The sequence below is a fragment of the Mustelus asterias genome, chromosome 28 (genome assembly GCF_964213995.1).
Source record: "Mustelus asterias chromosome 28, sMusAst1.hap1.1, whole genome shotgun sequence".
Taxonomy (NCBI): Eukaryota; Metazoa; Chordata; class Chondrichthyes; order Carcharhiniformes; family Triakidae; genus Mustelus; species Mustelus asterias.
Window position 1 is genome coordinate 31,087,892 of NC_135828.1, and position 72,089 is coordinate 31,159,980.

The following is a 72,089-nucleotide window of genomic DNA, read 5'->3' on the forward strand; positions in this document are numbered from 1 at the left end:
AGACAGACAGACAGACATTCCCACAGACAGACAGACAGACATTCCCACAGACAGACAGACAGACATTCCCACAGACAGACAGAAAGACATTCCCACAGACAGACAGACAGACAGACTTTCCCACAGACAGACAGACAGACAGACATTCCCACAGACAGATAGACAGACATTCCCACAGACAGACAGAGAGACATTCCCACAGACAGACAGACAGACATTCCCACAGACAGACAGACAGACATTCCCACAGACAGAAAGACAGACATTCCCACAGACAGACAGACAGACATTCCACAGACAGACAGACAGACAGACAGACATTGCCACAGACAGACAGACATTCCCACAGACAGACAGACAGACAGACATTCCCACAGACAGACAGACAGACAGACATTCCCACAGACAGACAGACATTCCCACAGACAGACAGACAGACATTCCCACAGACAGACAGACAGACAGACATTCCCACAGACAAACAGACATTCCAACAGACGGACAGACAGACATTCCCACAGGCAGACAGACATTCCCACAGACAGACAGACATACAGACATTCCCACTGACAGACAGACAGAGATTCCCACAGACAGACACACAGACAGACATTCCCACAGACAGACAGACAGACAGACATTCCCACAGACAGACAGACAGACAGACATTCCCACAGACGGACAGACAGACATTCCCACAGACAGACAGACAGAAAGACATTCCCACAGACAGACAGACATTCCCACAGACTGACAGACAGACATTCCAACAGACAGACAGACATTCCCACAGACAGACAGACAGACATTCCCACTGACAGACAGACATTCCCACAGACAGACAGACAGACATTCCCACAGACATACAGACATTCCCACAGACAGACAGACAGACATTCTCACAGACAGACAGACATTCCCACAGACAGACAGACATTCCCACAGACAGACAGACATTCCCACAGACAGACAGACAGACATTCCCACAGACAGACATTCCCACAGACAGACAGACAGACATTCCCACAGACAGACAGACATTCCCACAGACAGACAGACAGACATTCCCACAGACAGACAGACATTCCCGCAGATAGACAGAAAGACAGACATTCCCACAGACAGACAGACTGACATTCCCACAGACAGACAGACAGACAGACAGACATTCCCACAGACATTCCCACAGAAGGACATTCCCACAGACAGACAGACATTCCCACAGACAGACAGACAGACATTCCCACAGACAGACAGACAGACAGATATTCCCACAGACATTCCCACAGACAGACATTCCCACAGACGTACAGACAGACATTCCCACAGACGTACAGACAGACATTCCCACAGACAGACATTCCCACAGACAGACAGACATCCCCACAGACAGACAGACAGACAGACATTCCCACAGACAGACAGACATTCTCACAGACAGACAGACATTCCCACAGAGAGACAGACAGACATTCCCACAGACAGACAGACAGACATTCCCACAGATAGACAGACAGACATTCCCACCGACAGACAGACATTCCCACAGACAGACAGACAGACATTCCCACAGACAGGCATTCCCACAGACAGACAGACAGACATTCCCACAGACAAACAGACATTCCCACAGACAGACAGACAGACAGACATTCCCACAGACAGACAGACAGACAGACATTCCCACAGACAGACAGACAGACATTCCCACAGGCAGACAGACATTCCAACAGACAGACAGACAGACAGACATTCCCACAGACAGACAGACAGACAGACAGATATTCCCACAGACAGACGGACAGACAGATATTCCCACAGACAGACAGACAGGCAGACAGAAAGACAGACATTCCCACGGACAGACAGACAGACATTCCCAAAGACAGACAGACAGACATTCCCAAAGACAGACAGAGACAGAAAGACATTCCCACAGACAGACAGACAGACAGACTTTCCCACAGACAGACAGACCGACATTCCCACAGACAGATAGACAGACATTCCCACTGACAGACAGACAGACAGACATTCCCACAGACAGACAGACAGACAGACATTCCCACAGACAGACAGACAGACACTTTCCCACAGACAGACAGACAGACATTCCCACAGACAGACATACAGACAGACATTCCCACAGACAGACAGACAGACATTGCCACAAACAGACAGACAGACAGACAGACAGATATTCCCACAGACCGACAGACAGACAGACATTCCCACAGACAGAGAGATAGACATTCCCACAGACAGACAGACAGACATTCCCACAGACAGACAGACAGACAGACATTCCAACCGACAGACAGACAGACATTCCCACAGACAGACATACATTCCCACAGACAGACAGACAGACAGACATTCCCACAGACAGACAGACAGACAGACATTCCCACAGACAGACAGACAGACAGACATTCACACAGACAGACAGACAGACATTCCCACAGACACACAGAGAGACAGTCATTCCCACAGACAGACAGACAGACAGACATTCCCACAGACAGACAGACAGACATTCCCACAGACAGACAGACAGACAGACATTCCCACAGACAGACAGACAGACAGACATTCCCACAGACAGACAGACAGACATTCCCACAGACAGACGGACAGACAGACATTCCCACAGACAGACAGACATTCCCACAGACAGACTGACATTCCCACAGACAGACAGACATTCCCACAGACAGACAGACAGACATTCCCACAGACAGACAGACAAACATTCCCACAGACAGACAGACAGACAGACATTCCCACAGACAGACAGACATTCCCTCAGACAGACATAGACCATAGAACATAGAACATTACAGCACAGAACAGGCCCTTCGGCCCACGATGTTGTGCCCACCTTCATCTGAAACCAAGATCAAGCTATCCCACTCCCTACCATCCTGGTGTGCTCCATGTGCCTATCCAATAACCGCTTAAATGTTCCTAAAGTGTCTGACTCCACTATCACTGCAGGCAGTCCATTCCACACCCCAACCACTCTCTGCGTGAAGAACCTACCTCTGATATCCTTCCTATATCTCCCACCATGAACCCCATAGTTATGCCCCCTTGTAATAGCTCCATCCACCCGAGGAAATAGTCTTTGAACGTTCACTCGATCTATCCCCTTCATCATTTTATAAACCTCTATTAAGTCTCCCCTCAATCTCCTCCGCTCCAGAGAGAACAGCCCCAGCTCCCTCAACCTTTCCTCATAAGACCGACACTCCAAACCAGGCAGCATCCTGGTAAATCTCCTCTGCACTCTTTCCAGCGCTTCCAAATCCTTCTTATAGTGAGGTGACCAAAACTGCACGCAATGTTCCAAATGCGGTCTCAACAAGGTCCTGTACAGTTGCAGCATAACCCCACGGCTCTTAAACTCCAACACCCTGTTAATAAAAGCTAACACACTATATGCCTTCTTCACAGCTCTATCCACTTGAGTGGCAACCTTTAGAGATCTGTGGATATGGACCCCAAGATCTCTCTGTTCCTCCACAGTCTTCAGAACCCTACCTTTGACCCTGTAATCCACATTTAAATTAGACAGACAGACAGACAGACATTCCCACAGACAGACAGACATTCCCACAGACAGACAGACAGACAGACAGACATTCCCACAGACAGACAGACAATCCCACAGACAGACAGACATTCCCACAGACAGACAGACATTCCCACAGACAGACAGACAGACAGACATTCCCACAGACATACAGACATTCCCGCAGACAGACAGACAGACATTCCCACAGACAGACAGACAGACAGACATCCCCACAGACAGCCAGACAGACAGATATTCCCACAGACAGACAGACAGACATTCCCACAGACAGACAGACAGACATTCCCACAGACAGACAGACAGACATTCCCACAGACAGACAGACAGACACACATTCCCACAGACAGACAGACAGACATTCCCACAGACAGACAGACAGACAGATATTCCCACAGACATTCCCACAGACAGACATTCCCACAGACGTACAGACAGACATTCCCACAGACAGACATTCCCACAGACAGACAGACATCCCCACAGACAGACAGACAGACAGACATTCCCACAGACAGACAGACATTCCCACAGACAGACAGACATTACCACAGACAGACAGACAGACATTCCCACAGACAGACAGACAGACATTCCCACAGATAGACAGACAGACATTCCCACCGACAGACAGACAGACATTCCCACAGACAGACAGACAGACATTCCCACAGACAGGCATTCCCACAGACAGACAGACAGACAGACATTCCCACAGACAAACAGACATTCCCACAGACAGACAGACATTCCCACAGACAGACAGACAGACATTCCCACAGGCAGACAGACATTCCCACAGACAGACAGACAGACAGACATTCCCACAGACAGACAGACAGACAGATATTCCCACAGACAGACGGACAGACAGATATTCCCACAGACAGACAGACAGGCAGACAGAAAGACAGACATTCCCACTGACAGACAGACAGACATTCCCAAAGACAGACAGACAGACATTCCCAAAGACAGACAGAGACAGAAAGACATTCCCACAGACAGACAGACAGACAGACTTTCCCACAGACAGACAGACAGACAGACATTCCCACAGACAGATAGACAGACATTCCCACTGACAGACAGACAGACAGACAGACATTCCCACAGACAGACAGACAGACAGACTTTCCCACAGACAGACAGACAGACATTCCCACAGACAGACATACAGACAGACATTCCCACAGACAGACAGACAGACATTGCCACAGACAGACAGACAGACAGACATTCCCACAGACAGACAGATAGACATTCCCACAGACAGACAGACAGACATTCCCACAGACAGACAGACAGACAGACATTCCAACCGACAGACAGACAGACATTCCCACAGACAGACAGACAGACATTCCCACAGACAGACAGACATTCCCACAGACAGACAGACAGACATTCCCACAGACAGACAGACATTCCCACAGACAGACAGACAGACAGACATTCCCACAGACAGACAGACAGACAGACATTCCCACAGACAGACAGACAGACATTCACACAGACAGACAGACAGACAGACATTCCCACAGACACACAGACAGACAGTCATTCCCACAGACAGACAGACAGACATTCCCACAGGCAGACAGACAGACATTCCCACAGACAGACAGACAGACAGACAGACATTCCCACAGACAGACAGACAGACAGACAGACATTCCAACATACAGACAGACATTCCCACAGACAGAGTGACATTCCCACAGACAGACAGACATTCCCACAGACAGACAGACAGACATTCCCACAGACAGTCAGACAGACATTCCCACAGACAGACAGACAGACATTCCCACAGACAGACAGGCATTCCCACAGACAGACATAGACCATAGAACATAGAACATTACAGCACAGAACAGGCCCTTCGGCCCACGATGTTGTGCCGACCTTCATCTGAAACCAAGATCAAGCTATCCCACTCCCTACCATCCTGGTGTGCTCCATGTGCCTATCCAATAACCGCTTAAATGTTCCTAAAGTGTCTGACTCCACTATCACTGCAGGCAGTCCATTCCACACCCCAACCACTCTCTGCGTGAAGAACCTACCTCTGATATCCTTCCTATATCTCCCACCATGAACCCTATAGTTATGCCCCCTTGTAATAGCTCCATCCACCCGAGGAAATAGTCTTTGAACGTTCACTCGATCTATCCCCTTCATCATTTTATAAACCTCTATTAAGTCTCCCCTCAATCTCCTCCGCTCCAGAGAGAACAGCCCCAGCTCCCTCAACCTTTCCTCATAAGACCGACACTCCAAACCAGGCAGCATCCTGGTAAATCTCCTCTGCACTCTTTCAAGCGCTTCCAAATCCTTCTTATAGTGAGGTGACCAGAACTGCACGCAATATTCCAAATGCGGTCTCACCAAGGTCCTGTACAGTTGCAGCATAACCCCACGGCTCTTAAACTCCAACACCCTGTTAATAAAAGCTAACACACTATATGGCTTCTTCACAGCTCTATCCACTTGAGTGGCAACCTTTAGAGATCTGTGGATATGGACCCCAAGATCTCTCTGTTCCTCCACAGTCTTCAGAACCCTACCTTTGACCCTGTAATCCACATTTAAATTAGACAGACAGACAGACAGACATTCCCACAGACAGACAGACATTCCCACAGACAGACAGACAGACAGACAGACAGACATTCCCACAGACAGACAGACAATCCCACAGACAGACAGACAGACATTCCCACAGACAGACAGACAGACATTCCCACAGACAGACAGACAGACAGACATTCCCACAGACATACAGACATTCCCGCAGACAGACAGACATTCCCAAAGACAGACAGACAGACATTCCCAAAGACAGACAGAGACAGAAAGACATTCCCACAGACAGACAGACAGACAGACTTTCCCACAGACAGACAGACAGACAGACATTCCCACAGACAGATAGACAGACATTCCCACTGACAGACAGACAGACAGACAGACATTCCCACAGACAGACAGACAGACAGACTTTCCCACAGACAGACAGACAGACATTCCCACAGACAGACATACAGACAGACATTCCCACAGACAGACAGACAGACATTGCCACAGACAGACAGACAGACAGACATTCCCACAGACAGACAGATAGACATTCCCACAGACAGACAGACAGACATTCCCACAGACAGACAGACAGACAGACATTCCAACCGACAGACAGACAGACATTCCCACAGACAGACAGACAGACATTCCCACAGACAGACAGACATTCCCACAGACAGACAGACAGACATTCCCACAGACAGACAGACATTCCCACAGACAGACAGACAGACAGACATTCCCACAGACAGACAGACAGACAGACATTCCCACAGATAGACAGACAGACATTCACACAGACAGACAGACAGACAGACATTCCCACAGACACACAGACAGACAGTCATTCCCACAGACAGACAGACAGACATTCCCACAGGCAGACAGACAGACATTCCCACAGACAGACAGACAGACAGACAGACATTCCCACAGACAGACAGACAGACAGACAGACATTCCAACATACAGACAGACATTCCCACAGACAGAGTGACATTCCCACAGACAGACAGACATTCCCACAGACAGACAGACAGACATTCCCACAGACAGTCAGACAGACATTCCCACAGACAGACAGACAGACATTCCCACAGACAGACAGGCATTCCCACAGACAGACATAGACCATAGAACATAGAACATTACAGCACAGAACAGGCCCTTCGGCCCACGATGTTGTGCCGACCTTCATCTGAAACCAAGATCAAGCTATCCCACTCCCTACCATCCTGGTGTGCTCCATGTGCCTATCCAATAACCGCTTAAATGTTCCTAAAGTGTCTGACTCCACTATCACTGCAGGCAGTCCATTCCACACCCCAACCACTCTCTGCGTGAAGAACCTACCTCTGATATCCTTCCTATATCTCCCACCATGAACCCTATAGTTATGCCCCCTTGTAATAGCTCCATCCACCCGAGGAAATAGTCTTTGAACGTTCACTCGATCTATCCCCTTCATCATTTTATAAACCTCTATTAAGTCTCCCCTCAATCTCCTCCGCTCCAGAGAGAACAGCCCCAGCTCCCTCAACCTTTCCTCATAAGACCGACACTCCAAACCAGGCAGCATCCTGGTAAATCTCCTCTGCACTCTTTCAAGCGCTTCCAAATCCTTCTTATAGTGAGGTGACCAGAACTGCACGCAATATTCCAAATGCGGTCTCACCAAGGTCCTGTACAGTTGCAGCATAACCCCACGGCTCTTAAACTCCAACACCCTGTTAATAAAAGCTAACACACTATATGGCTTCTTCACAGCTCTATCCACTTGAGTGGCAACCTTTAGAGATCTGTGGATATGGACCCCAAGATCTCTCTGTTCCTCCACAGTCTTCAGAACCCTACCTTTGACCCTGTAATCCACATTTAAATTAGACAGACAGACAGACAGACATTCCCACAGACAGACAGACATTCCCACAGACAGACAGACAGACAGACAGACAGACATTCCCACAGACAGACAGACAATCCCACAGACAGACAGACAGACATTCCCACAGACAGACAGACAGACATTCCCACAGACAGACAGACAGACAGACATTCCCACAGACATACAGACATTCCCGCAGACAGACAGACATTCCCACAGACAGACAGACAGACATTCCCACAGACAGCCAGACAGACAGATATTCCCACAGACAGACAGACAGACAGACATTCCCACAGACAGACAGACAGACATTCCCACAGACAGACAGACAGACATTCCCACAGACAGACAGACAGACAGACATTCCCACAGACAGACAGACAGACATTCCCACAGACAGACAGACAGACATTCCCACAGACAGACAGACAGACAGACATTCCCACAGACAGACAGACATTCCCACCGACAGACAGACAGACATTCCCACAGACAGGCAGACAGACATTCCCACAGACAGACAGACAGACAGACAGAGAGACAGACATTCCCACAGACAGACAGACAGACAGACATTCCCACAGACATACAGACATTCCCGCAGACAGACAGACAGACATTCCCACAGACAGACAGACAGACAGACATCCCCACAGACAGCCAGACAGACAGATATTCCCACAGACAGACAGACAGACATTCCCACAGACAGACAGACAGACATTCCCACAGACAGACAGACAGACATTCCCACAGACAGACAGACAGACACACATTCCCACAGACAGACAGACAGACATTCCCACAGACAGACAGACAGACAGATATTCCCACAGACATTCCCACAGACAGACATTCCCACAGACGTACAGACAGACATTCCCACAGACAGACATTCCCACAGACAGACAGACATCCCCACAGACAGACAGACAGACAGACATTCCCACAGACAGACAGACATTCCCACAGACAGACAGACATTACCACAGACAGACAGACAGACATTCCCACAGACAGGCAGACAGACATTCCCACAGATAGACAGACAGACATTCCCACCGACAGACAGACAGACATTCCCACAGACAGACAGACATACATTCCCACAGACAGGCATTCCCACAGACAGACAGACAGACAGACATTCCCACAGACAAACAGACATTCCCACAGACAGACAGACATTCCCACAGACAGACAGACAGACATTCCCACAGGCAGACAGACATTCCCACAGACAGACAGACAGACAGACATTCCCACAGACAGACAGACAGACAGATATTCCCACAGACAGACGGACAGACAGATATTCCCACAGACAGACAGACAGGCAGACAGAAAGACAGACATTCCCACTGACAGACAGACAGACATTCCCAAAGACAGACAGACAGACATTCCCAAAGACAGACAGAGACAGAAAGACATTCCCACAGACAGACAGACAGACAGACTTTCCCACAGACAGACAGACAGACAGACATTCCCACAGACAGATAGACAGACATTCCCACTGACAGACAGACAGACAGACAGACATTCCCACAGACAGACAGACAGACAGACTTTCCCACAGACAGACAGACAGACATTCCCACAGACAGACATACAGACAGACATTCCCACAGACAGACAGACAGACCTTGCCACAGACAGACAGACAGACAGACATTCCCACAGACAGACAGATAGACATTCCCACAGACAGACAGACAGACATTCCCACAGACAGACAGACAGACAGACATTCCAACCGACAGACAGACAGACATTCCCACAGACAGACAGACAGACATTCCCACAGACAGACAGACATTCCCACAGACAGACAGACAGACATTCCCACAGACAGACAGACATTCCCACAGACAGACAGACAGACAGACATTCCCACAGACAGACAGACAGACAGACATTCCCACAGACAGACAGACAGACATTCACACAGACAGACAGACAGACAGACATTCCCACAGACACACAGACAGACAGTCATTCCCACAGACAGACAGACAGACATTCCCACAGGCAGACAGACAGACATTCCCACAGACAGACAGACAGACAGACAGACATTCCCACAGACAGACAGACAGACAGACAGACATTCCAACATACAGACAGACATTCCCACAGACAGAGTGACATTCCCACAGACAGACAGACATTCCCACAGACAGACAGACAGACATTCCCACAGACAGTCAGACAGACATTCCCACAGACAGACAGACAGACATTCCCACAGACAGACAGGCATTCCCACAGACAGACATAGACCATAGAACATAGAACATTACAGCACAGAACAGGCCCTTCGGCCCACGATGTTGTGCCGACCTTCATCTGAAACCAAGATCAAGCTATCCCACTCCCTACCATCCTGGTGTGCTCCATGTGCCTATCCAATAACCGCTTAAATGTTCCTAAAGTGTCTGACTCCACTATCACTGCAGGCAGTCCATTCCACACCCCAACCACTCTCTGCGTGAAGAACCTACCTCTGATATCCTTCCTATATCTCCCACCATGAACCCCATAGTTATGCCCCCTTGTAATAGCTCCATCCACCCGAGGAAATAGTCTTTGAACGTTCACTCGATCTATCCCCTTCATCATTTTATAAACCTCTATTAAGTCTCCCCTCAATCTCCTCCGCTCCAGAGAGAACAGCCCCAGCTCCCTCAACCTTTCCTCATAAGACCGACACTCCAAACCAGGCAGCATCCTGGTAAATCTCCTCTGCACTCTTTCCAGCGCTTCCAAATCCTTCTTATAGTGAGGTGACCAGAACTGCACGCAATATTCCAAATGCGGTCTCACCAAGGTCCTGTACAGTTGCAGCATAACCCCACGGCTCTTAAACTCCAACACCCTGTTAATAAAAGCTAACACACTATATGGCTTCTTCACAGCTCTATCCACTTGAGTGGCAACCTTTAGAGATCTGTGGATATGGACCCCAAGATCTCTCTGTTCCTCCACAGTCTTCAGAACCCTACCTTTGACCCTGTAATCCACATTTAAATTAGACAGACAGACAGACAGACATTCCCACAGACAGACAGACATTCCCACAGACAGACAGACAGACAGACAGACAGACATTCCCACAGACAGACAGACAATCCCACAGACAGACAGACAGACATTCCCACAGACAGACAGACAGACATTCCCACAGACAGACAGACAGACAGACATTCCCACAGACATACAGACATTCCCGCAGACAGACAGACATTCCCACAGACAGACAGACAGACATTCCCACAGACAGCCAGACAGACAGATATTCCCACAGACTGACAGACAGACAGACATTCCCACAGACAGACAGACAGACATTCCCACAGACAGACAGACAGACATTCCCACAGACAGACAGACAGACAGACATTCCCACAGACAGACAGACAGACATTCCCACAGACAGACAGACAGACATTCCCACAGACAGACAGACAGACATTCCCACAGACAGACAGACATTCCCACCGACAGACAGACAGACATTCCCACAGACAGGCAGACAGACATTCCCAGACAGACAGACAGACAGACAGAGAGACAGACATTCCCACAGACAGACAGACAGACTGACATTCCCACAGACAGACAGACAGACATTCCCACAGACAGACAGACATTCCCACAGACAGACAGACATTGCCACAGACAGACAGACAGACAGACATTCCCACAGACAGACAAACAGACAGACATTCCCACAGACAGACAGATAGACATTCCCACAGACAGACAGACAGACAGACATTCCCACAGACAGACAAACAGACAGACATTCCCACAGACAGACAGACACACATTCCCACAGACAGACAGACAGACATTCCCACCGACAGACAGACATTCCCACAGACAGATAGACAGACAGACAGACATTCCCACAGACAGACAGACAGACAGACATTCCCACAGACAGACAGACAGACATTCCCACAGACATTCCCACAGACAGACATTCCCACAGACAGACAGTCATTCCCACAGACAGATAGACAGACATTCCCAAAGACAGACAGACAGACATTCCCACAGACAGACAGACAGACATTCCCACAGACATTCCCACAGACAGACATTCCCACAGACAGACAGACATTCCCACAGACAGACAGACAGACATTCCCACAGACAGACAGACAGACATTCCCACAGACAGACAGACATTCCCACAGACAGACAGACATTCCCACAGACAGACAGACATTCCGACAGACAGACAGACAGACATTCCCACAGACAGACAGACAGACATTCCCACAGACAGACAGACAGACATTCCCACAGACAGACAGACAGTCATTCCCACAGACAGACAGACATTCCCACAGACAGACAGACAGACATTGCCACAGACAGACAGACAGACAGACATTCCCACAGACAGACAGACAGACAGACATTCCCACAGACAGACAGATAGACATTCCCACAGACAGACAGACAGACATTCCCACAGACAGACAAACAGACAGACATTCCCACAGACAGACAGACAGAAATTCCCACAGACAGACAGACAGACATTCCCACCGACAGACAGACATTCCCACAGACAGATAGACAGACAGACAGACATTCCCACAGACAGACAGACAGACAGACATTCCCACAGACAGACAGACAGACATTCCCACAGACAGACAGACAGACAGACATTCCCACAGACAGACAGTCATTCCCACAGACAGACAGACAGACATTCCCAAAGACAGACAGACAGACATTCCCACAGACAGACAGACAGACATTCCCACAGACATTCCCACAGACAGACGGACAGACAGACATTCCCACAGACAGACAGACATTCCCACAGACAGACTGACATTCCCACAGACAGACAGACATTCCCACAGACAGACAGACAGACATTCCCACAGACAGACAGACAGACATTCCCACAGACAGACAGACATTCCCACAGACAGACAGACATTCCCACAGACAGACATAGACCATAGAATATAGAACATTACAGCACAGAACAGGCCCTTCGGCCCACGATGTTGTGCCGACCTTCATCTGAAACCAAGATCAAGCTATCCCACTCCCTACCATCCTGGTGTGCTCCATGTGCCTATCCAATAACCGCTTAAATGTTCCTAAAGTGTCTGACTCCACTATCACTGCAGGCAGTCCATTCCACACCCCAACCACTCTCTGCGTGAAGAACCTACCTCTGATATCCTTCCTATATCTCCCACCATGCACCCCATAGTTATGCCCCCTTGTAATAGCTCCATCCACCCGAGGAAATAGTCTTTGAACGTTCACTCGATCTATCCCCTTCATCATTTTATAAACCTCTATTAAGTCTCCCCTCAATCTCCTCCGCTCCAGAGAGAACAGCCCCAGCTCCCTCAACCTTTCCTCATAAGACCGACACTCCAAACCAGGCAGCATCCTGGTAAATCTCCTCTGCACTCTTTCCAGCGCTTCCAAATCCTTCTTATAGTGAGGTGACCAGAACTGCACGCAATATTCCAAATGCGGTCTCACCAAGGTCCTGTACAGTTGCAGCATAACCCCACGGCTCTTAAACTCCAACACCCTGTTAATAAAAGCTAACACACTATATGCCTTCTTCACAGCTCTATCCACTTGAGTGGCAACCTTTAGAGATCTGTGGATATGGACCCCAAGATCTCTCTGTTCCTCCACAGTCTTCAGAACCCTACCTTTGACCCTGTAATCCACATTTAAATTAGACAGACAGACAGACAGACATTCCCACAGACAGACAGACATTCCCACAGACAGACAGACAGACAGACAGACATTCCCACAGACAGACAGACAATCCCACAGACAGACAGACATTCCCACAGACAGAGAGACAGACATTCCCACAGACAGACAGACAGACATTCCCACAGACAGACAGACAGACAGACATTCCCACAGACAGACAGACAGACATTCCCACAGACAGACAGACAGACATTCCCACAGACAGACAGACAGACATTCCCACAGACAGACAGACAGACAGACATTCCCACAGACAGACAGACATTCCCACCGACAGACAGACAGACATTCCCACAGACAGGCAGACAGACATTCCCAGACAGACAGACAGACAGACAGAGAGACAGACATTCCCACAGACAGACAGACAGACTGACATTCCCACAGACAGACAGACAGACATTCCCACAGACAGACAGACATTCCCACAGACAGACAGACATTGCCACAGACAGACAGACAGACAGACATTCCCACAGACAGACAAACAGACAGACATTCCCACAGACAGACAGATAGACATTCCCACAGACAGACAGACAGACAGACATTCCCACAGACAGACAAACAGACAGACATTCCCACAGACAGACAGACACACATTCCCACAGACAGACAGACAGACATTCCCACCGACAGACAGACATTCCCACAGACAGATAGACAGACAGACAGACATTCCCACAGACAGACAGACAGACAGACATTCCCACAGACAGACAGACAGACATTCCCACAGACATTCCCACAGACAGACATTCCCACAGACAGACAGTCATTCCCACAGACAGATAGACAGACATTCCCAAAGACAGACAGACAGACATTCCCACAGACAGACAGACAGACATTCCCACAGACATTCCCACAGACAGACATTCCCACAGACAGACAGACATTCCCACAGACAGACAGACAGACATTCCCACAGACAGACAGACAGACATTCCCACAGACAGACAGACATTCCCACAGACAGACAGACATTCCCACAGACAGACAGACATTCCGACAGACAGACAGACAGACATTCCCACAGACAGACAGACAGACATTCCCACAGACAGACAGACAGACATTCCCACAGACAGACAGACAGTCATTCCCACAGACAGACAGACATTCCCACAGACAGACAGACAGACATTGCCACAGACAGACAGACAGACAGACATTCCCACAGACAGACAGACAGACAGACATTCCCACAGACAGACAGATAGACATTCCCACAGACAGACAGACAGACATTCCCACAGACAGACAAACAGACAGACATTCCCACAGACAGACAGACAGAAATTCCCACAGACAGACAGACAGACATTCCCACCGACAGACAGACATTCCCACAGACAGATAGACAGACAGACAGACATTCCCACAGACAGACAGACAGACAGACATTCCCACAGACAGACAGACAGACATTCCCACAGACAGACAGACAGACAGACATTCCCACAGACAGACAGTCATTCCCACAGACAGACAGACAGACATTCCCAAAGACAGACAGACAGACATTCCCACAGACAGACAGACAGACATTCCCACAGACATTCCCACAGACAGACGGACAGACAGACATTCCCACAGACAGACAGACATTCCCACAGACAGACTGACATTCCCACAGACAGACAGACATTCCCACAGACAGACAGACAGACATTCCCACAGACAGACAGACAGACATTCCCACAGACAGACAGACATTCCCACAGACAGACAGACATTCCCACAGACAGACATAGACCATAGAACATAGAACATTACAGCACAGAACAGGCCCTTCGGCCCACGATGTTGTGCCGACCTTCATCTGAAACCAAGATCAAGCTATCCCACTCCCTACCATCCTGGTGTGCTCCATGTGCCTATCCAATAACCGCTTAAATGTTCCTAAAGTGTCTGACTCCACTATCACTGCAGGCAGTCCATTCCACACCCCAACCACTCTCTGCGTGAAGAACCTACCTCTGATATCCTTCCTATATCTCCCACCATGCACCCCATAGTTATGCCCCCTTGTAATAGCTCCATCCACCCGAGGAAATAGTCTTTGAACGTTCACTCGATCTATCCCCTTCATCATTTTATAAACCTCTATTAAGTCTCCCCTCAATCTCCTCCGCTCCAGAGAGAACAGCCCCAGCTCCCTCAACCTTTCCTCATAAGACCGACACTCCAAACCAGGCAGCATCCTGGTAAATCTCCTCTGCACTCTTTCCAGCGCTTCCAAATCCTTCTTATAGTGAGGTGACCAAAACTGCACGCAATGTTCCAAATGCGGTCTCACCAAGGTCCTGTACAGTTGCAGCATAACCCCACGGCTCTTAAACTCCAACACCCTGTTAATAAAAGCTAACACACTATATGCCTTCTTCACAGCTCTATCCACTTGAGTGGCAACCTTTAGAGATCTGTGGATATGGACCCCAAGATCTCTCTGTTCCTCCACAGTCTTCAGAACCCTACCGTTGACCCTGTAATCCACATTTAAATTAGACAGACAGACAGACAGACATTCCCACAGACAGACAGACATTCCCACAGACAGACAGACAGACAGACAGACATTCCCACAGACAGACAGACAATCCCACAGACAGACAGACATTCCCACAGACAGACAGACAGACATTCCCACAGACAGACAGACAGACAGACATTCCCACAGACATACAGACATTCCCGCAGACAGACAGACAGACATTCCCACAGACAGACAGACAGACAGACATCCCCACAGACAGCCAGACAGACAGATATTCCCACCGACAGACAGACAGACATTCCCACAGACAGACAGACAGACATTCCCACAGACAGACAGACAGACATTCCCACAGACAGACAGACAGACACACATTCCCACAGACAGACAGACAGACATTCCCACAGACAGACAGACAGACAGATATTCCCACAGACATTCCCACAGACAGACATTCCTACAGACGTACAGACAGACATTCCCACAGACAGACATTCCCACAGACAGACAGACATCCCCACAGACAGACAGACAGACAGACATTCCCACAGACAGACAGACAGACAGACATTCCCACAGACATACAGACATTCCCGCAGACAGACAGACAGACATTCCCACAGACAGACAGACAGACAGACATCCCCACAGACAGCCAGACAGACGGATATTCCCACAGACAGACAGACAGACATTCCCACAGACAGACAGACAGACAGACATTCCCACAGACAGACAGACAGACATTCCCACAGACAGACAGACAGACAGACATCCCCACAGACAGCCAGACAGACAGATATTCCCACAGACAGACAGACAGACATTCCCACAGACAGACAGACAGACACACATTCCCACAGACAGACAGACATTCCCACAGACAGACAGACAGACAGATATTCCCACAGACATTCCCACAGACAGACATTCCCACAGACGTACAGACAGACATTCCCACAGACAGACATTCCCACAGACAGACAGACATCCCCACAGACAGACAGACAGACACACATTCCCACAGACAGACAGACATTCCCACAGACAGACAGACATTACCACAGACAGACAGACAGACATTCCCACAGACAGACAGACAGACATTCCCACAGATAGACAGACAGACATTCCCACCGACAGACAGACAGACATTCCCACAGACAGACAGACAGACATTCCCACAGACAGGCATTCCCACAGACAGACAGACAGACAGACATTCCCACAGACAAACAGACATTCCCACAGACAGACAGACAGACAGACATTCCCACAGACAGACAGACAGACAGACATTCCCACAGACAGACAGACAGACATTCCCACAGGCAGGCAGACATTCCCACAGACAGACAGACAGACATTCCCACAGACAGACAGACAGACAGATATTCCCACAGACAGACGGACAGACAGATATTCCCACAGACAGACAGACAGGCAGACAGAAAGACAGACATTCCCACGGACAGACAGACAGACATTCCCAAAGACAGACAGACAGACATTCCCAAAGACAGACAGAGACAGAAAGACATTCCCACAGACAGACAGACAGACAGAGTTTCCCACAGACAGACCGACAGACAGACATTCCCACAGACAGATAGACAGACATTCCCACTGACAGACAGACAGACAGACATTCCCACAGACAGACAGACAGACAGACAGACATTCCCACAGACAGACAGACAGACAGACTTTCCCACAGACAGACAGACAGACATTCCCACAGACAGACATACAGACAGACATTCCCACAGGCAGACAGACAGACATTGCCACAGACAGACAGACAGACATTCCCACAGACAGACAGATAGACATTCCCACAGACAGACAGACAGACATTCCCACAGACAGACAGACAGACAGACATTCCAACCGACAGACAGACAGACATTCCCACAGACAGACAGACAGACATTCCCACAGACAGACAGACATTCCCACAGACAGACAGACAGACAGACATTCCCACAGACAGACAGACAGACAGACATTCCCACAGACAGACAGACAGACATTCACACAGACAGACAGACAGACAGACATTCCCACAGACAGACAGACAGACATTCCCACAGACAGACAGACAGACATTCCCACAGACAGACAGACAGACATTCCCACAGACAGACAGACAGACAGACATTCCCACAGACAGACAGACAGACATTCCCACAGACAGACAGACAGACATTCCCACAGACAGACAGACAGACAGACATTCCCACAGACAGACAGACATTCCCACCGACAGACAGACAGACATTCCCACAGACAGGCAGACAGACATTCCCACAGACAGACAGACAGACAGACAGAGAGACAGACATTCCCACAGACAGACAGACAGACTGACATTCCCACAGACAGACAGACATTCCCACTGACAGACAGACAGACATTCCCACAGACAGACAGACATTGCCACAGACAGACAGGCAGACAGACATTCCCACAGACAGACAAACAGACAGACATTCCCACAGACAGACAGATAGACATTCCCACAGACAGACAGACAGACAGACATTCCCACAGACAGACAAACAGACAGACATTCCCACAGACAGACAGACAGACATTCCCACTGACAGACAGACAGACATTCCCACCGACAGACAGACATTCCCACAGACAGATAGACAGACAGACAGACATTCCCACAGACAGACAGACAGACAGACATTCCCACAGACAGACAGACAGACATTCCCACTGACAGACAGACAGACAGACATTCCCACAGACAGACAGTCATTCCCACAGACAGACAGACAGACATTCCCAAAGACAGACAGACAGACATTCCCACAGACAGACAGACAGACATTCCCACAGACATTCCCACAGACAGACATTCCCACAGACAGACAGACATTCCCACAGACAGACAGACAGACATTCCCACAGACAGACAGACAGACAGACATTCCCACAGACAGACAGACATTCCCACAGACAGACAGACATTCCCACAGACAGACAGACATTCCGACAGACAGACAGACATTCCCACAGACAGACAGACAGACATTCCCACAGACAGACAGACAGACATTCCCACAGACAGACAGACAGACTGACATTCCCACAGACAGACAGACAGACATTCCCACAGACAGACAGACAGACATTCCCACAGACAGACAGACAGACATTGCCACAGACAGACAGACAGACAGACATTCCCACAGACAGACAAACAGACAGACATTCCCACAGACAGACAGATAGACATTCCCACAGACAGACAGACATTCCCACAGACAGACAGACAGACAGACAGACATTCCCACAGACAGACAGACAATCCCACAGACAGACAGACATTCCCACAGACAGACAGACAGACATTCCCACAGACAGACAGACAGACAGACATTCCCACAGACATACAGACATTCCCGCAGACAGACAGACAGACATTCCCACAGACAGACAGACAGACAGACATCCCCACAGACAGCCAGACAGACAGATATTCCCACCGACAGACAGACAGACATTCCCACAGACAGACAGACAGACATTCCCACAGACAGACAGACAGACATTCCCACAGACAGACAGACAGACACACATTCCCACAGACAGACAGACAGACATTCCCACAGACAGACAGACAGACAGATATTCCCACAGACATTCCCACAGACAGACATTCCTACAGACGTACAGACAGACATTCCCACAGACAGACATTCCCACAGACAGACAGACATCCCCACAGACAGACAGACAGACAGACATTCCCACAGACAGACAGACAGACAGACATTCCCACAGACATACAGACATTCCCGCAGACAGACAGACAGACATTCCCACAGACAGACAGACAGACAGACATCCCCACAGACAGCCAGACAGACGGATATTCCCACAGACAGACAGACAGACATTCCCACAGACAGACAGACAGACAGACATTCCCACAGACAGACAGACAGACATTCCCACAGACAGACAGACAGACAGACATCCCCACAGACAGCCAGACAGACAGATATTCCCACAGACAGACAGACAGACATTCCCACAGACAGACAGACAGACACACATTCCCACAGACAGACAGACATTCCCACAGACAGACAGACAGACAGATATTCCCACAGACATTCCCACAGACAGACATTCCCACAGACGTACAGACAGACATTCCCACAGACAGACATTCCCACAGACAGACAGACATCCCCACAGACAGACAGACAGACACACATTCCCACAGACAGACAGACATTCCCACAGACAGACAGACATTACCACAGACAGACAGACAGACATTCCCACAGACAGACAGACAGACATTCCCACAGATAGACAGACAGACATTCCCACCGACAGACAGACAGACATTCCCACAGACAGACAGACAGACATTCCCACAGACAGGCATTCCCACAGACAGACAGACAGACAGACATTCCCACAGACAAACAGACATTCCCACAGACAGACAGACAGACAGACATTCCCACAGACAGACAGACAGACAGACATTCCCACAGACAGACAGACAGACATTCCCACAGGCAGGCAGACATTCCCACAGACAGACAGACAGACATTCCCACAGACAGACAGACAGACAGATATTCCCACAGACAGACGGACAGACAGATATTCCCACAGACAGACAGACAGGCAGACAGAAAGACAGACATTCCCACGGACAGACAGACAGACATTCCCAAAGACAGACAGACAGACATTCCCAAAGACAGACAGAGACAGAAAGACATTCCCACAGACAGACAGACAGACAGAGTTTCCCACAGACAGACAGACAGACAGACATTCCCACAGACAGATAGACAGACATTCCCACTGACAGACAGACAGACAGACATTCCCACAGACAGACAGACAGACAGACAGACATTCCCACAGACAGACAGACAGACAGACTTTCCCACAGACAGACAGACAGACATTCCCACAGACAGACATACAGACAGACATTCCCACAGGCAGACAGACAGACATTGCCACAGACAGACAGACAGACATTCCCACAGACAGACAGATAGACATTCCCACAGACAGACAGACAGACATTCCCACAGACAGACAGACAGACAGACATTCCAACCGACAGACAGACAGACATTCCCACAGACAGACAGACAGACATTCCCACAGACAGACAGACATTCCCACAGACAGACAGACAGACAGACATTCCCACAGACAGACAGACAGACAGACATTCCCACAGACAGACAGACAGACATTCACACAGACAGACAGACAGACAGACATTCCCACAGACAGACAGACAGACATTCCCACAGACAGACAGACAGACATTCCCACAGACAGACAGACAGACATTCCCACAGACAGACAGACAGACAGACATTCCCACAGACAGACAGACAGACATTCCCACAGACAGACAGACAGACATTCCCACAGACAGACAGACAGACAGACATTCCCACAGACAGACAGACATTCCCACCGACAGACAGACAGACATTCCCACAGACAGGCAGACAGACATTCCCACAGACAGACAGACAGACAGACAGAGAGACAGACATTCCCACAGACAGACAGACAGACTGACATTCCCACAGACAGACAGACATTCCCACTGACAGACAGACAGACATTCCCACAGACAGACAGACATTGCCACAGACAGACAGGCAGACAGACATTCCCACAGACAGACAAACAGACAGACATTCCCACAGACAGACAGATAGACATTCCCACAGACAGACAGACAGACAGACATTCCCACAGACAGACAAACAGACAGACATTCCCACAGACAGACAGACAGACATTCCCACTGACAGACAGACAGACATTCCCACCGACAGACAGACATTCCCACAGACAGATAGACAGACAGACAGACATTCCCACAGACAGACAGACAGACAGACATTCCCACAGACAGACAGACAGACATTCCCACTGACAGACAGACAGACAGACATTCCCACAGACAGACAGTCATTCCCACAGACAGACAGACAGACATTCCCAAAGACAGACAGACAGACATTCCCACAGACAGACAGACAGACATTCCCACAGACATTCCCACAGACAGACATTCCCACAGACAGACAGACATTCCCACAGACAGACAGACAGACATTCCCACAGACAGACAGACAGACAGACATTCCCACAGACAGACAGACATTCCCACAGACAGACAGACATTCCCACAGACAGACAGACATTCCGACAGACAGACAGACATTCCCACAGACAGACAGACAGACATTCCCACAGACAGACAGACAGACATTCCCACAGACAGACAGACAGACTGACATTCCCACAGACAGACAGACAGACATTCCCACAGACAGACAGACAGACATTCCCACAGACAGACAGACAGACATTGCCACAGACAGACAGACAGACAGACATTCCCACAGACAGACAAACAGACAGACATTCCCACAGACAGACAGATAGACATTCCCACAGACAGACAGACAGACAGACAGACATTCCCACAGACAGACAAACAGACAGACATTCCCACAGACAGACAGACAGACATTCCCACCGACAGACAGACATTCCCACAGACAGATAGACAGACAGACAGACATTCCCACAGACAGACAGACAGACAGACATTCCCACAGACAGACAGACAGACATTCCCACAGACAGACAGACAGACAGACATTCCCACAGACAGACAGTCATTCCCACAGACAGACAGACAGACATTCCCAAAGACAGACAGACAGACATTCCCACAGACAGACAGACAGACATTCCCACAGACATTCCCACAGACAGACGGACAGACAGACATTCCCACAGACAGACAGACATTCCCACAGACAGACTGACATTCCCACAGACAGACAGACATTCCCACAGACAGACAGACAGACATTCCCACAGACAGACAGACAGACATTCCCACAGACAGACAGACAGACATTCCCACAGACAGACAGACATTCCCACAGACAGACATAGACCATAGAACATAGAACATTACAGCACAGAACAGGCCCTTCGGCCCACGATGTTGTGCCGACCTTCATCTGAAACCAAGATCAAGCTATCCCACTCCCTACCATCCTGGTGTGCTCCATGTGCCTATCCAATAACCGCTTAAATGTTCCTAAAGTGTCTGACTCCACTATCACTGCAGGCAGTCCATTCCACACCCCAACCACTCTCTGCGTGAAGAACCTACCTCTGATATCCTTCCTATATCTCCCACCATGCACCCCATAGTTATGCCCCCTTGTAATAGCTCCATCCACCCGAGGAAATAGTCTTTGAACGTTCACTCGATCTATCCCCTTCATCATTTTATAAACCTCTATTAAGTCTCCCCTCAATCTCCTCCGCTCCAGAGAGAACAGCCCCAGCTCCCTCAACCTTTCCTCATAAGACCGACACTCCAAACCAGGCAGCATCCTGGTAAATCTCCTCTGCACTCTTTCCAGCGCTTCCAAATCCTTCTTATAGTGAGGTGACCAGAACTGCACGCAATGTTCCAAATGCGGTCTCACCAAGGTCCTGTACAGTTGCAGCATAACCCCACGGCTCTTAAACTCCAACACCCTGTTAATAAAAGCTAACACACTATATGGCTTCCTCACAGCTCTATCCACTTGAGTGGCAACCTTTAGAGATCTGTGGATATGGACCCCAAGATCTCTCTGTTCCTCCACAGTCTTCAGAACCCTACCTTTGACCCTGTAATCCACATTTAAATTAGACAGACAGACAGACAGACATTCCCACAGACAGACAGACATTCCCACAGACAGACAGACAGACAGACAGACAGACATTCACACAGACAGACAGACAATCCCACAGACAGACAGACAGACATTCCCACAGACAGACAGACAGACATTCCCACAGACAGACAGACAGACAGACATTCCCACAGACATACAGACATTCCCGCAGACAGACAGACAGACATTCCCACAGACAGACAGACAGACAGACATTCCCACAGACAGCCAGACAGACAGATATTCCCACAGACAGACAGACAGACAGACATTCCCACAGACAGACAGACAGACATTCCCACAGACAGACAGACAGACAGACATTCCCACAGACAGACAGACAGACATTCCCACAGATAGACAGACAGACATTCCCACCGACAGACAGACAGACATTCCCACAGACAGACAGACAGACATTCCCACAGACAGGCATTCCCACAGACAGACAGACATTCCCACAGACAAACAGACATTCCCACAGACAGACAGACAGACAGACATTCCCACAGACAGACAGACAGACATTCCCACAGGCAGGCAGACATTCCCAGAGACAGACAGACAGACATTCCCACAGACAGACAGACAGACAGATATTCCCACAGACAGACGGACAGACAGATATTCCCACAGACAGACAGACAGGCAGACAGAAAGACAGACATTCCCACGGACAGACAGACAGACATTCCCAAAGACAGACAGACAGACATTCCCAAAGACAGACAGAGACAGAAAGACATTCCCACAGACAGACAGACAGACAGACTTTCCCACAGACAGACAGACAGACAGACATTCCCACAGACAGATAGACAGACATTCCCACTGACAGACAGACAGACAGACAGACATTCCCACAGACAGACAGACATACAGACATTCCCACAGACAGACAGACAGACAGACAGACTTTCCCACAGACAGACAGACAGACATTCCCACAGACAGACATACAGACAGACATTCCCACAGACAGACAGACAGACATTGCCACAGACAGACAGACAGACAGACATTCCCACAGACAGACAGATAGACATTCCCACAGACAGACAGACAGACATTCCCACAGACAGACAGACAGACAGACATTCCAACCGACAGACAGACAGACATTCCCACAGACAGACAGACAGACATTCCCACAGACAGACAGACATTCCCACAGACAGACAGACAGACAGACATTCCCACAGACAGACAGACAGACAGACATTCCCACAGACAGACAGTCATTCCCACAGACTGACAGACAGACAGACATTCCCAAAGACAGACAGACAGACATTCCCACAGACAGACAGACAGACATTCCCACAGACATTCCCACAGACAGACGGACAATCCCACAGACAGACAGACATTCCCACAGACAGACAGACAGACATTCCCACAGACAGAGACAGACAGACATTCCCACAGACATACAGACATTCCCGCAGACAGACAGACAGACATTCCCACAGACAGACAGACAGACAGACATCCCCACAGACAGCCAGACAGACAGATATTCCCACAGACAGACAGACAGACATTCCCACAGACAGACAGACAGACATTCCCACAGACAGACAGACAGACATTCCCACAGACAGACAGACAGACACACATTCCCACAGACAGACAGACAGACATTCCCACAGACAGACAGACAGACAGATATTCCCACAGACATTCCCACAGACAGACATTCCTACAGACGTACAGACAGACATTCCCACAGACAGACATTCCCACAGACAGACAGACATCCCCACAGACAGACAGACAGACAGACAGACATTCCCACAGACAGACAGACAGACAGACATTCCCACAGACATACAGACATTCCCGCAGACAGACAGACAGACATTCCCACAGACAGACAGACAGACAGACATCCCCACAGACAGCCAGACAGACGGATATTCCCACAGACAGACAGACAGACATTCCCACAGACAGACAGACAGACAGACATTCCCACAGACAGACAGACAGACATTCCCACAGACAGACAGACAGACAGACATCCCCACAGACAGCCAGACAGACAGATATTCCCACAGACAGACAGACAGACATTCCCACAGACAGACAGACAGACACACATTCCCACAGACAGACAGACATTCCCACAGACAGACAGACAGACAGATATTCCCACAGACATTCCCACAGACAGACATTCCCACAGACGTACAGACAGACATTCCCACAGACAGACATTCCCACAGACAGACAGACATCCCCACAGACAGACAGACAGACACACATTCCCACAGACAGACAGACATTCCCACAGACAGACAGACATTACCACAGACAGACAGACAGACATTCCCACAGACAGACAGACAGACATTCCCACAGATAGACAGACAGACATTCCCACCGACAGACAGACAGACATTCCCACAGACAGACAGACAGACATTCCCACAGACAGGCATTCCCACAGACAGACAGACAGACAGACATTCCCACAGACAAACAGACATTCCCACAGACAGACAGACAGACAGACATTCCCACAGACAGACAGACAGACAGACATTCCCACAGACAGACAGACAGACATTCCCACAGGCAGGCAGACATTCCCACAGACAGACAGACAGACATTCCCACAGACAGACAGACAGACAGATATTCCCACAGACAGACGGACAGACAGATATTCCCACAGACAGACAGACAGGCAGACAGAAAGACAGACATTCCCACGGACAGACAGACAGACATTCCCAAAGACAGACAGACAGACATTCCCAAAGACAGACAGAGACAGAAAGACATTCCCACAGACAGACAGACAGAGTTTCCCACAGACAGACAGACAGACAGACATTCCCACAGACAGATAGACAGACATTCCCACTGACAGACAGACAGACAGACATTCCCACAGACAGACAGACAGACAGACAGACATTCCCACAGACAGACAGACAGACAGACTTTCCCACAGACAGACAGACAGACATTCCCACAGACAGACATACAGACAGACATTCCCACAGGCAGACAGACAGACATTGCCACAGACAGACAGACAGACATTCCCACAGACAGACAGATAGACATTCCCACAGACAGACAGACAGACATTCCCACAGACAGACAGACAGACAGACATTCCAACCGACAGACAGACAGACATTCCCACAGACAGACAGACAGACATTCCCACAGACAGACAGACATTCCCACAGACAGACAGACAGACAGACATTCCCACAGACAGACAGACAGACAGACATTCCCACAGACAGACAGACAGACATTCACACAGACAGACAGACAGACAGACATTCCCACAGACAGACAGACAGACATTCCCACAGACAGACAGACAGACATTCCCACAGACAGACAGACAGACATTCCCACAGACAGACAGACAGACAGACATTCCCACAGACAGACAGACAGACATTCCCACAGACAGACAGACAGACATTCCCACAGACAGACAGACAGACAGACATTCCCACAGACAGACAGACATTCCCACCGACAGACAGACAGACATTCCCACAGACAGGCAGACAGACATTCCCACAGACAGACAGACAGACAGAGAGACAGACATTCCCACAGACAGACAGACAGACTGACATTCCCACAGACAGACAGACATTCCCACTGACAGACAGACAGACATTCCCACAGACAGACAGACATTGCCACAGACAGACAGGCAGACAGACATTCCCACAGACAGACAAACAGACAGACATTCCCACAGACAGACAGATAGACATTCCCACAGACAGACAGACAGACAGACATTCCCACAGACAGACAAACAGACAGACATTCCCACAGACAGACAGACAGACATTCCCACTGACAGACAGACAGACATTCCCACCGACAGACAGACATTCCCACAGACAGATAGACAGACAGACAGACATTCCCACAGACAGACAGACAGACAGACATTCCCACAGACAGACAGACAGACATTCCCACTGACAGACAGACAGACAGACATTCCCACAGACAGACAGTCATTCCCACAGACAGACAGACAGACATTCCCAAAGACAGACAGACAGACATTCCCACAGACAGACAGACAGACATTCCCACAGACATTCCCACAGACAGACATTCCCACAGACAGACAGACATTCCCACAGACAGACAGACAGACATTCCCACAGACAGACAGACAGACAGACATTCCCACAGACAGACAGACATTCCCACAGACAGACAGACATTCCCACAGACAGACAGACATTCCGACAGACAGACAGACATTCCCACAGACAGACAGACAGACATTCCCACAGACAGACAGACAGACATTCCCACAGACAGACAGACAGACTGACATTCCCACAGACAGACAGACAGACATTCCCACAGACAGACAGACAGACATTCCCACAGACAGACAGACAGACATTGCCACAGACAGACAGACAGACAGACATTCCCACAGACAGACAAACAGACAGACATTCCCACAGACAGACAGATAGACATTCCCACAGACAGACAGACAGACAGACATTCCCACAGACAGACAAACAGACAGACATTCCCACAGACAGACAGACAGACATTCCCACCGACAGACAGACATTCCCACAGACAGATAGACAGACAGACAGACATTCCCACAGACAGACAGACAGACAGACATTCCCACAGACAGACAGACAGACATTCCCACAGACAGACAGACAGACAGACATTCCCACAGACAGACAGTCATTCCCACAGACAGACAGACAGACATTCCCAAAGACAGACAGACAGACATTCCCACAGACAGACAGACAGACATTCCCACAGACATTCCCACAGACAGACGGACAGACAGACATTCCCACAGACAGACAGACATTCCCACAGACAGACTGACATTCCCACAGACAGACAGACATTCCCACAGACAGACAGACAGACATTCCCACAGACAGACAGACAGACATTCCCACAGACAGACAGACATTCCCACAGACAGACATAGACCATAGAACATAGAACATTACAGCACAGAACAGGCCCTTCGGCCCACGATGTTGTGCCGACCTTCATCTGAAACCAAGATCAAGCTATCCCACTCCCTACCATCCTGGTGTGCTCCATGTGCCTATCCAATAACCGCTTAAATGTTCCTAAAGTGTCTGACTCCACTATCACTGCAGGCAGTCCATTCCACACCCCAACCACTCTCTGCGTGAAGAACCTACCTCTGATATCCTTCCTATATCTCCCACCATGCACCCCATAGTTATGCCCCCTTGTAATAGCTCCATCCACCCGAGGAAATAGTCTTTGAACGTTCACTCGATCTATCCCCTTCATCATTTTATAAACCTCTATTAAGTCTCCCCTCAATCTCCTCCGCTCCAGAGAGAACAGCCCCAGCTCCCTCAACCTTTCCTCATAAGACCGACACTCCAAACCAGGCAGCATCCTGGTAAATCTCCTCTGCACTCTTTCCAGCGCTTCCAAATCCTTCTTATAGTGAGGTGACCAGAACTGCACGCAATGTTCCAAATGCGGTCTCACCAAGGTCCTGTACAGTTGCAGCATAACCCCACGGCTCTTAAACTCCAACACCCTGTTAATAAAAGCTAACACACTATATGGCTTCCTCACAGCTCTATCCACTTGAGTGGCAACCTTTAGAGATCTGTGGATATGGACCCCAAGATCTCTCTGTTCCTCCACAGTCTTCAGAACCCTACCTTTGACCCTGTAATCCACATTTAAATTAGACAGACAGACAGACAGACATTCCCACAGACAGACAGACATTCCCACAGACAGACAGACAGACAGACAGACAGACATTCACACAGACAGACAGACAATCCCACAGACAGACAGACAGACATTCCCACAGACAGACAGACAGACATTCCCACAGACAGACAGACAGACAGACATTCCCACAGACATACAGACATTCCCGCAGACAGACAGACAGACATTCCCACAGACAGACAGACAGACAGACATTCCCACAGACAGCCAGACAGACAGATATTCCCACAGACAGACAGACAGACAGACATTCCCACAGACAGACAGACAGACATTCCCACAGACAGACAGACAGACATTCCCACAGACAGACAGACAGACAGACATTCCCACAGACAGACAGACAGACATTCCCACAGATAGACAGACAGACATTCCCACCGACAGACAGACAGACATTCCCACAGACAGACAGACAGACATTCCCACAGACAGGCATTCCCACAGACAGACAGACATTCCCACAGACAAACAGACATTCCCACAGACAGACAGACAGACAGACATTCCCACAGACAGACAGACAGACATTCCCACAGGCAGGCAGACATTCCCAGAGACAGACAGACAGACATTCCCACAGACAGACAGACAGACAGATATTCCCACAGACAGACGGACAGACAGATATTCCCACAGACAGACAGACAGGCAGACAGAAAGACAGACATTCCCACGGACAGACAGACAGACATTCCCAAAGACAGACAGACAGACATTCCCAAAGACAGACAGAGACAGGTAGACATTCCCACAGACAGACAGACAGACAGACTTTCCCACAGACAGACAGACAGACAGACATTCCCACAGACAGATAGACAGACATTCCCACTGACAGACAGACAGACAGACAGACATTCCCACAGACAGACAGACATACAGACATTCCCACAGACAGACAGACAGACAGACTTTCCCACAGACAGACAGACAGACATTCCCACAGACAGACATACAGACAGACATTCCCACAGACAGACAGACAGACATTGCCACAGACAGACAGACAGACAGACATTCCCACAGACAGACAGATAGACATTCCCACAGACAGACAGACATTCCCACAGACAGACAGACAGACAGACATTCCAACCGACAGACAGACAGACATTCCCACAGACAGACAGACAGACATTCCCACAGACAGACAGACATTCCCACAGACAGACAGACAGACAGACATTCCCACAGACAGACAGACAGACAGACATTCCCACAGACAGACAGTCATTCCCACAGACAGACAGACAGACAGACATTCCCAAAGACAGACAGACAGACATTCCCACAGACAGACAGACAGACATTCCCACAGACATTCCCACAGACAGACGGACAGACAGACATTCCCACAGACAGACAGACATTCCCACAGACAGACTGACATTCCCACAGACAGACAGACATTCCCACAGACAGACAGACAGACATTCCCACAGACAGACAGACAGACATTCCCACAGACAGACAGACATTCCCACAGACAGACAGACATTCCCACAGACAGACATAGACCATAGAACATAGAACATTACAGCACAGAACAGGCCCTTCGGCCCACGATGTTGTGCCGACCTTCATCTGAAACCAAGATCAAGCTATCCCACTCCCTACCATCCTGGTGTGCTCCATGTGCCTATCCAATAACCGCTTAAATGTTCCTAAAGTGTCTGACTCCACTATCACTGCAGGCAGTCCATTCCACACCCCAACCACTCTCTGCGTGAAGAACCTACCTCTGATATCCTTCCTATATCTCCCACCATGAACCCCATAGTTATGCCCCCTTGTAATAGCTCCATCCACCCGAGGAAATAGTCTTTGAACGTTCACTCGATCTATCCCCTTCATCATTTTATAAACCTCTATTAAGTCTCCCCTCAATCTCCTCCGCTCCAGAGAGAACAGCCCCAGCTCCCTCAACCTTTCCTCATAAGACCGACACTCCAAACCAGGCAGCATCCTGGTAAATCTCCTCTGCACTCTTTCCAGCGCTTCCAAATCCTTCTTATAGTGAGGTGACCAGAACTGCACGCAATGTTCCAAATGCGGTCTCACCAAGGTCCTGTACAGTTGCAGCATAACCCCACGGCTCTTAAACTCCAACCCCCTGTTAATAAAAGCTAACACACTATAGGCCTTCTTCACAGCTCTATCCACTTGAGTGGCAACCTTTAGAGATCTGTGGATATGGACCCCAAGATCTCTCTGTTCCTCCACAGTCTTCAGAACCCTACCTTTGACCCTGTAATCCACATTTAAATTAGACAGACAGACAGACAGACATTCCCACAGACAGACAGACATTCCCACAGACAGACAGACAGACAGACAGACATTCCCACAGACAGACAGACAATCCCACAGACAGACAGACATTCCCACAGACAGACAGACAGACATTCCCACAGACAGACAGACAGACAGACATTCCCACAGACATACAGACATTCCCGCAGACAGACAGACAGACATTCCCACAGACAGACAGACAGACAGACATCCCCACAGACAGCCAGACAGACAGATATTCCCACAGACAGACAGACAGACATTCCCACAGACAGACAGACAGACAGACATTCCCACAGACAGACAGACAGACATTCCCACAGACAGACAGACAGACAGACATCCCCACAGACAGCCAGACAGACAGATATTCCCACAGACAGACAGACAGACATTCCCACAGACAGACAGACAGACACACATTCCCACAGACAGACAGACATTCCCACAGACAGACAGACAGACAGATATTCCCACAGACATTCCCACAGACAGACATTCCCACAGACGTACAGACAGACATTCCCACAGACAGACATTCCCACAGACAGACAGACATCCCCACAGACAGACAGACAGACACACATTCCCACAGACAGACAGACATTCCCACAGACAGACAGACATTACCACAGACAGACAGACAGACATTCCCACAGACAGACAGACAGACATTCCCACAGATAGACAGACAGACATTCCCACCGACAGACAGACAGACATTCCCACAGACAGACAGACAGACATTCCCACAGACAGGCATTCCCACAGACAGACAGACAGACAGACATTCCCACAGACAAACAGACATTCCCACAGACAGACAGACAGACAGACATTCCCACAGACAGACAGACAGACAGACATTCCCACAGACAGACAGACAGACATTCCCACAGGCAGGCAGACATTCCCACAGACAGACAGACAGACAGACATTCCCACAGACAGACAGACAGACAGACAGATATTCCCACAGACAGACGGACAGACAGATATTCCCACAGACAGACAGACAGGCAGACAGAAAGACAGACATTCCCACGGACAGACAGACAGACATTCCCAAAGACAGACAGACAGACATTCCCAAAGACAGACAGAGACAGAAAGACATTCCCACAGACAGACAGACAGACAGACTTTCCCACAGACAGACAGACAGACAGACATTCCCACAGACAGATAGACAGACATTCCCACTGACAGACAGACAGACAGACATTCCCACAGACAGACAGACAGACAGACAGACATTCCCACAGACAGACAGACAGACATTCCCACAGACAGACATACAGACAGACATTCCCACAGGCAGACAGACAGACATTGCCACAGACAGACAGACAGACAGACATTCCCACAGACAGACAGATAGACATTCCCACAGACAGACAGACAGACATTCCCACAGACAGACAGACAGACAGACATTCCAACCGACAGACAGACAGACATTCCCACAGACAGACAGATAGACATTCCCACAGACAGACAGACAGACATTCCCACAGACAGACAGACAGACAGACATTCCCACAGACAGACAGACAGACAGACATTCCCACAGACAGACAGACAGACATTCACACAGACAGACAGACAGACAGACATTCCCACAGACAGACAGACAGACATTCCCACAGACAGACAGACAGACATTCCCACAGACAGACAGACAGACATTCCCACAGACAGACAGACAGACAGACATTCCCACAGACAGACAGACAGACATTCCCACAGACAGACAGACAGACATTCCCACAGACAGACAGACAGACAGACATTCCCACAGACAGACAGACAGACATTCCCACCGACAGACAGACAGACATTCCCACAGACAGGCAGACAGACATTCCCACAGACAGACAGACAGACAGACAGAGAGACAGACATTCCCACAGACAGACAGACAGACTGACATTCCCACAGACAGACAGACATTCCCACTGACAGACAGACAGACATTCCCACAGACAGACAGACATTGCCACAGACAGACAGGCAGACAGACATTCCCACAGACAGACAAACAGACAGACATTCCCACAGACAGACAGATAGACATTCCCACAGACAGACAGACAGACAGAGATTCCCACAGACAGACAAACAGACAGACATTCCCACAGACAGACAGACAGACATTCCCACTGACAGACAGACAGACATTCCCACCGACAGACAGACATTCCCAAAGACAGATAGACAGACAGACAGACATTCCCACAGACAGACAGACAGACAGACATTCCCACAGACAGACAGACAGACATTCCCACAGACAGACAGACAGACAGACATTCCCACAGACAGACAGTCATTCCCACAGACAGACAGACAGACATTCCCAAAGACAGACAGACAGACATTCCCACAGACAGACAGACAGACATTCCCACAGACATTCCCACAGACAGACATTCCCACAGACAGACAGACATTCCCACAGACAGACAGACAGACATTCCCACGGACAGACAGACAGACAGACATTCCCACAGACAGACAGACATTCCCACAGACAGACAGACATTCCCACAGACAGACAGACATTCCGACAGACAGACAGACTTTCCCACAGACAGACAGACAGACATTCCCACAGACAGACATACAGACAGACATTCCCACAGGCAGACAGACAGACATTGCCACAGACAGACAGACATTCCCACAGACAGACAGATAGACATTCCCACAGACAGACAGACAGACTGACATTCCCACAGACAGACAGACAGACATTCCCACAGACAGACAGACAGACATTCCCACAGACAGACAGACAGACATTGCCACAGACAGACAGACAGACAGACATTCCCACAGACAGACAAACAGACAGACATTCCCACAGACAGACAGATAGACATTCCCACAGACAGACAGACAGACAGACATTCCCACAGACAGACAAACAGACAGACATTCCCACAGACAGACAGACAGACATTCCCACAGACAGACAGACAGACATTCCCACCGACAGACAGACATTCCCACAGACAGATAGACAGACAGACAGACATTCCCACAGACAGACAGACAGACATACATTCCCACAGACAGACAGACAGACATTCCCACAGACAGACAGACAGACAGACATTCCCACAGACAGACAGTCATTCCCACAGACAGACAGACAGACATTCCCAAAGACAGACAGACAGACATTCCCACAGACAGACAGACAGACATTCCCACAGACATTCCCACAGACAGACGGACAGACAGACATTCCCACAGACAGACAGACATTCCCACAGACAGACTGACATTCCCACAGACAGACAGACATTCCCACAGACAGACAGACAGACATTCCCACAGACAGTCAGACAGACATTCCCACAGACAGACAGACAGACATTCCCACAGACAGACAGACATTCCCACAGACAGACATAGACCATAGAACATAGAACATTACAGCACAGAACAGGCCCTTCGGCCCACGATGTTGTGCCGACCTTCATCTGAAACCAAGATCAAGCTATCCCACTCCCTACCATCCTGGTGTGCTCCATGTGCCTATCCAATAACCGCTTAAATGTTCCTAAAGTGTCTGACTCCACTATCACTGCAGGCAGTCCATTCCACACCCCAACCACTCTCTGCGTGAAGAACCTACCTCTGATATCCTTCCTATATCTCCCACCATGCACCCCATAGTTATGCCCCCTTGTAATAGCTCCATCCACCCGAGGAAATAGTCTTTGAACGTTCACTCGATCTATCCCCTTCATCATTTTATAAACCTCTATTAAGTCTCCCCTCAATCTCCTCCGCTCCAGAGAGAACAGCCCCAGCTCCCTCAACCTTTCCTCATAAGACCGACACTCCAAACCAGGCAGCATCCTGGTAAATCTCCTCTGCACTCTTTCCAGCGCTTCCAAATCCTTCTTATAGTGAGGTGACCAGAACTGCACGCAATGTTCCAAATGCGGTCTCACCATGGTCCTGTACAGTTGCAGCATAACCCCACGGCTCTTAAACTCCAACACCCTGTTAATAAAAGCTAACACACTATATGGCTTCTTCACAGCTCTATCCACTTGAGTGGCAACCTTTAGAGATCTGTGGATATGGACCCCAAGATCTCTCTGTTCCTCCACAGTCTTCAGAACCCTACCTTTGACCCTGTAATCCACATTTAAATTAGACAGACAGACAGACAGACATTCCCACAGACAGACAGACATTCCCACAGACAGACAGACAGACAGACAGACAGACATTCCCACAGACAGACAGACAATCCCACAGACAGACAGACAGACATTCCCACAGACAGACAGACAGACATTCCCACAGACAGACAGACAGACATTCCCACAGACATACAGACATTCCCGCAGACAGACAGACAGACATTCCCACAGACAGACAGACAGACAGACATTCCCACAGACAGCCAGACAGACAGATATTCCCACAGACAGACAGACAGACAGACATTCCCACAGACAGACAGACAGACATTCCCACAGACAGACAGACAGACATTCCCACAGACAGACAGACAGACAGACATTCCCACAGACAGACAGACAGACATTCCCACAGATAGACAGACAGACATTCCCACCGACAGACAGACAGACATTCCCACAGACAGACAGACAGACATTCCCACAGACAGGCATTCCCACAGACAGACAGACAGACAGACATTCCCACAGACAAACAGACATTCCCACAGACAGACAGACAGACAGACATTCCCACAGACAGACAGACAGACATTCCCACAGGCAGGCAGACATTCCCAGAGACAGACAGACAGACATTCCCACAGACAGACAGACAGACAGATATTCCCACAGACAGACGGACAGACAGATATTCCCACAGACAGACAGACAGGCAGACAGAAAGACAGACATTCCCACGGACAGACAGACAGACATTCCCAAAGACAGACAGACAGACATTCCCAAAGACAGACAGAGACAGAAAGACATTCCCACAGACAGACAGACAGACAGACTTTCCCACAGACAGACAGACAGACAGACATTCCCACAGACAGATAGACAGACATTCCCACTGACAGACAGACAGACAGACATTCCCAAAGACAGACAGACATACAGACATTCCCACAGACAGACAGACAGACAGACTTTCCCACAGACAGACAGACAGACATTCCCACAGACAGACATACAGACAGACATTCCCACAGACAGACAGACAGACATTGCCACAGACAGACAGACAGACAGACATTCCCACAGACAGACAGATAGACATTCCCACAGACAGACAGACAGACATTCCCACAGACAGACAGACAGACAGACATTCCAACCGACAGACAGACAGACATTCCCACAGACAGACAGACAGACATTCCCACAGACAGACAGACATTCCCACAGACAGACAGACAGACAGACATTCCCACAGACAGACAGACAGACATTCCCACAGACAGACAGACAGACATTCACACAGACAGACAGACAGACAGACATTCCCACAGACAGACAGACAGACATTCCCACAGACAGACAGACAGACATTCCCACAGACAGACAGACAGACATTCCCACAGACAGACAGACAGACAGACATTCCCACAGACAGACAGACAGACATTCCCACAGACGGACAGACAGGCATTCCCACAGACAGACAGACATTCCCACAGACAGACAGACATTCCCACCGACAGACAGACAGACATTCCCACAGACAGGCAGACAGACATTCCCACAGACAGACAGAGAGACAGACAGAGAGACAGACATTCCCACAGACAGACAGACAGACTGACATTCCCACAGACAGACAGACAGACATTCCCACTGACAGACAGACAGACATTCCCACAGACAGACAGACATTGCCACAGACAGACAGACAGACAGACATTCCCACAGACAGACAAACAGATAGACATTCCCACAGACAGACAGATAGACATTCCCACAGACAGACAGACAGACAGACATTCCCACAGACAGACAAACAGACAGACATTCCCACAGACAGACAGACAGACATTCCCACAGACAGACAGACATTCCCACCGACAGACAGACATTCCCACAGACAGATAGACAGACAGACAGACATTCCCACAGACAGACAGACAGACAGACATTCCCACAGACAGACAGACAGATATTCCCACAGACAGACAGACAGACAGACATTCCCACAGACAGACAGTCATTCCCACAGACAGACAGACAGACATTCCCAAAGACAGACAGACAGACATTCCCACAGACAGACAGACAGAAATTCCCACAGACATTCCCACAGACAGACATTCCCACAGACAGACAGACATTCTCCCAGACAGACAGACAGACATTCCCACAGACAGAAAGACAGACAGACATTCCCACAGACAGACAGACATTCCCACAGACAGACAGACATTCCCACAGACAGACAGACATTCCGACAGACAGACAGACAGACATTCCCACAGACAGACAGACAGACATTCCCACAGACAGACAGACAGACATTCCCACAGACAGACAGACAGACTGACATTCCCACAGACAGACAGACAGACAATCCCACAGACAGACAGACAGACATTCCCACAGACAGACAGACAGACATTGCCACAGACAGACAGACAGACAGACATTCCCACAGACAGACAAACAGACAGACATTCCCACAGACAGACAGATAGACATTCCCACAGACAGACAGACAGACATTCCCACCGACAGACAGACATTCCCACAGACAGATAGACAGACAGACAGACATTCCCACAGACAGACAGACAGACAGACATTCCCACAGACAGACAGACAGACATTCCCACAGACAGACAGACAGACAGACATTCCCACAGACAGAAGGTCATTCCCGCAGACAGACAGACAGACATTCCCAAAGACAGACAGACAGACATTCCCACAGACAGACAGACAGACATTCCCACAGACATTCCCACAGACAGACGGACAGACAGACATTCCCACAGACAGACAGACATTCCCACAGACAGACTGACATTCCCACAGACAGACAGACATTCCCACAGACAGACAGACAGACATTCCCACAGACAGACAGACAGACATTCCCACAGACAGACAGACATTCCCACAGACAGACAGACATTCCCACAGACAGACATAGACCATAGAACATAGAACATTACAGCACAGAACAGGCCCTTCGGCCCACGATGTTGTGCCGACCTTCATCTGAAACCAAGATCAAGCTATCCCACTCCCTACCATCCTGGTGTGCTCCATGTGCCTATCCAATAACCGCTTAAATGTTCCTAAAGTGTCTGACTCCACTATCACTGCAGGCAGTCCATTCCACACCCCAACCACTCTCTGCGTGAAGAACCTACCTCTGATATCCTTCCTATATCTCCCACCATGCACCCCATAGTTATGCCCCCTTGTAATAGCTCCATCCACCCGAGGAAATAGTCTTTGAACGTTCACTCGATCTATCCCCTTCATCATTTTATAAACCTCTATTAAGTCTCCCCTCAATCTCCTCCGCTCCAGAGAGAACAGCCCCAGCTCCCTCAACCTTTCCTCATAAGACCGACACTCCAAACCAGGCAGCATCCTGGTAAATCTCCTCTGCACTCTTTCCAGCGCTTCCAAATCCTTCTTATAGTGAGGTGACCAGAACTGCACGCAATGTTCCAAATGCGGTCTCACCAAGGTCCTGTACAGTTGCAGCATAACCCCACGGCTCTTAAACTCCAACACCCTGTTAATAAAAGCTAACACACTATATGGCTTCTTCACAGCTCTATCCACTTGAGTGGCAACCTTTAGAGATCTGTGGATATGGACCCCAAGATCTCTCTGTTCCTCCACAGTCTTCAGAACCCTACCTTTGACCCTGTAATCCACATTTAAATTAGACAGACAGACAGACAGACATTCCCACAGACAGACAGACATTCCCACAGACAGACAGACAGACAGACAGACATTCCCACAGACAGACAGACAATCCCACAGACAGACAGACATTCCCACAGACAGACAGACAGACATTCCCACAGACAGACAGACAGACAGACATTCCCACAGACATACAGACATTCCCGCAGACAGACAGACAGACATTCCCACAGACAGACAGACAGACAGACATCCCCACAGACAGCCAGACAGACAGATATTCCCACAGACAGACAGCCAGACATTCCCACAGACAGACAGACAGACAGACATTCCCACAGACAGACAGACAGACAGACATTCCCACAGACAGACAGACAGACACACATTCCCACAGACAGACAGACAGACATTCCCACAGACAGACAGACAGACAGATATTCCCACAGACATTCCCACAGACAGACATTCCCACAGACGTACAGACAGACATTCCCACAGACAGACATTCCCACAGACAGACAGACATCCCCACAGACAGACAGACAGACACACATTCCCACAGACAGACAGACATTCCCACAGACAGACAGACATTACCACAGACAGACAGACAGACATTCCCACAGACAGACAGACAGACATTCCCACAGATAGACAGACAGACATTCCCACCGACAGACAGACAGACATTCCCACAGACAGACAGACAGACATTCCCACAGACAGGCATTCCCACAGACAGACAGACAGACAGACATTCCCACAGACAAACAGACATTCCCACAGACAGACAGACAGACAGACAGACATTCCCACAGACAGACAGACAGACAGACATTCCCACAGACAGACAGACAGACATTCCCACAGGCAGACAGACATTCCCACAGACAGACAGACAGACAGACATTTCCACAGACAGACAGACAGACAGATATTCCCACAGACAGACGGACAGACAGATATTCCCACAGACAGACAGACAGGCAGACAGAAAGACAGACATTCCCACGGACAGACAGACAGACATTCCCAAAGACAGACAGACAGACATTCCCAAAGACAGACAGAGACAGAAAGAAATTCCCACAGACAGACAGACAGACAGACTTTCCCACAGACAGACAGACAGACAGACATTCCCACAGACAGATAGACAGACATTCCCACTGACAGACAGACAGACAGACAGACATTCCCACAGACAGACAGACAGACAGACATTCCCACAGACAGACAGACAGACTTTCCCACAGACAGACAGACAGACATTCCCACAGACAGACAGACAGACAGACATTCCCACAGACAGACAGACAGACATTGCCACAGACAGACAGACAGACATTCCCACAGACAGACAGATAGACATTCCCACAGACAGACAGACAGACATTCCCACAGACAGACAGACAGACAGACATTCCAACCGACAGACAGACAGACATTCCCACAGACAGACAGGCAGACATTCCCACAGACAGACAGACATTCCCACAGACAGACAGACAGACAGACATTCCCACAGACAGACAGACAGACAGACATTCCCACAGACAGACAGACAGACATTCACACAGACAGACAGACAGACAGACATTCCCACAGACACACAGACAGACAGTCATTCCCACAGACAGACAGACAGACAGACATTCCCACAGACAGACAGACAGACATTCCCACAGACAGACAGACAGACAGACATTCCCACAGACAGACAGACAGACAGACATTCCCACAGACAGACAGACAGACATTCCCACAGACAGACGGACAGACAGACATTCCCACAGACAGACAGACATTCCCACAGACAGAGTGACATTCCCACAGACAGACAGACATTCCCACAGACAGACAGACATTCCCACAGACAGTCAGACAGACATTCCCACAGACAGACAGACAGACATTCCCACAGACAGACAGACATTCCCACAGACAGACATAGACCATAGAACATAGAACATTACAGCACAGAACAGGCCCTTCGGCCCACGATGTTGTGCCGACCTTCATCTGAAACCAAGATCAAGCTATCCCACTCCCTACCATCCTGGTGTGCTCCATGTGCCTATCCAATAACCGCTTAAATGTTCCTAAAGTGTCTGACTCCACTATCACTGCAGGCAGTCCATTCCACACCCCAACCACTCTCTGCGTGAAGAACCTACCTCTGATATCCTTCCTATATCTCCCACCATGAACCCTATAGTTATGCCCCCTTGTAATAGCTCCATCCACCCGAGGAAATAGTCTTTGAACGTTCACTCGATCTATCCCCTTCATCATTTTATAAACCTCTATTAAGTCTCCCCTCAATCTCCTCCGCTCCAGAGAGAACAGCCCCAGCTCCCTCAACCTTTCCTCATAAGACCGACACTCCAAACCAGGCAGCATCCTGGTAAATCTCCTCTGCACTCTTTCCAGCGCTTCCAAATCCTTCTTATAGTGAGGTGACCAGAACATAGAACATAGAACTGCACGCAATGTTCCAAATGCGGTCTCACCAAGGTCCTGTACAGTTGCAGCATAACCCCACGGCTCTTAAACTCCAACACCCTGTTAATAAAAGCTAACACACTATATGGCTTCTTCACAGCTCTATCCACTTGAGTGGCAACCTTTAGAGATCTGTGGATATGGACCCCAAGATCTCTCTGTTCCTCCACAGTCTTCAGAACCCTACCTTTGACCCTGTAATCCACATTTAAATTAGACAGACAGACAGACATTCCCACAGACAGACAGACATTCCCACAGACAGACAGACAGACAGACAGACAGACATTCCCACAGACAGACAGACAATCCCACAGACAGACAGACATTCCCACAGACAGACAGACAGACATTCCCACAGACAGACAGACAGACAGACATTCCCACAGACATACAGACATTCCCGCAGACAGACAGACATTCCCACAGACAGACAGACAGACAGACATCCCCACAGACAGCCAGACAGACAGATATTCCCACAGACAGACAGACAGACATTCCCACAGACAGACAGACAGACAGACATTCCCACAGACAGACAGACAGACATTCCCACAGACAGACAGACAGACACACATTCCCACAGACAGACAGACAGACATTCCCACAGACAGACAGACAGACAGATATTCCCACAGACATTCCCACAGACAGACATTCCCACAGACGTACAGACAGACATTCCCACAGACAGACATTCCCACAGACAGACAGACATCCCCACAGACAGACAGACAGACAGACATTCCCACAGACAGACAGACATTCCCACAGACAGACAGACATTACCACAGACAGACAGACAGACATTCCCACAGACAGACAGACAGACATTCCCACAGATAGACAGACAGACATTCCCACCGACAGACAGACAGACATTCCCACAGACAGACAGACAGACATTCCCACAGACAGGCATTCCCACAGACAGACAGACAGACATTCCCACAGACAAACAGACATTCCCACAGACAGACAGACAGACAGACATTCCCACAGACAGACAGACAGACAGACATTCCCACAGACAGACAGACAGACATTCCCACAGGCAGACAGACATTCCCACAGACAGACAGACAGACAGACATTCCCACAGACAGACAGACAGACAGATATTCCCACAGACAGACGGACAGACAGATATTCCCACAGACAGACAGACAGGCAGACAGAAAGACAGACATTCCCACGGACAGACAGACAGACATTCCCACAGACAGACAGAAAGACAGACATTCCCACAGACAGACAGACAGACATTCCCACAGGCAGACAGACATTCCCACAGACAGACAGACAGACAGACATTCCCAAAGACAGACAGAGACAGAAAGACATTCCCACAGACAGACAGACAGACAGACTTTCCCACAGACAGACAGACAGACAGACATTCCCACAGACAGATAGACAGACATTCCCACTGACAGACAGACAGACATTCCCACAGACAGACAGACAGACAGATATTCCCACAGACAGACAGACAGACAGACTTTCCCACAGACAGACAGACATTCCCACAGACAGACATGCAGACAGACATTCCCACAGACAGACAGACAGACATTGCCACAGACAGACAGACAGACAGACATTCCCACAGACAGACAGATAGACATTCCCACAGACAGACAGACAGACATTCCCACAGACAGACAGACAGACAGACATTCCAACCGACAGACAGACAGACATTCCCACAGACAGACAGACAGACATTCCCACAGACAGACAGACATTCCCACAGACAGACAGACAGATATTCCCACAGACAGACAGACAGACAGACATTCCCACAGACAGACAGACAGACATTCACACAGACAGACAGACAGACATTCCCACAGACACACAGACAGACAGTCATTCCCACAGACAGACAGACAGACAGACATTCCCACAGACAGACAGACAGACATTCCCACAGACAGACAGACATTCCCACAGACAGACAGACAGACATTCCCACAGGCAGACAGACATTCCCACAGACAGACAGACAGACAGACATTCCCACAGACAGACAGACAGACAGATATTCCCACAGACAGACGGACAGACAGATATTCCCACAGACAGACAGACAGGCAGACAGAAAGACAGACATTCCCACGGACAGACAGACAGACATTCCCACAGACAGACAGAAAGACAGACATTCCCACAGACAGACAGACAGACATTCCCACAGGCAGACAGACATTCCCACAGACAGACAGACAGACAGACATTCCCAAAGACAGACAGAGACAGAAAGACATTCCCACAGACAGACAGACAGACAGCCTTTCCCACGGACAGACAGACAGACAGACATTCCCACAGACAGATAGACAGACATTCCCACTGACAGACAGACAGACATTCCCACAGACAGACAGACAGACATTCCCACAGACAGACAGACAGACAGACTTTCCCACAGACAGACAGACATTCCCACAGACAGACATACAGACAGACATTCCCACAGACAGACAGACAGACATTGCCACAGACAGACAGACAGACAGACATTCCCACAGACAGACAGATAGACATTCCCACAGACAGACAGACAGACATTCCCACAGACAGACAGACAGACAGACATTCCAACCGACAGACAGACAGACATTCCCACAGACAGACAGACAGACATTCCCACAGACAGACAGACATTCCCACAGACAGACAGACAGACAGACATTCCCACAGACAGACAGACAGACATTCACACAGACAGACAGACAGACAGACATTCCCACAGACACACAGACAGACAGTCATTCCCACAGACAGACAGACAGACATTCCCACAGACAGACAGACAGACATTCCCACAGACAGACAGACAGACAGATATTCCCACAGACATTCCCACAGACAGACATTCCCACAGACGTACAGACAGACATTCCCACAGACAGACATTCCCACAGACAGACAGACATCCCCACAGACAGACAGACAGACAGACATTCCCACAGACAGACAGACATTCCCACAGACAGACAGACATTACCACAGACAGACAGACAGACATTCCCACAGACAGACAGACAGACATTCCCACAGATAGACAGACAGACATTCCCACCGACAGACAGACAGACATTCCCACAGACAGACAGACAGACATTCCCACAGACAGGCATTCCCACAGACAGACAGACAGACAGACATTCCCACAGACAAACAGACATTCCCACAGACAGACAGACAGACATTCCCACAGACAGACAGACAGACAGACATTCCCACAGACAGACAGACAGACATTCCCACAGGCAGACAGACATTCCCACAGACAGACAGACAGACAGACATTCCCACAGACAGACAGACAGACAGATATTCCCACAGACAGACGGACAGGCAGATATTCCCACAGACAGACAGACAGGCAGACAGAAAGACAGACATTCCCACGGACAGACAGACAGACATTCCCACAGACAGACAGAAAGACAGACATTCCCACAGACAGACAGACAGACATTCCCACAGGCAGACAGACATTCCCACAGACAGACAGACAGACAGACATTCCCAAAGACAGACAGAGACAGAAAGACATTCCCACAGACAGACAGACAGACAGCCTTTCCCACGGACAGACAGACAGACAGACATTCCCACAGACAGATAGACAGACATTCCCACTGACAGACAGACAGACATTCCCACAGACAGACAGACAGACAGACATTCCCACAGACAGACAGACAGACAGACTTTCCCACAGACAGACAGACATTCCCACAGACAGACATACAGACAGACATTCCCACAGACAGACAGACAGACATTGCCACAGACAGACAGACAGACAGACATTCCCACAGACAGACAGATAGACATTCCCACAGACAGACAGACAGACATTCCCACAGACAGACAGACAGACAGACATTCCAACCGACAGACAGACAGACATTCCCACAGACAGACAGACAGACATTCCCACAGACAGACAGACATTCCCACAGACAGACAGACAGACAGACATTCCCACAGACAGACAGACAGACAGACATTCCCACAGACAGACAGACAGACATTCACACAGACAGACAGACAGACAGACATTCCCACAGACACACAGACAGACAGTCATTCCCACAGACAGACAGACAGACAGACATTCCCACAGACAGACAGACAGACATTCCCACAGACAGACGGACAGACAGACATTCCCACAGACAGACAGACATTCCCACAGACAGAGTGACATTCCCACAGACAGAGAGACATTCCCACAGACAGACAGACAGACAATCCCACAGACATTTAGACAGACATTCCCACAGACAGACAGACAGACATTCCCACAGACAGACAGACATTCCCACAGACAGACATAGACCATAGAACATAGAACATTACAGCACAGAACAGGCCCTTCGGCCCACGATGTTGTGCCGACCTTCATCTGAAACCAAGATCAAGCTATCCCACTCCCTACAATCCTGGTGTGCTCCATGTGCCTATCCAATAACCGCTTAAATGTTCCTAAAGTGTCTGACTCCACTATCACTGCAGGCAGTCCATTCCACACCCCAACCACTCTCTGCGTGAAGAACCTACCTCTGATATCCTTCCTATATCTCCCACCATGAACCCTATAGTTATGCCCCCTTGTAATAGCTCCATCCACCCGAGGAAATAGTCTTTGAACGTTCACTCGATCTATCCCCTTCATCATTTTATAAACCTCTATTAAGTCTCTCCTCAATCTCCTCCGCTCCAGAGAGAACAGCCCCAGCTCCCTCAACCTTTCCTCATAAGACCGACACTCCAAACCAGGCAGCATCCTGGTAAATCTCCTCTGCACTCTTTCCAGCGCTTCCAAATCCTTCTTATAGTGAGGTGACCAGAACTGCACGCAATATTCCAAATGCGGTCTCACCAAGGTCCTGTACAGTTGCAGCATAACCCCACGGCTCTTAAACTCCAACACCCTGTTAATAAAAGCTAACACACTATATGGCTTCTTCACAGCTCTATCCACTTGAGTGGCAACCTTTAGAGATCTGTGGATATGGACCCCAAGATCTCTCTGTTCCTCCACAGTCTTCAGAACCCTACCTTTGACCCTGTAATCCACATTTAAATTAGACAGACAGACAGACAGACATTCCCACAGACAGACAGACATTCCCACAGACAGACAGACAGACAGACAGACAGACATTCCCACAGACAGACAGACAATCCCACAGACAGACAGACAGACATTCCCACAGACAGACAGACAGACATTCCCACAGACAGACAGACAGACAGACATTCCCACAGACATACAGACATTCCCGCAGACAGACAGACAGACATTCCCACAGACAGACAGACAGACAGACATTCCCACAGACAGCCAGACAGACAGATATTCCCACAGACAGACAGACAGACAGACATTCCCACAGACAGACAGACATTCCCACAGACAGACAGACAGACCTTCCCACAGACAGACAGACAGACAGACATTCCCACAGACAGACAGACAGACATTCCCACAGACAGACAGAAAGACAGACATTCCCACAGACAGACAGACAGACATTCCCACAGGCAGACAGACATTCCCACAGACAGACAGACAGACAGACATTCCCAAAGACAGACAGAGACAGAAAGACATTCCCACAGACAGACAGACAGACAGACTTTCCCACAGACAGACAGACAGACAGACATTCCCACAGACAGATAGACAGACATTCCCACTGACAGACAGACAGACATTCCCACAGACAGACAGACAGACAGACATTCCCACAGACAGACAGACAGACAGACTTTCCCACAGACAGACACTCATTCCCACAGACAGACATACAGACAGACATTCCCACAGACAGACAGACAGACATTGCCACAGACAGACAGACAGACAGACATTCCCACAGACAGACAGATAGACATTCCCACAGACAGACAGACAGACATTCCCACAGACAGACAGACAGACAGACATTCCAACCGACAGACAGACAGACATTCCCACAGACAGACAGACAGACATTACCACAGACAGACAGACATTCCCACAGACAGACAGACAGACAGACATTCCCACAGACAGACAGACAGACAGACATTCCCACAGACAGACAGACAGACATTCACACAGACAGACAGACAGACAGACAGACATTCCCACAGACACACAGACAGACAGTCATTCCCACAGACAGACAGACAGACAGACATTCCCACAGACAGACAGACAGACATTCCCACAGACAGACAGACATTCCCACAGACAGACAGACAGACATTGCCACAGGCAGACAGACATTCCCACAGACAGACAGACAGACAGACATTCCCACAGACAGACAGACAGACAGATATTCCCACAGACAGACGGACAGACAGATATTCCCACAGACAGACAGACAGGCAGACAGAAAGACAGACATTCCCACGGACAGACAGACAGACATTCCCACAGACAGACAGAAAGACAGACATTCCCACAGACAGACAGACAGACATTCCCACAGGCAGACAGACATTCCCACAGACAGACAGACAGACAGACATTCCCAAAGACAGACAGAGACAGAAAGACATTCCCACAGACAGACAGACAGCCTTTCCCACGGACAGACAGACAGACAGACATTCCCACAGACAGATAGACAGACATTCCCACTGACAGACAGACAGACATTCCCACAGACAGACAGACAGACAGACATTCCCACAGACAGACAGACAGACAGACTTTCCCACAGACAGACAGACATTCCCACAGACAGACATACAGACAGACATTCCCACAGACAGACAGACAGACATTGCCACAGACAGACAGACAGACAGACATTCCCACAGACAGACAGATAGACATTCCCACAGACAGACAGACAGACATTCCCACAGACAGACAGACAGACAGACATTCCAACCGACAGACAGACAGACATTCCCACAGACAGACAGACAGACATTCCCACAGACAGACAGACATTCCCACAGACAGACAGACAGACAGACATTCCCACAGACAGACAGACAGACAGACATTCCCACAGACAGACAGACAGACATTCACACAGACAGACAGACAGACAGACATTCCCACAGACACACAGACAGACAGTCATTCCCACAGACAGACAGACAGACAGACATTCCCACAGACAGACAGACAGACATTCCCACAGACAGACAGACAGACAGACATTCCCACAGACAGACGGACAGACAGACATTCCCACAGACAGACAGACATTCCCACAGACAGAGTGACATTCCCACAGACAGAGAGACATTCCCACAGACAGACAGACAGACAATCCCACAGACAGTCAGACAGACATTCCCACAGACAGACAGACAGACATTCCCACAGACAGACAGACATTCCCACAGACAGACATAGACCATAGAACATAGAACATTACAGCACAGAACAGGCCCTTCGGCCCACGATGTTGTGCCGACCTTCATCTGAAACCAAGATCAAGCTATCCCACTCCCTACAATCCTGGTGTGCTCCATGTGCCTATCCAATAACCGCTTAAATGTTCCTAAAGTGTCTGACTCCACTATCACTGCAGGCAGTCCATTCCACACCCCAACCACTCTCTGCGTGAAGAACCTACCTCTGATATCCTTCCTATATCTCCCACCATGAACCCTATAGTTATGCCCCCTTGTAATAGCTCCATCCACCCGAGGAAATAGTCTTTGAACGTTCACTCGATCTATCCCCTTCATCATTTTATAAACCTCTATTAAGTCTCTCCTCAATCTCCTCCGCTCCAGAGAGAACAGCCCCAGCTCCCTCAACCTTTCCTCATAAGACCGACACTCCAAACCAGGCAGCATCCTGGTAAATCTCCTCTGCACTCTTTCCAGCGCTTCCAAATCCTTCTTATAGTGAGGTGACCAGAACTGCACGCAATATTCCAAATGCGGTCTCACCAAGGTCCTGTACAGTTGCAGCATAACCCCACGGCTCTTAAACTCCAACACCCTGTTAATAAAAGCTAACACACTATATGGCTTCTTCACAGCTCTATCCACTTGAGTGGCAACCTTTAGAGATCTGTGGATATGGACCCCAAGATCTCTCTGTTCCTCCACAGTCTTCAGAACCCTACCTTTGACCCTGTAATCCACATTTAAATTAGACAGACAGACAGACAGACATTCCCACAGACAGACAGACATTCCCACAGACAGACAGACAGACAGACAGACAGACATTCCCACAGACAGACAGACAATCCCACAGACAGACAGACAGACATTCCCACAGACAGACAGACAGACATTCCCACAGACAGACAGACAGACAGACATTCCCACAGACATACAGACATTCCCGCAGACAGACAGACAGACATTCCCACACACAGACAGACAGACAGACATTCCCACAGACAGCCAGACAGACAGATATTCCCACAGACAGACAGACAGACAGACATTCCCACAGACAGACAGACATTCCCACAGACAGACAGACAGACCTTCCCACAGACAGACAGACAGACAGACATTCCCACAGACAGACAGACAGACATTCCCACAGACAGACAGACAGACTTTCCCACAGACAGACAGACAGTCAGACATTCCCACAGACAGACAGACATTCCCACCGACAGACAGACAGACATTCCCACAGACAGGCAGACAGACATTCCCACAGACAGACAGACAGACAGAGAGACAGACATTCCCACAGACAGACAGACAGACAGACATTCCCACAGACAGACAGACAGACATTCCCACAGACAGACAGACAGACATTCCCACAGACAGACAGACAGACATTGTCACAGACAGACAGACAGACAGACATTCCCACAGACAGACAAACAGACAGACATTCCCACAGACAGACAGATAGACATTCCCACAGACAGACAGACAGACAGACATTCCCACAGACAGACAAACAGACAGACATTCCCACAGACAGACAGACAGACATTCCCACAGACAGACAGACAGACATTCCCACCGACAGACAGACATTACCACAGACAGATAGACAGACAGACAGACATTCCCACAGACAGACAGACAGACAGACATTCCCACAGACAGACAGACAGACATTCCCACAGACAGACAGACAGACAGACATTCCCACAGACAGACAGTCATTCCCACAGACAGACAGACAGACATTCCCAAAGACAGACAGACAGACATTCCCACAGACAGACAGACAGACATTCCCACAGACATTCCCACAGACAGACATTCCCACAGACAGACAGACATTCCCACAGACATACAGACAGACACTCCCAAAGACAGACAGACATTCCCACAGACAGACAGACATTCCCACAGACAGACAGACATTCCGACAGACAGACAGACAGACATTCCCACAGACAGACAGACAGACATTCCCACAGACAGACAGACAGACATTCCCACAGACAGACAGACAGACTGACATTCCCACAGACAGACAGACAGACATTCCCACAGACAGACAGACAGACATTCCCACAGACAGACAGACAGACATTGCCACAGACAGACAGACAGACAGACATTCCCACAGACAGACAAACAGACAGACATTCCCACAGACAGACAGATAGACATTCCCACAGACAGACAGACAGACAGACATTCCCACAGACAGACAAACAGACAGACTTTCCCACAGACAGACAGACAGACATTCCCACAGACAGACAGACAGACATTCCCACCGACAGACAGACATTCCCACAGACAGATAGACAGACAGACAGACATTCCCACAGACAGACAGACAGACAGACATTCCCACAGACAGACAGACAGACAGACATTCCCACAGACAGACAGACAGACATTCCCACAGACAGACAGACAGACAGACATTCCCACAGACAGACAGTCATTCCCACAGACAGACAGACAGACATTCCCAAAGACAGACAGACAGACATTCCCACAGACAGACAGACAGACATTCCCACAGACATTCCCACAGACAGACATTCCCACAGACAGACAGACATTCCCACAGACAGACAGACAGACATTCCCACAGACAGACAGACAGACAGACATTCCCACAGACAGACAGACATTCCCACAGACAGACAGACATTCCGACAGACAGACAGACAGACATTCCCACAGACAGACAGACAGACATTCCCACAGACAGACAGACAGACATTCCCACAGACAGACAGACAGACATTCCCACAGACAGACAGACAGACATTCCCACAGACAGACAGACAGACATTCCCACAGACAGACAGACAGACATTCCCACAGACAGACAGACATTCCCACAGACAGACAGACAGACAGACATTCCCACAGTCAGACAGACAGACATTCCCACAGGCAGACAGACATTCACACAGACAGTCAGACAGACATTCCCACAGACAGACAGACTGACAGACAGACATTCCGACAGACAGACGGACAGACAGATATTCCCACAGACAGACAGACAGACAGACATTCCCACAGACAGACAGACAGACATACATTCCCACAGACAGACAGACAGACATTCCCACAGACAGACAGACAGAAAGACATTCCCACAGACAGACAGACAGACAGACTTTCCCACAGACAGACAGACAGACAGACATTCCCACAGACAGACATACAGACAGACATTCCCACAGACAGACAGTCATTCCCACAGACAGACAGACAGACATTCCCAAAGACAGACAGACAGACATTCCCACAGACAGACAGACAGACATTCCCACAGACAGACATTCCCACAGACAGACAGACATTCCCACAGACATACAGACAGACATTCCCACAGACAGACAGACATTCCCACAGACAGACAGACATTCCCACAGACAGACAGACATTCCGACAGACAGACAGACAGACATTCCCACAGACAGACAGACAGACATTCCCACAGACAGACAGACAGACATTCCCACAGACAGACAGACAGACTGACATTCCCACAGACAGACAGACAGACATTCCCACAGACAGACAGACAGACATTACCACAGACAGACAGACAGACATTGCCACAGACAGACAGACAGACATTCCCACAGACAGACAAACAGACAGACATTCCCACAGACAGACAGATAGACATTCCCACAGACAGACAGACAGACAGACATTCCCACAGACAGACAGACAGACATTGCCACAGACAGACAGACAGACATTCCCACAGACAGACATACAGACAGACATTCCCACAGACAGACAGTCATTCCCACAGACAGACAGACAGACATTCCCAAAGACAGACAGACAGACATTCCCACAGACAGACAGACAGACATTCCCACAGACAGACATTCCCACAGACAGACAGACATTCCCACAGACATACAGACAGACATTCCCACAGACAGACAGACATTCCCACAGACAGACAGACATTCCCACAGACAGACAGACATTCCGACAGACAGACAGACAGACATTCCCACAGACAGACAGACAGACATTCCCACAGACAAACAGACAGACATTCCCACAGACAGTCAGGCAGACTGACATTCCCACAGACAGACAGACAGACATTCCCACAGACAGACAGACAGACATTACCACAGACAGACAGACAGACATTGCCACAGACAGACAGACAGACATTCCCACAGACAGACAAACAGACAGACATTCCCACAGACAGACAGACAGACATTCCCACAGACAGACAGACAGACATTCCCACCGACAGACAGACATTCCCACAGACAGATAGACAGACAGACAGACATTCCCACAGACAGACAGACAGACAGACATTCCCACAGACAGACAGACAGACATTCCCACAGACAGACAGACAGACAGACATTCCCACAGACAGACAGTCATTCCCACAGACAGACAGACAGACATTCCCAAAGACAGACAGACAGACATTCCCACAGACAGACAGACAGACATTCCCACAGACATTCCCAAAGACAGACATTCCCAAAGACAGACAGACATTCCCACAAACAGACAGACAGACATTCCCACAGACAGACAGACAGACAGACATTCCCACAGACAGACAGACATTCCCACAGACAGACAGACATTCCGACAGACAGACAGACAGACATTCCCACAGACAGACAGACAGACATTCCCACAGACAGACAGACAGACATTCCCACAGACAGACAGACAGACATTCCCACAGACAGACAGACAGACATTCCCACAGACAGACAGACAGACATTCCCACAGACAGACAGACAGACATTCCCACAGACAGACAGACATTCCCACAGACAGACAGACAGACATTCCCACAGACAAACAGACATTCCCACAGACAGACAGACAGACAGACATTCCCACAGACAGACAGACAGACATTCCCACAGTCAGACAGACAGACATTCCCACAGGCAGACAGACATTCACACAGACAGACAGACAGACATTCCCACAGACAGACAGACGGACAGACAGATATTCCCACAGACAGACAGACAGACAGACATTCCCACAGACAGACAGACAGACATACATTCCCACAGACAGACAGACAGACATTCCCACAGACAGACAGACAGAAAGACATTCCCACAGACAGACAGACAGACAGACTTTCCCACAGACAGACAGACAGACATTCCCACAGACAGACATACAGACAGACATTCCCACAGACAGACAGACAGACAGACATTCCCACAGACAGACAGACAGACAGACATTCCCACAGACAGACAGATAGACATTCCCACAGACAGACAGACAGACATTCCCACAGACAGACAGACAGACAGACAGACATTCCAACCGACAGACAGACAGACATTCCCACAGACAGACAGACATTCCCACAGACAGGCAGACAGACAGACATTCCCACAGACAGACAGACAGACATTCCCACAGACAGACAGACAGACATTCACACAGACAGACAGACAGACAGACATTCCCACAGACACACAGACAGACAGTCATTCCCACAGACAGACAGACAGACATTCCCACAGACAGACAGACAGACATTCCCACAGACACACAGACAGACAGACAGACAGACATTCCCACAGACAGACAGACAGACAGACATTCCCACAGACAGACAGACAGACATTCCCACAGACAGACTGACAGACAGACATTCCCACAGACAGACAGACATTCCCACAGACAGACTGACATTCCCACAGACAGACAGACATTCCCACAGACAGACAGACAGACATTCCCACAGACAGACAGACAGACATTCCCACAGACAGACAGACATACATTCCCACAGACAGACAGACAGACATTCCCACAGACAGACAGACATTCCCACAGACAGACATAGACCATAGAGCATAGAACATTACAGCACAGAACAGGCCCTTCGGCCCACGATGTTGTGCCGACCTTCATCTGAAACCAAGATCAAGCTATCCCACTCCCTACCATCCTGGTGTGCTCCATGTGCCTATCCAATAACCGCTTAAATGTTCCTAAAGTGTCTGACTCCACTATCACTGCAGGCAGTCCATTCCACACCCCAACTACTCTCTGCGTGAAGAACCTACCTCTGATATCCTTCCTATATCTCCCACCATGAACCCTATAGTTATGCCCCCTTGTAATAGCTCCATCCACCCGAGGAAATAGTCTTTGAACGTTCACTCGATCTATCCCCTTCATCATTTTATAAACCTCTATTAAGTCTCCCCTCAATCTCCTCCGCTCCAGAGAGAACAGCCCCAGCTCCCTCAACCTTTCCTCATAGGACCGATACTCCAAACCAGGCAGCATCCTGGTAAATCTCCTCTGCACTCTTTCCAGCGCTTCCACATCCTTCTTATAGTGAGGTGACCAGAACTGCACGCAATATTCCAAATGCGGTCTCACCAAGGTCCTGTACAGTTGCAGCATAACCCCACGGCTCTTAAACTCCAACACGCTGTTAATAAAAGCTAACACACTATATGCCTTCTTCACAGCTCTATCCACTTGAGTGGCAACCTTTAGAGATCTGTGGATATGGACCCCAAGATCTCTCTGTTCCTCCACAGTCTTCAGAACCCTACCTTTGACCCTGTAATCCACATTTAAATTAGACAGACAGACAGACAGACATTCCCACAGACAGACAGACATTCCCACAGACAGACAGACAGACAGACATTCCCACAGACAGACAGACAATCCCACAGACAGACAGACAGACATTCCCACAGACAGACAGACAGACATTCCCACAGACAGACAGACAGACATTCCCACAGACATACAGACATTCCCGCAGACAGACAGACAGACATTCCCACAGACAGACAGACAGACAGACATTCCCACAGACAGCCAGACAGACAGATATTCCCACAGACAGACAGACAGACATTCCCACAGACAGACAGACAGACAGACATTCCCACAGACAGACAGACAGACATTCCCATAGACAGACAGACAGACAGACATTCCCACAGACAGACAGACAGACATTCTCACAGACAGACAGACATTCCCACAGACAGACAGACAGACAGACATTCCCACAGACAGACAGACAGACATTCCCACCGACAGACAGACAGACATTCCCACAGACAGGCAGACAGACATTCCCACAGACAGACAGACAGACAGACAGACATTCCCACAGACATACAGACAGACAGACATTCCCACAGACAGACAGACATTCCCACAGACAGAGAGACAGACATTCCCACAGACAGACAGACAGACTGACATTCCCACAGACAGACAGACTGACATTCCCACAGACAGACAGACAGACATTCCCACAGACAGACAGACAGACATTGCCACAGACAGACAGACAGACAGACATTCCCACAGACAGACAGACAGACAGACATTCCCACAGACAGACCGATAGACATTCCCACAGACAGACAGACAGACATTCCCACAGACAGACAAACAGACAGACATTCCCACAGACAGACAGACAGACATTCCCACAGACAGACAGACAGACATTCCCACCGACAGACAGACAGACATTCCCACAGACAGATAGACAGACAGACAGACATTCCCACAGACAGACAGACAGACATTCCCACAGACGGACAGACAGACATTCCCACAGACAGACAGACAGACATTCCCACAGACAGACAGACAGACATTCCCACAGACAGACAGACATTCCCACAGACAGACAGACAGACATTCCCACAGACAAACAGACATTCCCACAGACAGACAGACAGACAGACATTCCCACAGACAGACAGACAGACATTCCCACAGTCAGACAGACAGACATTCCCACAGGCAGACAGACATTCACACAGACAGACAGACATTCCCACAGACAGACAGACTGACAGACAGACATTCCGACAGACAGACGGACAGACAGATATTCCCACAGACAGACAGACAGACAGACATTCCCACAGACAGACAGACAGACATACATTCCCACAGACAGACAGACAGACATTCCCACAGACAGACAGACAGAAAGACATTCCCACAGACAGACAGACAGACAGACTTTCCCACAGACAGACAGACAGACAGACATTCCCACAGACAGACATACAGACAGACATTCCCACAGACAGACAGACAGACAGACATTCCCACAGACAGACAGACAGACAGACATTCCCACAGACAGACAGATAGACATTCCCACAGACAGACAGACAGACATTCCCACAGACAGACAGACAGACAGACATTCCAACCGACAGACAGACAGACATTCCCACAGACAGACAGACAGACAGACATTCCCACAGACAGACAGACAGACATTCCCACAGACAGACAGACAGACAGACATTCACACAGACAGACAGACAGACAGACATTCCCACAGACACACAGACAGACAGTCATTCCCACAGACAGACAGACAGACATTCCCACAGACAGACAGACAGACATTCCCACAGACACACAGACAGACAGACAGACAGACATTCCCACAGACAGACAGACAGACAGACATTCCCACAGACAGACAGACAGACATTCCCACAGACAGACGGACAGACAGACATTCCCACAGACAGACAGACATTCCCACAGACAGACTGACATTCCCACAGACAGACAGACATTCCCACAGACAGACAGACAGACATTCCCACAGACAGACAGACAGACATTCCCACAGACAGACAGACATACATTCCCACAGACAGACAGACAGACATTCCCACAGACAGACAGACATTCCCACAGACAGACATAGACCATAGAGCATAGAACATTACAGCACAGAACAGGCCCTTCGGCCCACGATGTTGTGCCGACCTTCATCTGAAACCAAGATCAAGCTATCCCACTCCCTACCATCCTGGTGTGCTCCATGTGCCTATCCAATAACCGCTTAAATGTTCCTAAAGTGTCTGACTCCACTATCACTGCAGGCAGTCCATTCCACACCCCAACTACTCTCTGCGTGAAGAACCTACCTCTGATATCCTTCCTATATCTCCCACCATGAACCCTATCGTTATGCCCCCTTGTAATAGCTCCATCCACCCGAGGAAATAGTCTTTGAACGTTCACTCGATCTATCCCCTTCATCATTTTATAAACCTCTATTAAGTCTCCCCTCAATCTCCTCCGCTCCAGAGAGAACAGCCCCAGCTCCCTCAACCTTTCCTCATAGGACCGACACTCCAAACCAGGCAGCATCCTGGTAAATCTCCTCTGCACTCTTTCCAGCGCTTCCACATCCTTCTTATAGTGAGGTGACCAGAACTGCACGCAATATTCCAAATGCGGTCTCACCAAGGTCCTGTACAGTTGCAGCATAACCCCACGGCTCTTAAACTCCAACACGCTGTTAATAAAAGCTAACACACTATATGCCTTCTTCACAGCTCTATCCACTTGAGTGGCAACCTTTAGAGATCTGTGGATATGGACCCCAAGATCTCTCTGTTCCACCACAGTCTTCAGAACCCTACCTTTGACCCTGTAATCCACATTTAAATTAGACAGACAGACAGACAGACATTCCCACAGACAGACAGACATTCCCACAGACAGACAGACAGACAGACATTCCCACAGACAGACAGACAATCCCACAGACAGACAGACAGACATTCCCACAGACAGACAGACAGACATTCCCACAGACAGACAGACAGACATTCCCACAGACATACAGACATTCCCGCAGACAGACAGACAGACATTCCCACAGACAGACAGACAGACAGACATTCCCACAGACAGCCAGACAGACAGATATTCCCACAGACAGACAGACAGACATTCCCACAGACAGACAGACAGACAGACATTCCCACAGACAGACAGACAGACATTCCCACAGACAGACAGACAGACAGACATTCCCACAGACAGACAGACAGACATTCCCACAGACAGACAGACATTCCCACAGACAGACAGACAGACATTCCCACAGACAGACAGACAGACATTCCCACCGACAGACAGACAGACATTCCCACAGACAGGCAGACAGACATTCCCACAGACAGACAGACAGACAGACATTCCCACAGACATACAGACAGACAGACATTCCCACAGACAGACAGACATTCCCACAGACAGAGAGACAGACATTCCCACAGACAGACAGACAGACTGACATTCCCACAGACAGACAGACTGACATTCCCACAGACAGACAGACAGACATTCCCACAGACAGACAGACAGACATTGCCACAGACAGACAGACAGACAGACATTCCCACAGACAGACAGAGAGACAGACATTCCCACAGACAGACCGATAGACATTCCCACAGACAGACAGACAGACATTCCCACAGACAGACAAACAGACAGACATTCCCACAGACAGACAGACAGACATTCCCACAGACAGACAGACAGACATTCCCACCGACAGATAGACAGACATTCCCACAGACAGATAGACAGACAGACAGACATTCCCACAGACAGACAGACAGACAGACATTCCCACAGACGGACAGACAGACATTCCCACAGACAGACAGACAGACATTCCCACAGACAGACAGTCATTCCCACAGACAGACAGACAGACATTCCCAAAGACAGACAGACAGACATTCCCACAGACAGACAGACAGACATTCCCACAGACATTCCCACAGACAGACATTCCCACAGACAGACAGACATTCCCACATACAGACAGACATTCCCACAGACAGACAGACAGACATTCCCACAGACAGACAGACATTCCCACAGACAGACAGACATTCCCACAGACAGACAGACAGACATTCCCACAGACAGACAGACAGACATTCCCACAGAGAGACAGACAGACATTCCCACAGACAGACAGACAGACATTCCCACAGACAGACAGACAGACATTCCCACAGACAGACAGACAGACATTCCCACAGACAGACAGACAGACATTCCCACAGACAGACAGACATTCCCACAGACAGACAGACAGACAGACATTCCCACAGACAAACAGACATTCCCACAGACAGACAGACAGACATTCCCACAGACAGACAGACAGACATTCCCACAGTCAGACAGACAGACATTACCACAGGCAGACAGACATTCCCACAGACAGACAGACAGACATTCCCACAGACAGACAGACAGACAGACAGACATTCCGACAGACAGACTGACAGACAGATATTCCCACAGACAGACAGACAGACAGACATTCCCACAGACAGACAGACAGACATACATTCCCACAGACAGACAGACAGACATTCCCACAGACAGACAGACAGAAAGACATTCCCACAGACAGACAGACAGACAGACTTTCCCACTGACAGACAGACATTCCCACAGACAGATAGACAGACATTCCCACAGACAGACAGACAGACATTCCCACAGACAGACAGACAGACATTCCCACAGACAGACAGACAGACATTCCCACAGACAGAAAGACAGAAATTCCCACAGACAGACAGACAGACATTCCCACAGACAGACAGACAGACAGACATTGCCACAGACAGACAGACATTCCCACAGACAGACAGACAGACATTCCCACAGACAGACAGACAGACAGACATTCCCACAGACAGACAGACATTCCCACAGACAGACAGACAGACATTTCCACAGACAGACAGACAGACAGACAGACATTCCCACAGACAAACAGACATTCCAACAGACGGACAGACAGACATTCCCACAGGCAGACAGACATTCCCACAGACAGACAGACATACAGACATTCCCACAGACAGACAGACATTCCCACAGATAGACAGACAGACAGACATTCCCACAGACAGACAGACAGACAGACATTCCCACTGACAGACAGACAGATAGACATTCCCACAGACAGACAGACAGACATTCCCACAGACAGACAGACAGAAAGACATTCCCACAGAGAGACAGACATTCCCACAGACAGTCAGACAGACATTCCCACAGACAGACAGACATTCCCACAGACAGACAGACAGACATTCCCACAGACAGACAGTCATTCCCACAGACAGACAGACAGACATTCCCACAGACATACAGACATTCCCACAGACAGACAGACAGACATTCTCACAGACAGACAGACATTCCCACAGACAGACAGACAGACATTCCCACAGACAGACAGACATTCCCACAGACAGACAGACAGACATTCCCACAGACAGACAGACATTCCCACAGACAGACAGACAGACATTCCCTCAGACAGACAGACATTCCCACAGACAGACAGACAGATATTCCCACAGACAGACAGACATTCCCGCAGACAGACAGAAAGACAGACATTCCCACAGACAGACAGACAGACATTCCCACAGACAGACAGACAGACAGACAGACAGACATTCCCACAGACATTCCCACAGAAGGACATTCCCACAGACAGACAGACATTCCCACAGACAGACAGACAGACATTCCCACAGACAGACAGACAGACAGACATTCCCACAGACATTCCCACAGACAGACATTCCCACAGACGTACAGACAGACATTCCCACAGACAGACATTCCCACAGACAGACAGACATCCCCACAGACAGACAGACAGACAGACATTCCCACAGACAGACAGACATTCCCACAGACAGACAGACATTCCCACAGAGAGACAGACAGACATTCCCACAGACAGACAGACAGACATTCCCACAGATAGACAGACAGACATTCCCACCGACAGACAGACAGACATTCCCACAGACAGACAGACAGACATTCCCACAGACAGGCATTCCCACAGACAGACAGACAGACAGACATTCCCACAGACAAACAGTCATTCCCACAGACAGACAGACAGACATTCCAACAGACAGACAGACAGACATTCCCTCAGACAGACAGTCAGACATTCCCACAGGCAGACTGACATTCCCACAGACAGACAGACAGACAGATATTCCCACAGACAGACGGACAGACAGATATTCCCACAGACAGACAGACAGGCAGACAGAAAGACAGACATTCCCACAGACAGACAGACAGACAGACATTCCCACAGACAGACAGACAGACAGACATTCCCACAGACAGACAGACAGACATTCACACAGACAGACAGACAGACATTCCCACAGACAGACAGACAGACATTCCCACAGACAGACATTCCCACAGACAGACATTCCCACAGACAGACAGACATTCCCACAGACAGACAGTCAGACAGACATTCCCACAGACAGACAGACATTCCCACAGACAGACAGACATTCCCACAGACGGACAGACAGACATTCCCAAAGACAGACAGACAGAAAGACATTCCCACAGACAGACAGACAGACAGACTTTCCCACAGACAGACAGACATTCCCACAGACAGATAGACAGACATTCCCACTTACAGACAGACAGACAGACATTCCCACAGACAGACAGACAGACTTTCCCACAGACAGACAGACAGACATTACCACAGACAGACAGACAGACAGACATTCCCACAGACAGACAGACAGACATTGCCACAGACAGACAGACAGACATTCCCACAGACAGACAGGCAGACAGACAGACATTCCCACAGACAGACAGACAGACAGACATTCCCACAGACAGACAGACAGACATTGCCACAGACAGACAGACAGACAGACATTCCCACAGACAGACAGACAGACAGACAGACATTCCCACAGACAGACAGATAGACATTCCCACAGACAGACAGACATTCCCACAGACAGACAGACAGACATTCCAACCGACAGACAGACAGACATTGCCACAGACAGACAGACAGACAGACAGACATTCCCACAGACAGACAGACAGACAGACAGACATTCCCACAGACAGACAGACAGACATTCCCACAGACAGACAGACATTCCCACAGACATACAGACATTCCCACAGACAGACAGTCAGACATTCCCACAGACAGACAGACAGACATTCCCACAGACAGACAGACAAACAGACATTCCCACAGACAGACAGACAGACATTCCAACAGACAGACAGACAGACATTCCCACAGACAGACAGACAGACAGACATTCCCACAGACTGACATTCCCACAGACAGACAGACATTCCCACAGACAGACATTCCCACAGACAGACAGACAGACATTCCCACAGACAGACAGACAGACATTCCCACAGACAGACAGACAGACATTCCCACAGACAGACAGACAGACAGTCAGATATTCCCACAGACAGACAGACAGACAGACAGACAGACATTCCCACAGACAGTCAGACAGACAGACAGACATTCCCACAGACAGACAGACATTCCCACAGACAGACAGACATTCCCACAGACAGACAGACAGACACAAATTGCCACAGACAGGCAGACAGACAGACATTCCCCCAGACAGACAGACAGACATTCCCACAGACAGACAGACAGGTAGACAGACATTCCCACAGACAGACAGACAGACAGACAGACATTCCAACAGACAGACAGACATTCCCACAGACAGACAGTCAGACATTCCCACAGGCAGACAGACAGACATTCTCACAGACAGACAGACAGACAGACATTCCCACAGACAGACAGACAGACATTCCCACCGACAGACAGACAGACAGACAGACATTCCCACAGACAGACAGACAGACAGTCAGATATTCCCACAGACAGACAGACAGACAGACAGACAGACATTCCCACAGACAGTCAGACAGACAGACAGACATTCCCACAGACAGACAGACATTCCCACAGACAGACAGACATTCCCACAGACAGACAGACAGACACAAATTGCCACAGACAGGCAGACAGACAGACATTCCCCCAGACAGACAGACAGACATTCCCACAGACAGACAGACAGGTAGACAGACATTCCCACAGACAGACAGACAGACAGACAGACAGACATTCCAACAGACAGACAGACATTCCCACAGACAGACAGTCAGACATTCCCACAGGCAGACAGACAGACATTCTCACAGACAGACAGACAGACAGACATTCCCACAGACAGACAGACAGACATTCCCACCGACAGACAGACAGACAGACAGACATTCCCACAGACAGACAGACAGACATTCCCACAGACAGACAGACAGACAGACATTCCCACAGACAGACAGACAGACATGCAGACATTCCCACAGACAGGCAGACAGACAGACAGACATTCCCACAGACAGACAGACATTCCCACAGACAGACAGACAGATAGACAGACATTCCCACAGACAGACAGACAGACATTCCCACAGGCAGACAGACATTCCCACAGACAGACAGACAGACAGACATTCCCACAGACAGACAGACATTCCCACAGACAGACAGACATTCCCACAGACAGACAGATAGACAGACATTCCCACAGACAGACAGACAGACAGACAGACAGACATTCCCACAGACAGACAGACAGACTGACATTCCCACAGACAGACAGACACACATTACTACAGACTGACGGACAGACAGACATTCGCACAGACAGACAGACAGGCATTCCCACAGACAGACAGACAGACAGACATTCCCACAGACAGACAGACAGACAGACATTCTCACAGACAGACAGACAGACATTCGCACAGACAGACAGACATTCCCACAGACAGACAGACATTCCCACAGACAGACAGTCAGACATTCCCACAGACAGACAGACAGACAGACATTCCCACAGACAGACAGACAGACATTCCCACAGACAGACAGACATTCCCACAGACAGACAGACATTCCCACAGACAGACAGTCAGACATTCCCACAGACAGACAGACAGACAGACATTCCCACAGACAGACAGAAAAACAGACATTCCCACAGACAGACAGACAGACATTCCAACAGACAGACAGACAGACATTGCCACAGACAGACATACAGACAGACATTCCCACAGACAGACATTCCCACAGACAGACTGACATTCCCACAGACAGACATTCCCACAGACAGACAGACAGACATTCCCACAGACAGACAGACAGACTGACATTCCCACAGACAGACAGACAGACATTCCCACAGACAGACAGACAGACAAGTCAGATATTCCCACAGACAGACAGACAGACAGACATTGCCACAGACAGACAGACAGACATTCCCACAGACGGACATACAGACAGACATTCCCACAGACAGTCAGACAGACAGACAGACATTCCCACAGACAGACAGACATTCCCACAGACAGACAGACATTCCCACAAACAGACAGACAGACAGACATTCCCACAGACAGGCAGACAGACAGACAGACATTCCCACAGACAGACAGACATTCCCACAGACAGACAGACAGATAGACAGACATTCCCACAGACAGACAGACAGACAGACATTCCCACAGACAGAAAGACAGACATTCCCACAGACAGACAGACAGACATTCCCACAGAAAGACAGACATTCCCACAGACAGACATTCCCACAGACAGACAGTGAGACATTCCCACAGACAGACAGACAGACAGACATTCCCACAGACAGACAGACAGACATTCCCACAGACAGACAGACATTCCCACAGACAGACAGACATTCCCACAGACAGACAGATAGACAGACATTCCCACAGACAGACAGACATTCCCACAGACAGACAGACAGACATTCCCACAGACAGACAGACAGACAGACATTCCCACAGACAGACAGACAGACAGACAGACATTCCCACAGACAGACAGACAGACAGACAGACATTCCCACAGACAGACATACAGACAGACATTCCCACAGACAGACATACAGACAGACATTCCCACAGACAGACAGACAGACATTCCCACAGACAGACAGACAGACATTCCCACAGACAGACAGACAGACAGACAGACATTCCCACAGACAGACAGACATTCCCACAGACAGACAGACATTCCCACAGACAGACAGACATCCCAACGACAGACAGACAGACAGACATTCCCACAGACAGACAGACAGACAGACATTCCCACAGACAGACAGACAGACAGAAAGACATTCCCACAGACAGACAGACAGACATTCCCACAGACAGACAGACAGACATTCCCACCGACAGACAGACAGACAGACATTCCCACAGACAGACAGACAGACATTCCCACAGACTGACAGACAGACAGACATTCCCACAGACAGACAGACAGTCATTCCCACAGACAGACAGACAGACATTCCCACAGACAGACAGACAGACATTCCCACAGACAGACAGACATTCCCACAGACAGACAGACAGACATTCCCACAGACAGACAGACAGACATTCCCACAGACAGACAGTCAGACATTCCCACAGACAGACAGACAGACAGACTTTCCCACAGACAGACAGAAAAACAGACATTCCCACAGACAGACAGACAGACATTCCAACAGACAGACAGACAGACATTCCCACAGACAGACATACAGACAGACATTCCCACAGACAGACACTCCCACAGACAGACAGACATTCCCACAGACAGACATTCCCACAGACAGACAGACAGACATTCCCAGAGACAGACAGACAGACTGACATTCCCACAGACAGACAGACAGACAGACATTCCCACAGACAGACAGACAATTCAGATATTCCCACAGACAGACAGACAGACAGACAGACATTCCCACAGACAGACAGACATTCCCACAGACAGACAGACATTCCCACAGACAGACAGACAGACACAAATTGCCACAGACAGGCAGACAGACAGACATTCCCCCAGACAGACAGACAGACATTCCCACAGACAGGCAGACAGGTAGACAGACATTCCCACAGACAGACAGACAGACAGACAGACAGACATTCCAACAGACAGACAGACATTCCCACAGACAGACAGTCAGACATTCCCACAGGCAGACAGACAGACATTCTCACAGACAGACAGACAGACAGACATTCCCACAGACAGACAGACAGACAGACATTCCCACCGACAGACAGACAGACAGACAGACATTCCCACAGACAGACAGACAGACATTCCCACAGACAGACAGACAGACAGACATTCCCACAGACAGACAGACAGACATGCAGACATTCCCACAGACAGGCAGACAGACAGACAGACATTCCCACAGACAGACAGACATTCCCACAGACAGACAGACAGATAGACAGACATTCCCACAGACAGACAGACAGACATTCCCACAGGCAGACAGACATTCCCACAGACAGACAGACAGACAGACATTCCCACAGACAGACAGACATTCCCACAGACAGACAGACATTCCCACAGACAGACAGATAGACAGACATTCCCACAGACAGACAGACAGACAGACAGACAGACATTCCCACAGACAGACAGACAGACTGACATTCCCACAGACAGACAGACACACATTACTACAGACTGACGGACAGACAGACATTCGCACAGACAGACAGACAGGCATTCCCACAGACAGACAGACAGACAGACAGACATTCCCACAGACAGACAGACAGACAGACATTCTCACAGACAGACAGACAGACATTCCCACAGACAGACAGACATTCCCACAGACAGACAGACATTCCCACAGACAGACAGTCAGACATTCCCACAGACAGACAGACAGACAGACATTCCCACAGACAGACAGACAGACATTCCCACAGACAGACAGACATTCCCACAGACAGACAGACATTCCCACAGACAGACAGTCAGACATTCCCACAGACAGACAGACAGACAGACATTCCCACAGACAGACAGAAAAACAGACATTCCCACAGACAGACAGACAGACATTCCAACAGACAGACAGACAGACATTGCCACAGACAGACATACAGACAGACATTCCCACAGACAGACATTCCCACAGACAGACTGACATTCCCACAGACAGACATTCCCACAGACAGACAGACAGACATTCCCACAGACAGACAGACAGACTGACATTCCCACAGACAGACAGACAGACATTCCCACAGACAGACAGACAGACAAGTCAGATATTCCCACAGACAGACAGACAGACAGACATTGCCACAGACAGACAGACAGACATTCCCACAGACGGACATACAGACAGACATTCCCACAGACAGTCAGACAGACAGACAGACATTCCCACAGACAGACAGACATTCCCACAGACAGACAGACATTCCCACAAACAGACAGACAGACAGACATTCCCACAGACAGGCAGACAGACAGACAGACATTCCCACAGACAGACAGACATTCCCACAGACAGACAGACAGATAGACAGACATTCCCACAGACAGACAGACAGACAGACAGACAGACATTCCCACAGACAGAAAGACAGACATTCCCACAGACAGACAGACAGACATTCCCACAGAAAGACAGACATTCCCACAGACAGACATTCCCACAGACAGACAGTGAGACATTCCCACAGACAGACAGACAGACAGACATTCCCACAGACAGACAGACAGACATTCCCACAGACAGACAGACATTCCCACAGACAGACAGACATTCCCACAGACAGACAGATAGACAGACATTCCCACAGACAGACAGACATTCCCACAGACAGACAGACAGACATTCCCACAGACAGACAGACAGACATTCCCACAGACAGACAGACAGACAGACAGACATTCCCACAGACAGACAGACAGACATTCCCACAGACAGACATACAGACAGACATTCCCACAGACAGACAGACAGACATTCCCACAGACAGACAGACAGACATTCCCACAGACAGACAGACAGACAGACATTCCCACAGACAGACAGACATTCCCACAGACAGACAGACATTCCCACAGACAGACAGACATCCCAACGACAGACAGACAGACAGACATTCCCACAGACAGACAGACAGACAGACATTCCCACAGACAGACAGACAGACAGAAAGACATTCCCACAGACAGACAGACAGACATTCCCACAGACAGACAGACAGACATTCCCACCGACAGACAGACAGACAGACATTCCCACAGACAGACAGACAGACATTCCCACAGACTGACAGACAGACAGACATTCCCACAGACAGACAGACAGTCATTCCCACAGACAGACAGACAGACATTCCCACAGACAGACAGACAGACATTCCCACAGACAGACAGACATTCCCACAGACAGACAGACAGACATTCCCACAGACAGACAGACAGACATTCCCACAGACAGACAGTCAGACATTCCCACAGACAGACAGACAGACAGACTTTCCCACAGACAGACAGAAAAACAGACATTCCCACAGACAGACAGACAGACATTCCAACAGACAGACAGACAGACATTCCCACAGACAGACATACAGACAGACATTCCCACAGACAGACAGACAGACATTCCCACAGACTGACAGACAGACAGACATTCCCACAGACAGACAGACAGTCATTCCCACAGACAGACAGACAGACATTCCCACAGACAGACAGACAGACATTCCCACAGACAGACAGACATTCCCACAGACAGACAGATAGACAGACATTCCCACAGACAGACAGACAGACAGACAGACATTCCCACAGACAGACAGACAGACTGACATTCCCACAGACAGACAGACACACATTACTACAGACTGACGGACAGACAGACATTCGCACAGACAGACAGACAGGCATTCCCACAGACAGACAGACAGACAGACAGACATTCCCACAGACAGACAGACAGACAGACATTCTCACAGACAGACAGACAGACATTCCCACAGACAGACAGACATTCCCACAGACAGACAGACATTCCCACAGACAGACAGTCAGACATTCCCACAGACAGACAGACAGACAGACATTCCCACAGACAGACAGACAGACATTCCCACAGACAGACAGACATTCCCACAGACAGACAGACATTCCCACAGACAGACAGTCAGACATTCCCACAGACAGACAGACAGACAGACATTCCCACAGACAGACAGAAAAACAGACATTCCCACAGACAGACAGACAGACATTCCAACAGACAGACAGACAGACATTGCCACAGACAGACATACAGACAGACATTCCCACAGACAGACATTCCCACAGACAGACTGACATTCCCACAGACAGACATTCCCACAGACAGACAGACAGACATTCCCACAGACAGACAGACAGACTGACATTCCCACAGACAGACAGACAGACATTCCCACAGACAGACAGACAGACAAGTCAGATATTCCCACAGACAGACAGACAGACAGACATTGCCACAGACAGACAGACAGACATTCCCACAGACGGACATACAGACAGACATTCCCACAGACAGTCAGACAGACAGACAGACATTCCCACAGACAGACAGACATTCCCACAGACAGACAGACATTCCCACAAACAGACAGACAGACAGACATTCCCACAGACAGGCAGACAGACAGACAGACATTCCCACAGACAGACAGACATTCCCACAGACAGACAGACAGATAGACAGACATTCCCACAGACAGACAGACAGACAGACAGACATTCCCACAGACAGAAAGACAGACATTCCCACAGACAGACAGACAGACATTCCCACAGAAAGACAGACATTCCCACAGACAGACATTCCCACAGACAGACAGTGAGACATTCCCACAGACAGACAGACAGACAGACATTCCCACAGACAGACAGACAGACATTCCCACAGACAGACAGACATTCCCACAGACAAACAGACATTCCCACAGACAGACAGATAGACAGACATTCCCACAGACAGACAGACATTCCCACAGACAGACAGACAGACATTCCCACAGACAGACAGACAGACAGACATTCCCACAGACAGACAGACAGACAGACAGACATTCCCACAGACAGACAGACAGACAGACAGACATTCCCACAGACAGACAGACAGACATTCCCACAGACAGACATACAGACAGACATTCCCACAGACAGACAGACAGACATTCCCACAGACAGACAGACAGACATTCCCACAGACAGACAGACAGACAGACATTCCCACAGACAGACAGACATTCCCACAGACAGACAGACATTCCCACAGACAGACAGATATCCCAACGACAGACAGACAGACAGACATTCCCACAGACAGACAGACAGACAGACATTCCCACAGACAGACAGACAGACAGAAAGACATTCCCACAGACAGACAGACAGACATTCCCACAGACAGACAGACA